Genomic DNA, 72,089 nt, shown 5'->3' on the forward strand with positions numbered 1-72,089 from the left:
ATGGTAGTTCCTTACCTGTCCTCGTAGTTGATGGCAAGACTTCAATTTTTGGATCTCTCGGATTCCTCATAGTGATCAACAGACATAAATCCCAAGTGACTCATAGAATAGAGCTAGGCCTCCCCGGCAACAGCGCTAGAAAATAGTCTTGATAACCCACAAGTATAGGGGATCGCAACAGTTTTCAAGGGTAGAATATTCAACCCAAATTTGTTGATTCGACACAAGGGGAAGCAAAAGAATATTCTCGAGTATTAGCAGTTGAGTTGTCAATTCAACCACACCTGAAAGACTTAGTATCTGCAGCAAAGTTTCAGTAGCAAAGTAGTGTGATAGTAACGGTAGCAGCGGTAACAGTAACAGCAGTGACAGCAGTAGAGGTAACAGTAGCAGCAGTGACAGCAGTAGCGACAAAGTAACATAGCAAGGACCAGTAGGAAAAGACTCGTAGGCATTGGATCGGTGATGGATAATTATGTCGGATGACATTCATCATGTAACAGTTATAACATGGGGAGATATGTAACTAGCTCCAGTTCGTCAATGTAATGTAGGCATGCATTCCGTATATAGTCATGCATGCTTATGGAAAAGAACTTGCATGACATCTATTGTCCATCCCTCCCGTGGCAGCGGGGTCCTAATGGAAACTAAGGGATATTAAGGTCTCCTTTTAATAGAGAACCGGAACAAAGCATTAGCACTTAGTGAATACATGAACTCCTCATACTATGGTCATCTCCGGTAGTGGTACCAGCTATTGTCACTCCGGGGTTGCCGGGTCATAACACATAGTAGGTGACTAGAACTTGCAAGATAGGATCAAGAGCACACATATATTGATGAAAACATAATAGGTTCAGATCTGAAATCATGGCACTCGAGCCCTAGTGACAAGCATTATGCATGGCAAAGTAGTAGCAACATCAATCTGAGAACATAGTGGACACTAGGGATCAATCCCCATCAAAACTAACTCGATTACATGATAGATCTCATCCAACCCATCACCGTCCAGCAAGCCTACGATGAGATTACTCATGAACGGTGAAGAGCATCATGGAATTGGCGATGAAGGATGGTTGGTGATGACGAAGGCGTCGATTCCCCCTCTCCGGAGCCCAGAACGCACTCCGGATCTGCCCTCCAGAGGAAGAACAGGTGGTGGCGGCGGCTCCGTATCATAAAATGCGATGAACTCTTCTATCGGATTTTTTTCGGGCGAGAGAGAATATATAGAGCTATAATTGGAGGCGACGGCCAGGGGGGGTTGCTCATACGTCTCCAACGTATCTATAATTTTTGATGGTTTCATGCTATTATCTTGTGAAACTTTGGATGTTTTGCATGCCTTTTATATATTTTTGGGGACTAACTTATTAACTCAGTGCCAAGTATCAGTTCCTGTTTTTTCCATGTTTTTGACCCCTTTCAGAGGAGATTTTGAAACGGAGTCCAAACGGAAGAAAATCCCCGAAAAGATTTTTTTGGAACGGAAGAAGATCGGGGAACTTGGGAGCCAAGGCAGAGGAGCCCCAGGGGCCCCACAAGCCCCCACCCCGCGGCCAGGGGGGGCGCGCCATCCGGGCATGTGGGCCCCCTGGACGCCCTTTTCCCTAGGACTTTCGCCTATATATTCCCATAAATTCCAGAAAAAATCAGGAGATCATCGCAATCACTTTTCCGCCGCCGCAAGCTTCTGTCTCCGCAAGATCCCATCTAGGGCACGTCATGGTGCCCTGCCGGAGGGGGATTCGGACACGGAGGGCTTCTTCATCAACACCATGACCTCTCCGATGATGCGTGAGTAGTTCACCATAGACCTACGGGTCCATAGCTAGTAGCTAGATGGCTTCTTCTCTCTCTTGGATCTTCAATACAAAGTTCTCCATGATCTTCATGGAGATCTATCCGATGTAATCTTATTTTGCGGTGTGTTTGTCGAGATCCGATGAATTGTGGATTTATGATCAGATTATCTATGAATCTTATTTGAGTTTCTTCTGATCTCTCTTATGCATGATTTCATATCCTTGTAATTCTCTTCGAGTTGTGGGTTTTGTCTGGCCAACTAGATCTATGATTCTTGCAATTGGAGAAGTGCTTGGTTCTCGGTTCATACCATGTGGTAACCTCACCCAGTGACAGAAGGGGTAGCGAGGCACGCATCGTGTTGTTGCCATCAAGGGTAAAAATATGGGGTTTTCATCATTGGTTTGAGATCATCCCTCTACATCATGTCATCTTGCTTAAAGCGTTACTCTGTTCGTCATGAACTCAATACACTAGATGCATGCTGGATAGCGATCGATGTGTGCAGTAATAGTAGTAGATGCAGAAAGTATCGGTCTACTTGTCTCGGACGTGATGCCTATATGCATAATCATTGCCTTAGATATCGTCATGACTTTGCGCGGTTCTATCAATTGCTCGACAGTAATTTGTCCACCCACCGTGATACTTGCTATTTTCAGAGAAGCCTCTAGTGAACACTATGGCCCCCAGGGTCTACTCCACACCATATTTTCAGCCTTACACTTTTTACTTCGTTGCACTTTCCGCCTTCAGATCTCACTTTGCAAACAATCTTGAAGGGATTGACAACCCCTTTTAAGCGTTGGGTGCAAGCTTGTTTGTGTTTGCGTAGGTACTCTAGACTTTACGAGACCCTCCTTGTGGATCGATACCTTGGTTCTCAAACTGAGGGAAATACTTACTGCTCCTGTGTTGCATCACCATTTCCTCTTCAAGGGAAGAACCAACGCAAGCCCAGCCTCTGTCAACCTGTCAACTTCGGGCGCTGTTGTGTGTGGGATAGCAGAAGAATTTCTAGCACCGTTGCCGGGGAGGAAGATCAAGTCAACAACTCATCCAAGTAGGTGTCGCAAACTCATCTCTTGCATTTACTTTGTTTGCCAGTTGCCTCTCGTTTTCCTCTCTCCCACTTCACCAATTTGCCTATTTCGTTCGTCCTTTTCTCTTGCTTGCTTTCTGCTCGTCTATGTGGGATAATCTATCCTGATGGCTAGATCCACCACTTCAAATGATACTCCTGAGAGCGAAGTTCTCAATTTCAAACAAATTGAGGGCGAAAACTTAAAGGACGCTTGGTATAGGATTTGCAATACTCAGAGTAGATCTACTCATAAGCAATCCACTACCGTCTTGCTTCACAGTTTTTATGTGGGTGTTTCTCCTTGGAATAGGTATATTCTTGACACCATCGTAGGTGGAAATTTCTTGGGTAACCGTACCGTTGATTCTTACGGAGCTGTTATGAATTTGGTAGGCTCACCCCCACTCATGGTTAATGGAACTACCTTAAATCTGGAACATGTGATGCGTAGGCTGGACGTTATTGAAAATAAAGTTGCTACGATTGAATTCATTGAGAATTTGGATAAAAAGATCCACAATCAAATCACTCAGTACGGATCCAAGGTGGGAATGGTTTTGAAAAATTTCAAAGAGAAGGAACCCGCAGTTAACGAAAAGCTAGGTCATGATTCCGCTAGGATTGGCAAACTAGAGGATGTTATAACCAACTTGGGTTCCACTTTTGCCGCCGTGCAGAATACTCCAAATCTTGCCCACAATAAAATCACCAAGTCTGTTTTTGTTCCTAAAAGTAGTGGTGAATCATCCAACAAGAAAGATGAGAACCTCAAGATGATAAGTGATCACGCCACTTATGGTTTGAGCACCAAAGACGACGATACGTGATTCTATCGCTTCTATGCCTAGATAAGGGCGTTAAACAATAGCGCTTGTTGGGAGGCAACCCAATGGATTTATATTTTTCTTTCTGTTTTGTTGTGTCCACACTTTCACAATTCTGTTGTGATTGTCAATTTTGTGTTTCTTTTTGTGTTTGAGCCAAGCAAAACCTTTATCACTAGTCTTGGTAATGGTTGTTTGATCTTGCTGGAAAAAGACAGAAACTTTTCGCTCACGAGATGGTTTTTCATTTTTATTCAGAAAGAGATTTTGAGTTGATTCTTTTTGCTGCTGATTGATATGCTTTTTTCCTTGGCCGTCGTAATTTGTCAGATTTTTTGAGGTACTAGAAGTATACAGATTGCTACAGACTAGTCTGTTTTTGAAAAATTCTGTTTTTGTTGAGTTGGTTGCTTGTTTTGATGAAACTATGGTTAGTATCGGGGGGTACTAGCCATGGAAAAGTGAGAATACAGTAGCCCATCATCAATATAGATGGAATTCAAGTTTTCTACAGTACCAAAAGAAGTGGTAGTTTGTTTTCCTGTACTAATGTTATCACAAGTTTCTGTTTAAGCTTTGTGTTGTGAAGTTTTCAAGTTTTGGGTGATGTTCTCATGGACAAAGAGATAAGGAGTGGAAAGAGCTCAAGCTTGGGGATGCCCAAGGCATCCCAAGCCAAATTCAAGGACACCAAAAAGCCTAAGCTTGGGGATGCCTCGGGAAGGCATCCCCTCTTTCGTCTTCAATCCATCGGTAACATTACTTGGAGCTATATTTTTATTCACCATATGATATGCGTTTTGCTTGGAGCGTCTTGCATCTTAGGAGTCTTTTCTTTTTGTTGTGTCACAATCATCCTTGATGCACACCTTTTTGAGAGAGAGACATGCACTCATCGTGATTTTGCTAGAATGCTCATAGTGCTTCACTTATATCTTTTGAGCTAGATACTTTTGCTCTAGTGCTTCACTTATATCTTTTGAGCTAGATACTTTTGCTCTTGTGCTTCACTTATATCTTTAGAGCACGGCGATGCATGATTTGGTAGTTGTATTATGCTATGAAAGTAGTCCCAAATGTGCTAGGTACTCAAAGAGGATGAGAAAACCTCCATCTTCATGTGCATTGAGTAGAAATAGAAGTTTTGATTCCTCTCAATTAGTTTTGAGACGTGGATTCGGTAATATTGAGAGTTATGTTAGTAGGGTGTTGTGAATCTAGAGATACTTGTGTTGGAGTTACTGATTCCCGTAGCATGCACGTACGGTGAACCGCTATGTTAGGAAGTCGGAGCATAATTGATCTATTGATTGTCATCCTTTGTGTTGAGGTCGGGATCGCGCGATGGTTTACACCTACCAACCCTTCCCCTTGGAGTATGCGTTTAGCACTTTGTTTTGATTACTAATAAAAATTTCGCAAGAAGTATGTGAGTTCTTCATGACTAATGTGAGCCCATGGTATAGATGCACTTTCACCTTCCACCATTGCTAGCCTCTCTAGTGCCGCACAATTCTCGCCGGTACTCAAACCCACCAAATTCCTTCCTCAAAAACAGCCACCATACCTACCTACTATGGCATTTTCATAGCCATTCCGAGATATATTGCCATGCAACTCCCACCGTTCCGTCTCATGACTTGTGCCATCACTCGCATATTGCCATTGCATGATCGTAGGATAGCTAGCGAGATGTTTCAACGTCATACGCCATGCTAGATCGTTGCACATCCCGGTACACTGCCGGAGGCATTTCCTTTGGAGTCATCATCATTGTGATCTTTGAGCTGTGAGCAAATAAAAGTGTGCTGATCATCATCATTAGAGCATTGTCCCATGTGAGGAAATAAAAAAAAGGCCTAAGAGCCCAAAAAAGAGAGAGAGAAGAGAAAAGAAAACAAAAAAAGAGGCCAAAGAGCCCAAAAAAGAGAGAAAAAGAGAGAAGGGACAATTCTACTATCTTTTTCCACACTTGTGCTTCTTGTTAGCACCATGTTCTTCATGATTGAGAGCTTCTTGCTTTGTCACTACCATATGCTAGTGGGAATCTTCGTTTTATAACTTGGCTTGTATATTCCAATGATGGGCTTCCTCAAAATTGCCCTAGGTCTTCGTGAGCAAGCAAGTTGGATGCACACCCACTAGTTTTCCTCTTGAGCTTTCCCATACTTATAGCTCTAGTGCATCTCTTGTATGGCAATCCCTACTCATTCACATTGATATCTATTAATGGGCATCTCCATAGCCTATTCATACGCCGAATCAGTGTGACCATCTCCTCCTTTTTTGTCTCACAACCACCACCACACTCTATTCCACCTATAGTGCTAAATCCATGGCTCGCGCTCATGTATTGCGTGATAGTTATAAAAAGTTTGAGAAAGTAAGAGTGCAAAAACAATTACTTGGCCAATTCCGGGGTTGTGCATGATTTACATTAGTTGTGTGAGGATGATGGAGCATAGCCAGACTATATGATTTTGTAGGGATAACTTTCTTTGGCCTTGTTATTTTGAAAGTTCATGATTACCTTGCTAGTTTGCTTGAAGTATTATTGTTTTCATGTCAATAGCAAACTATTGTTTTGAATCTTACGGATCTGAACATTCATGTCACGTGAAAGAAGTTGCAAAGGACAACTATGCTAGGTAGCATTCCACATCAAAAATTCATTCTTTTTCACTTCCCTGCTCGAGGACGAGCAGGAGTTAAGCTTGGGGATGCTTGATACGTCTCCAACGTATCTATAATTTTTGATGGTTTCATGCCATTATCTTGTCAAACTTTGGATGTTTTGCATGCCTTTTATATATTTTTGAGGACTAACTTATTAACTCAATGCCAAGTGCCAGTTCCTGTTTTTTCCATGTTTTTGACCCCTTTCAGAGGAGATTTTGAAACGGAGTCCAAACGGTAGAAAATCCCCGACAAGAATTTTTTTGGAACGGAAGAAGATCGGGGAACTTGGGAGCCAAGGCAGAGGAGCCCTAGGGGCCCCACAAGCCCCCACCCCGCGGCCAGGGGGCGCACCATCCAGGCTTGTGGGCCCCCTGGACGCCCTTTGCCCTGGTACTTTCGCCTATATATCCCCATAAATTCCAGAAAAAAATCAGGAGATCATCGCAATCACTTTTCCGCCGCCGCAAGCTTGTGTCTCCGCAAGATCCCATCTGGGACACGTCCTGCTGTCCTGCCGGAGGGGGATTCGGACACGGAGGGCTTCTTCATCAACACCATGACCTCTCTAATGATGCGCGAGTAGTTCACCATAGAGCTACGGGTCCATAGCTAGTAGCTAGATGGCTTCTTCTCTCTCTTGGATCTTCAATACAAAGTTCACCATGATCTTCATGGAGATCTATCCGATGTAATCTTTTGCGGTGTGTTTGTCGAGATCCGATGAATTGTGGATTTATGATCAGATTATCAATGAATCTTATTTGAGTTTCTTCTGATCTCTCTTATGCATGATTTCATATCCTTGTAATTCTCTTCGAGTTGTGGGTTTTGTCTGGCCAACTAGATCTATGATTCTTGCAATGGGATAAGTGCTTGGTTTTGGTTTCATACCGTGCGGTGACCTCACCCAGTGACAGAAGAGGTAGCGAGGCACGCATCGTGTTGTTGCCATAAAGGGTAAAAAGATGGGGTTTTCATCATTGGTTTGAGATTATCCCTCTACATCATGTCATCTTGCTTAAAGCGTTACTCTGTTCGTCATGAACTCAATACACTAGATGCATGCTGGATAGCGGTCGATGTGTGGAGTAATAGTAGTAGATGCAGAAAGTATCGGTCTACTTGTCTCGGACGTGATGCCTATATGCATAATCATTGCCTTAGATATCGTCATGACTTTGCGCGGTTCTATCAATTGCTCGACAGTAATTTGTTCACCCACCATGATGCTTGCTATTTTGAGAGAAGCCTTTAGTGAACACTATTGCCCCGAGGGTCTACTCCACACCATATTTTCAACCTTACACTTTTTACTTCGTTGCACTTTCCGCCTTCAGATCTCACTTTGCAAACAATCTTGAAGGGATTGACAACCCCTTTGAAGAGTTGGGTGCAAGTTTGTTTGTGTTTGCGCAGGTACTCTGGACTTGACGAGACCCTCCTTCTGGATTGATACCTTGGTTCTCAAACTGAGGGAAATACTTAGTGCTCCTGTGCTGCATCACCCTTTCCTCTTCAAGGGAAGAACCAACGCAAGCCCAGCCTCTGTCAACGTGTCAACTTATGGTGCTGTTGTCTGTGGGATAGCAGTCGCGCCTCCTCGGCTTGTGGGCTCCTGGCTCCACGTCTCCAGGTGATTCTTGCGCCAGTATTTTTTACATATTCCACAAAAAATCCTCGTAAATTTCCAACTCATTCCGAGAACTTTTATTTATGTGCAAAAACAACACCATGGCAATTCTCCTCAAAACAGCGTCAGTCCGGGTTAGTTCCATTCAAATCATGCAAATTAGAGTCCAAAACAAGGGCAAAAGAGTTTGGAAAAGTAGATACAATCGAGACGTATCAAAAGTCTTCGTCCCATTCTTGTCATGAGGGGAGGAAGTTTGAGTACCTTTAACCGCTTCCTTCTTGGAATTGGCCTCCGACACCAATGAGGTCGGTTTAACCATAAGCAATGGGTTGGGAGAATTCCTCATCCCCTCAAGTAATTCTTTAAGCATGGACTTGACTTCGGTCGTCACGGACGTCTTCAGTGAAGCCATGGCCGCATTCAAATCGTCTCGTGTGACCGAAACCACCTCCAAGGCCTCGGACCCTTCGGGCCGAACCTCCCCATCATCAACCATACTCTTCGGGTGGTGAAATCCTTAATAAGGAGACGTGGCTCTGATACCAATTGAAGGGTAGCGTTAGCAACAAAAGGTTATCTATATGAACAACTAGGTGAGAAACCTATATGATGCTAACTACAAGGATAATAAGTGCAAGCAAATAATACACCACAAGAACAACAAGTACAAAGTAAAGGTAAGAGATAACCGCAAGTGGAACCAGTGGAGACGAGGATGTGTTATCGAAGTTCCTTCCCTTTGACAGGAAGTACGTCTCCATTGGAGCGGTGTGGAGGCACAATGCTCCCCAAGAAGCCACTAGGGCCACCATATTCTCCTCACGCCCTCACACAATGCGAGATGTCGTGATTCCACTATTGGTGCCCTTGAAGGCGGCAACCGGATCTTTACAAACAAGGTTGGGGCTATCTCCACACAAAACTTGGAGGCTCCCAACTAGACCACGAAGCTTCACCACAATGGAATGTGGCTCCGAGGTGACCTCAACCATCTAGGGTGCAAAAACACCCAAGAGTAACAAGATCCGCAAGGTATTAGTGGGGGATCAAATATCTCTTGGTGGAAGTGTAGATCAAGGCCCTCTCAAGCAATCCCTAGAAAATCAACAAGTTTGATTGGCTAGGGAGAGAGATCGGGCAAGAATAAGCTTATGGAGCAACAATGGAGCTTAGAGAGGTGAGAGGTGAGCTCCACGAGGAAGAAGACACCTATATATAGTGGGGGGTAGGTAAAATCCAACTGTTACCCACCCACCACAGCAATAGCCAAGTGGTACTACCGCTGCTAGGAGCGGTACTACCGTTGTGCATCTCACCAACCAGGGTAGTAATAAAATACTACCGTGCCTACTACTGATGGGGGAAAGTATGTGAAGAAGTCCGACGGAGCGGTAGTAAACAACTACTACCGCTCTGAGGGCGGTAGTAAAAAATTACTACCGCTCTTAGAGCGATACTACCGCTGTGCCAATGGTACCACCGCTGACACCAGCGGTACTACCACTGGCCCTTTTGCATAAACATCAAAGATGGGTATGGAGCTCCATGGTAGCTAGGGAAAAAGGTGGTGAACTAAATGTGTCCGTGATGATTCCACCCAATCCTTTTCGACGCGGACCCCCTCTTAATAGTACGGCTTTCCTACGACTCAAATCCACCAAAGAGAAACGTAGAAAGCAACCGTCTTCGAGAGATTCCGAGGGGCATTGAATCGTCTTGTGCCTAGATACGAAATATCTGAAATGCTCAATGCACACGATTAGTCCGCAGAGGCATTGTCATCAATCACTAAAACTACTTAGAGAGGAATATGCCCTAACAATTACCTCTTGGAGGGTGGTGCCTCCTAGATTGGTTAGGTGTCGCTTGGGAGCCTCCTACTTCGTGTTGTGGAGTTGAACCAAGATGTTTGTAAGGGCAAGGAGATCGCCTACTTTGTGAAGATCTACCGTGAGTGAGGTTAGTCCTACGTGGACGGAAGCCATGGTGGAATAGACAAGGCCGCTTCTTTGTAGACCCCTTGTGGGTGGAGCCCTCCATGGATTCTCGCAGTCGTTACCCTCTATGGGTTGAAGTCTCCACTAACATGGGCGTACGATAGCGCCACCTATGGAAAACATGCCAAAAATCGCCGTGTCAACCTTTGTGTTTGATCTCCATACCTTACCCTCTACTTTACACTTGCATGTTTTACTTTCCGCTGCTATACTCTTAGATGTGCATGTGTAGGGTGTACTTGATTAGTCATAATTGCTAAAACTAGCCCACACTTAAAATTGGGAAAAGGCTAAGTTTTTGTCTTGTCATGTAGTCTAATCACCCCCCTCTAGACATACTTTGGATCCTACAAAATGTTCTGAGGTACAAATATAAGATTACTGGGATGACCAAGCCAAACATGGCAGCCAAACCTTTAAGATGAAGCATGCTTAGTGAGATTGTGAGCCTCGATATTCGAGCCCCTATACTTGTGGACTATATTACAAGATGAGAACAAAACCGAGTGTCGAATGATTTCATGTGTTATCGCTCCATATTCAATAGAAGAGCCTTACTTTAATCCGCCCCCACTAACTTACAGTCCATAGCCACGTGTATGTTTTGAACATAGAGATCATCCGCCACAGCTAAAGCTTCACAGACTTCCAATGCTTTAAGTGTCTCCAGGGTCTGAGATATGTCTCATTGTTATACAAGAAGGTCCCAAGAACGTACCCTCCATATCACGGCGCCCCATTGCAATCGACCCATAGGTCTCGTTCCTCATTGATGACCCACAAGTATAGGGGATCAATCGTAGTCCTTTCGATAAGTAAGAGTGTCGAAACCAATGAGGAGCAGAAGGATCTGACAAGTGGTTTTAAGCAAGGAAATATCTGCAAGCACTAAAATTATCGGTAACAAGTGATTGTGCGGTGAGATGATTCGTAGCAAGCAACGAGTAACCAAAGTAGAAATGGTGCAGCAAAGTTGCCCAATCCCTTTTGTAGCAAGGGACAAGCCTGGTCAAAGTCTTATAGGAGGAAAAACGCTCCCGAGGACACACGGGAATTTCTGTCATGCTAGTTTTCATCATGTTCATATGATTCGCGTTCGTTACTTTGATAGTTTGATATGTGGGTGGACCGGCGCTTGGGTACTGCCCTTACTTGGACAAGCATCCCACTTATGATTAACCCCTCTCGCAAGCATCCGCAACTACAAAAGGAGAATTAAGACAAAGTCTAACCATAGCATTAAACTAGTGGATCCAAATCAGCCCCTTACGAAGCAACGCATAAACTAGGGTTTAAGCTTCTATCACTCTAGCAACCCATCATCTACTTACTACTTCCAAATGCCTTCCTCTAGGCCCAAATAATGGTGAAGTGTTATGTAGTCGACGTTCACATAACACCACTAGAGGAAAAACAACATACAACACATCAAATTACCGAACAAATACCAAATTCACATGACTACTATTAGCATGACTTAGCCCATGTCCTCAGGAACAAAAGTAACTACTCACAAAACATAATCATATTCATGACCAGAGAGGTAATGAATAGCATCAAGGATCTGAACATAAACTCCTCCACCAAGTAATCCAACTAGCATCAACTACAAAGAGTAATCAACACTACTAGCAACCTTACAAGTACCAATCGGAGTAGCGAGATGGAGATTGGTTACAAGTGATGAACTAGGGTTTGGAGATGAGATGGTGTTGATGAAGATGTTGATGGTGACGACTCCCCTCCGATGAGAGGAGTGTTGGTGATGACGATGGCGATGATTTCCCCCTCTGGGAGGGAAGTTTCCCCAGCAGGATTGTCCTGTCGGAGCTCTAGATTGGTTCTGCTCAAGTTCCGCCTCGTGGTGGCGGCGAATCCACGAAAAAGCTCCTCTCTGATATTTTCTGGACGAAACCCTTCATATAGCAGAAGAGGGGGGCCAGTGGGCCGGCAGGCTGCCCAAAAGCCCTCATGGCGCGACCTAGGGGGTGGTCGCGTCGTGCAGGCTTGTGGCCACGTGCTGGCGCCCCTCTCGCGCTTCTTCGGCCCAGTATTTTTTATAAATCCGGAAAAAAAATTACGGCGTTTGGAGTTGTGCAGAATAGGTATCTCAACTTTGCTCCACTTTCAGGCCAGAATTCCAGTTGCCGGCATTCTCCCTCTTCATGTAAACCTTGCAAAATAAGAGAGAAAAGGCATAAGTATTGTACCATGAAGTGAAATAACAGCCCAAGAAGCGATAAATATCAACATGAAAACATGATGCAAAATGGACGTATCAACTCCCCCAAGCTTAGACATCTCTTGTCCTCAAGCGAAAGCCTAGCTCAATAAAATATGTCCACATGTTTAGGGAGAGAAGTGTCGACAAAACAACATACGAACATGCATGCATCATGATCATGATCAGAACAGCAATACCAACATATAATCTGTCATGCTAAAGTGATAATTCCTTCACAAAGTAAAGCATGGATCAAGAACCTTACCGAGAAGTAACAACCGATAGCATTTAGTCATTGAAGCAATTGAAATTTATCACAACATCAGAAAGAGTGAAATAAGAGCTTGTAAAGCAAATCCACATACTCAATCATCTTTCGTTCTCTACAATTGCTACAACTCACGTGGTACTCACGAGATCAAAGTTTTAGCTGGACACAGAGAAAGATAGGGGCTTACAGTTTTGCCTCTCAACTGCTTACGCCAAGGGTAATGTCAACAATAATAATCCATGAATACTTACCTCCAAGTTGACATATCAATATAGATCTTTCCCAAGCATAAGACGTTAGCCAAGATAAAGGCAAAATAGGGAATTGGTGAAGATCACCATGACTCTTTCAAGGGCAAAAAGTAAAGGTACAAGATAGGCCCTTCGCAGAGGGAAGCAAAGGTTGTCATGCGCTTTTGAGGTTTGGATGCGTATCCTCTTAGTGCGGAGGAACGTAACTTTATATTGCCTCCTGTGATAAAGAACTTTATTATGCAGACTGTCTCTTTTATGTCTTCCTCATCACTCGTTCGTACAAAGCTTATTTTCCACACACTAATAGATCATACATATTATAGAGCAATTTTTATTGCTTGCACCGATGACAACTTACTTGAGGGATCTTATTCAATCCATAGGTAGGTATGGTGGACACTCATGGCAAAACTGAGTTGATGGTTTATGGATTCACAAGTAGTATCTCTACTTAGTGCGGGAGGTTTGGCTAATGTGAGGTGGAAGCAATCGTCACATGCTAAGGGATCTCTAATCGTATAACATTGTTCGGAGCCAAGCAAACACAATTCATTATGTTGTCTTCCTTGTCCAACATCTACTTCTAGGCATGCAATAGTTTAGTGAGTGTTCACAATCATAGATGGTGTCAGAGATGATATATTTATATGTGAACATCTCCTTCTTTATCACTTCCTATTATTTGCAACCATGACCAAGGTCTACGTTTTCCTACCCTCAACAAGTTTCAATCCTCATTCTTTTTATATGTGAAGCCATCACTTCCCATAAGATCATTACATGATCTTTCATGCTTTTGTTCTATTCTCACTCTTTTGATCATGGCAAGAGGCAAAGCCCTTCAACTAAGACACTCTTTATTATATGGCTCACGAGCTCAAATACATCGGGGGTGACACAAAGCAAAACTCAAGACTAAAACACTAAGACTTTTAATCTACTAGAGAAAGAGAAAACTGAAAAGGGAAACTAAAACAAAGGTAAAGGCAAAAGATGTGATGGTGATACGATACCGGGGCAACTCCCCCAAGCTTGGCACAAGCCAAGGGGATTGCCCATACCCATGTTTAGTTGTATTCCTTTGGTGGTGATGGTGGAGGAGTTGTTGCAATCTTTGACTCCAAGAGGGCCATTAATCTTTTATTTATACCTTGGAGATCTTCGATATGTTTTTCCAGCAAAACAACTTCACGAGTGAGACAAGTATTGCGAGCACGAGTTGTTTCACAATACCTCAAGAGTTCAATCAAGGATGGAGACAGTACGTGGAGGTAGGGTTGGAGGAAATCCACTTCCTCAACTTCTTCCCTGTTGAGCACAGATTGCACTTCGTCCCACACCTGATTCCTCTCCTTGGTTTTGCCCTTGGCTTCTTTAGGTAGCCTTTCCTTAGCCTCCATGACCTCCATCCTTTTCAGATCTGCACTTACTTCTCCATAAACTTGAGGGAGATTGTTCTCCCCCACAGATTCCTGAGATGACATCTTGCTCTAAATCTGCGACAAAGAACAGGCTCGAAACGAAAAACACAGGAAATCTGCGTGATGCAGGGGTCAGACCAAACGGGAGTATATATAATGATTTTTTTCAGACCAGAAGGAGTACCCCGCACGAAAACGGAGTCCGGAGGCGCACGAGGTGGCCACAAGCCCTCACAGCGCGGCCAGGGGATGGGCCCGCGCTGTGCAGGCTTGTCGCCTCCTCGCGCACTTTCCGGACTACTTCCAATTTTTGTATTTTTTCAAACATTCCAAAACGGAGAAAATTTCCTACTGGAAAAGTTTTGGACTCTGTTTTCTTACCGAATCACATACCTCTTCGTTTTCGGAGTCTAAAAAAGGCTGATAAATATCCCTTAGGTATTCTTTCGGAGTTATGGTATTGATAATATTGCTTTCAACATTTATGGCAGTACCTGAGATATAATGCTTGATTCTCTGCCCATTTACCACTCTCGGACAATTACCTTCCGTGTTGTTGATCTTGATAGCACCGGAACGACATACTTCCTCAACAACATAGGGACCTTCCCATTTAGAGAAAAGCTTGCCTCCAAAGAATCTTAAACGAGAGTTATATAGCAAGACATAATCACCTACATTGAACTCACGCTTTTGTATCCTCTTATCATGCCACCTCTTAACCTTCTCTTTGAACAGCTTGGCATTCTCATATGCCTGAGTTCTCCACTCATCAAGCGAGCTAATATCAAATAACCTCTTCTCACCGGCAAGTTTGAAATCAAAGTTGAGCTCTTTGATTGCTCAATAAGCTTTATGCTCTAGCCCAAGAGGTAAATGACATGCTTTACCGTACACCATTTTGTACGGAGACATGCCCATGGGATTCTAATAGGCAGTTCTATAAGCCCACAGTGCATCATCGAGCTTCTTAGATCAATTCTTTCTAGACCTGTTGACAGTCTTTTGTAGAATCAGTTTAATCTCTCTATTACTTAGCTCTACTTCACCACTGCACTGAGGGTGATAGGGAGACGCAATTCTATGGTTGACATCGTACTTAGCAAGCGTTTTACGGAAAGCACCATGAATGAAGTGTGAATCACCGTCGATCATTAGATATCTAGGTACTCCAAATCTAGGGAAGATAACTTCTTTCAGCATCCTGATAGAGGTGTTGTGATCAGCACTACTAGTGGGGATAACTTCTACCCACTTAGTGACGTAATCAACAGCAACTAGGATATGAGTATACCCGTTGGATTTTGGAAAAGGTCCCATATAATCAAAGCCCCGGACATCAAATGGTTCAATGACAAGTGAATAGTTCATAGGCATTTCCTGACGTTTGCTAATATTACCTATTCTTTGACATTCGTCACAAGACAAGACAAACTTACGGGCATCCTTGAAGAGAGTGGGCCAATAAAAACCTGATTGCAATACCTTGTGTGCAGTTCTATCTCCGGCATGGTGTCCTCCGTAGGCCTCAGAGTGACACTTCTGTAGGATCCGTCCCTGTTCATTTTCAGGTACACAACGTCTAATAACACCATCTACTCCTTCCTTATAAAGGCGAGGATTATCCCAAAAGTAATGTCTCAAGTCAAAGAAGAATTTCTTCTTTTGCTGGTATGTGAAACTAGGTGGTATATATTTGGCAACGATATAGTTTGCATAATCATCATACCACGGTGCACTACGTGAATCATTGATGACATTCGATTGCTCATCGGGAAAGCTATCATCAATAGGTTGTGAGTCATCAAGAATGTTCTCCAACCTAGACAAGTTATCTGCTATTGGGTTATCAGCACCCTTTCTGTCGACAACGTGCAAATCAAATCCTTGTAGCAAGAGAACCCATCTGATAAGTCTAGGTTTAGCATCTTTCTTCTCCATGAGGTACTTAATAACAGCATGATCAGTGTGAATAGTGACTTTGGAATCAACTATCTAAGACCTGAACTTTTCACATGCAAACACGACTGCTAAAAACTCCTTCTCCGTAGTAGCATAGTTTCTCTGGGCACTGTCTAGAGTTTTACTAGCGTAGTGAATGACATTCAACTTCTTATCAACTCTTTGCCCTAGAACAGCACCAACAGATTAATCGCTAGCATCACACATGATTTCAAAAGGTAAGTTCCAATCAGGTGGTTGAACAATAGGTGCAGTTATCAAAGCCCTCTTAAGTATTTCGAAGGCTTCCTCACAATCATTGTCAAAAACAAAAGGAATATCCTTTTGTAAGAGATTGGTAAGAGGCCTAGAAATCTTAGAGAAGTTTTTGATGAACCTTCTATAGAAACCAGCATGACCAAGGAAACTTCTTATACCTTTGATATCTGTGGGGTATGGCATTTTCTCGATTGCATCAACCTTATCCTTATCGACTTCAATAGCTCTTTCAGAAATTTTATGTCCTAAGACGATGCCTTCATTAACCATAAAGTGACACTTCTCCCAATTCAAGACAAGATCGGTGTCTTTACATCTCTGTAAGACTCGATCAAGGTTGCTGAGGCGATCATCAAAGGAAGACCTGTAAACAGAAAAGTCATCCATGAAAACCTCGACAATCTTTTCACAAAAGTCAGAGAATATAGCCATCATACATCTTTGAAAGGTGGCAGATGCATTACATAAGCCAAAAGGCATACGTCTATAAGCAAAGGTACCAAAAGGACAGGTGAAAGTGGTTTTCTCCTGATCAGATTGTGCGACTGGTATTTGGGAGAAACCAGAATAACCGTCTAGAAAGCAGAAGTGTGTGTCTTTGGACAACCTTTCTAGCATTTGGTCGATAAAAGGCAAAGGGTAATGATCTTTCCTAGTGGCTTTATTCAGTTTCCTAAAATCGATCACCATCCTATAGCTAGTAATAATCCTCTGTGGGATCGATTCATCCTTATCATTAGGGACAACGGTAATGCCTCCCTTCTTAGGGACGCAATGCACCGGACTCACCCAATCGCTATGAGCAACATGATAGATAATACATGTTTCCAGGAGCTTTAGTATTTCTTTTCTTACTACCTCTTTCATCTTAGGATTTAATCTCCTTTGATGATCAACAACTGGTTTAGAATCAGGATCAGTTTTAATCTTGTGCTGGCATAGGGTAGGACTAATGCCCTTAAGATCATCAAGAGTATATCCAATAGCAGCACGGTGCTTCCTCAGAGTTTTTAGTAACTTCTTTTCTTCATGCTCTGAGAGGCTAGCACTAATAATAACAGGATATATCTCCTTTTCATCAAGATATGAATACTTAAGAGTGTCAGGCAACTATTTAAGCTCGAACACAGGATCACCCTTTGGTGGGGGTGGATCCCCAAGCAGTTCAACATGCATATTATTCTTAAGGATATGATATTGTTCTAAAACAACTCTATCTATCTCTTCCCTTTCATCCATATGCATATCATTTTCATGCTCAAGCAAGTATTGCTCTAAGGGATCAGTAGGAGCCACGACAATTATAAGCTAAGGCAATAGTTTCATCCCTACTAGGCAACTCTTTTTCATGAGGTTGTCTACCAAACTTGGAGAAATTGAACTCATGTGACACACCTTCAAAGCCGACAGTGACAGTTTGCTTCTCACAATCAATATGAGCATTGACAGTATTGAGGAAGGGTCTGCCAAATATGATGGGACAAAAGCTATCTTGTGCGGTAGCAAGAACGAGGAAATTAGCAGGATACTTTGTTTTACCACACAAGACTTCAACATCCCTAACAATTCCCACACGGCAGATAGTATCTCTATTGGCAAGATGAATAGTGACATCAATAGGCTCTATCTCAACAGGTGCAATCTCATCTTTGATTTCATCGTATAAGGATTGAGGTATTGCACTAACACTAGCACCCACGTCACATAAACCATGATAACAATGATCTCCTATCTTAACAGAAACCACAGGCATGCCAACAACATGCCTATGTTTGTCTCTAACGTGAGGTTTAGCAATTCTAGCAGCATCTTCACAAAAGTGAATATTATGTCCCTCAACATCGTCAGACAGAAGATCTTTGATAATAGCAATGCTAGGTTAAACTCTAATTTTCTCAGGGGGTGTAGGTGTTCTAATATAGCCTCTATGTATCACAGTTGCAGATTTAGAATGATCATTTATCCTAACAGGGAAAGGTGGTTTCTCAATGTAAGCACTGGGAACAACAAGATCATTATAGGCAATGACTTTCTCTTCAATTGGAGTGGGTTTAACTACATTGACTTCTAAAGGAGGATGATATTTAAACCACTTATCTTTGGAGAGATCAATATGAGCAGCAAAGGATTCACACAATGAAGCTACTATCTCAGAGTCAATTCCATACTTAGCGCTAAAGTCACAAAAAGTATTTGTCTCAACAAAGGATTTAACGCAATCAAACGTGAAATTCATACTTGACTCCTTACCTTCTTCAAGCTCCCAATCTTCAGAGTTGCGTTTAATTCTCTCCAATAAATTCCATTTGAAGTCAATATCTCTCTTCATAAAAGAATTGGTACAAGAAGTGTCAAGCATGGTGCGATCATCATGAGAAAGCCGAGCATAGAAGTTCTGAATGATAATTTCTCTCAAGAGCTCGTGATTGGGGCATGAATATAACATTGATTTAAGCCTCCCCCAAGCTTGATCGATGCTTTCTCTGTCATGAGGCCAAAAATTGTAAATATAATTCCGATCACGATGTACTAAATGCATAGGATAAAACTTTTGATGAAATTCCAATTTCAACCGATTGTAGTCCCATGATCCAGTATCATCACATAGCCTATACCATGTCAACGCCTTATCTTTCAAAGATAAAAGAAAGACCTTCTTCTTGACCTCATCCTCGGGCAAACCTGCAAGCTTAAATAAACCACAAACTTCATCTACATAGATTAGATGCAGGTCTGGATGTGATGTTCCATCTCCTCTAAAAGGATTAGCCAGCAATTTCTCAAGCATACCCGAAGGAAATTTAAAGAAAATATTTTCAGTAGGTGCAGCAGGTTGAGGAGCAACTCTTTGTGCTTCCGTTCGAGGTGAAGATACCCCAAACAAGCCCCTCAAAGGATTAGTATCCAGAATGTTTCCTTACCAAGTTTCACTTACCAAAGGCGCTTCACTCCCCGGCAACGGCGCGAGAAAAGAGTCTTGATGACCCACAAGTATAGGGGATCAATCGTAGTCCTTTCGATAAGTAAGAGTGTCGAACCCAACGAGGAGCAGAAGGATCTGACAAGTGGTTTTCAGCAAGGAAATATCTGCAAGGACTGAAATTATCGGTAACAAGTGATTGTGTTGTGAGATGATTCGTAGCAAGCAACGAGTAACCAAAGTAGAAACGGTGCAGCAAAGTGGCCCAATCCCTTTTGTAGCAAGGGACAAGCCTGGACAAAGTCTTATAGGAGAAAAAACGCTCCCGAGGACACACGGGAATTTCTGTCATGCTAGTTTTCATCATGTTCATATGATTCGCGTTTGTTACTTTGATAGTTTGATATGTGGGTGGACCGGTGCTTGGTTACTTCCCTTACTTGGACAAGCATCCCACTTATGATTAACCCCTCTCGCAAGCATCCGCAACTACGAAAGAAGAATTAAGACAAAGTCTAACCATAACATTAAACTAGTGGATCCAAATCAGCCCCTTACGAAGCAACGCATAAACTAGGGTTTAAGCTTCTGTCACTCTAGCAACCCATCATCTACTTCAACTTCCCAATGCCTTCCTCTAGGCCCAAATAATGGTGAAGTGTTATGTTGTCGATGTTGACATAACACCACTAGAGGAAAAACAACATACAACACATCAAATTACCGAACGAATACCAAATTCACATGACTACTATTAGCATGACTTATCCCATATCCTAAGGAACAAAAGTAACTACTCACAAATCATAATCATATTCATGACCAGAGAGGTAATGAGTAGCATCAAGGATCTGAACATAAACTCCTCCTCCAAGTAATCCAACTAGCATCAACTACAAAGAGTAATCAACACTACTAGCAACCTTACAAGTACCAATCGAAGTCGCGAGACGGAGATTGGTTACAAGTGATGAACTAGGGTTTTGAGATGAGATGGTGCTGATGACGATGTTGATGGTGACGAGTCCCCTCCGATGAGAGGAGTGTTGGTGATGACGATGGCGGCAATTTCCCCCTCCGGGAGGGAAGTTTCCCCGGCAGGCTTGTCGTGCCGGAGCTCTAGATTGGTTCTGCTCAAGTTCTGCCTCATGGCGGCGGCGAATCCACGAAAAAGCTCCTCTCTGATTTTTTTCTGGACGAAACCCTTCATATAGCAGAAGAGGGGGCCAGTGGGCCAGCAGGCTGCCCACAAGCCCTCATGGCGCGGCCTGGGGGGTGGCCGCGCCGTGGAGGCTTGTGGCCACCTGCTAGTGCCCCTCTCGCGCTTCTTCGGCCCAGTATTTTTTATAAATCAGAAAAAAATCCTCGTTGATTTTTACAGCGTTTGGAGTTGCGCAGAATAGGTATCTCAACTTTGCTCCACTTTCAGGCCAGAATTCCAGTTGCCGGCATTCTCCCTCTTCATGTAAACCTTGCAAAATAAGAGAGAAAAGGCATAAGTATTGTACCGTGAAGTGAAATAACAGCCTAAGAAGCGATAAATATCAACATGAAAACATGATGCAAAATGGACGTATCACTCATCACCGCCACATCGATATTAAACTTTGTATGATTCGTTGGAGGCTGCACCCATAATGACATCCTCGTGCTTCGAGCTGGTTGGTCGTTCCTTGGTTTTGCCAATATCTCCAAATCAGATAGGAAGGAAATAATAAAACCGCGTGTAGACAGAGGACTCTGACAAATATCCTCATGTATCATTTTCCTTCTCGCCTTCCATATTGCCCATAAGGTAACTACCATACATGAAAATTCATCCCGAGAAAGCGTTTCATTCATTAAGTCCAGCCATTCCTTCACATCTAGCTCCCCATTCGCACACATATGTTCGAGGTTTCTTCTCGGGCTAGAGCCCAGACACTTCTCGCCATAGTGCAGTTGATTATAGAATGCCTCCAACTGTCACTTGTTGAGCATATTGAGAAAATAGGCATGGTCAGCATATTATGATGGTTCAGCAAGTCATTAGTTGGCAACGAGCCCCGACATAAACACTAGAGGAAATTCTTTAGTTTCGAAGGAACTCGAAGTTGCCATAATGATGTCCATCTTCTTTCCTCAACACTTGTGTCCGATGGTCATCTAGTATTTTCTAGCCAATTTTCCCATTTATTCGTACTCACAAGCATTTTGTAAACTGAACTGACAAAGAACTTGCCTCTTCTGTCGGCTCCCCACGCCCAGAAATCATTGATCCTGCAAGTGCACAACAGAATCTTCAGAATTGCTACAACATCGATTGGTAGGAATGGAAGGTCTCGCCAACCATTTCTTCCCGCCATTCCCCCATTGATGCATTGATTAGCTCTGATACAAACTTAGGAGGGTTATTAACTAGAGAGGCCAACGGTCTTTTTACTCCATCTCTATGCAACCAGTTGCTAGTCCAGATTCGTGTGGATTCTCCCCTCCCAATCCTATTTATAATACCTTGGGTCAGGATATCTCGCCCATCCAAAATTGCCCTCCATACCTACGAGGGGCGCGCACCCAAGATAGCCTCAAGTATGTTCTTTGAGGAGAAGTATACAACCATTATAATTCTCGCGCTAAGGGTCATCGGGTCTTGAAGCAAACGCCATGCCTATTTGGCTAGAAGGGACAAACTAAAGAGTTCCATGTAACGGAAGCCTAAACCCTAAGAACTTTGGATTTGTGCATGTTGGGGAACGTTGTATGGGAAACAAAAAATTTCCTACGCACACGAAGACCTATCATGGTGATGCTCATCTACGAGAAGGAGATCGGATCTACATACCCTTGTAGATCGCTAAGCGGGAAGCGTTAAGAAACGCGGTTGACATAGTGGAACAACTTCGTGATTCAAATCATCGTCGTCCCACGATCCGTTCCGATCTAGCACCGAACGGACGGCACCTCCCGTTTAGCACAGGTACAACTCGATGACGATCTTCGCCTTTTTTATCCAGCAAGAGAGACTGGGAAGTAGATGAGTTCTCCGGCAGCGTGACGACGCGCCGGTGATGGTGATGATCTATTCCTGCAGGGCTCCGCCCGAGCTCCGCAGAAAACCGATCTAGAGGAAGAACTACAAAGTAGAGGTTTAGGGTTGCACGTGGCTAAAGTTGTGTCTCAAAACCCGTAAAACCTCTAGTATATATAGGAGGAGGGGAGGGGCTAGCCTTGGGGCTCAAGGGAGCCCCTAGGGCGCCTACCGAGAGGAGGAGGAGGAGACTCCAACTCCAATTCGATTTGGGGAAGGAGGAGTCCCCTCCTTCCTTCCCACCTCCCTCTTTTTTTCTTTTCCTTTGATTTTTTCTTCTAGCAGACATAGCCCCATTGGGCTGGCCTCACCAGCCCACCAAGGGCTGGTGCGCCACCCATGGGCTATTGGGTTCTCTCCCCGGTGGGTGGCCCCCTCCCGGTAAAAACCCGGAATCCATTCGTCATTCCCAGTACACTGCCGGTAATGCCCGAAATCTTTCTGAAGGCTAAATGAAACAATCCTATATATCAATCTTTATTTCCGGACCATTCCGAAAACCCTCATGACGTCTATGGTCTCACCCGGGACTCCGAACAACCTTCGGTCACCAACACCTATAACTCAACTATACCAAAACGTCACTGAACCTTAAGTGTGCAGACCCTGCGAGTACGAGAACTATGCAGACATGACCTGAGACACTGCCCGGTCAATATCCAATAGCGGGACCTGGATGTCCATATTGGATCCTACATATTTTACGAAGACCTTATTGGTTAAACCTCTGTGCCAAGCATTCATATAATCCCGTATACCATTCCCTTTGTCCTTCGGTATGTTACTTGCCCGAGATTTGATCGTCGGTATCCCTATTCCTATTTCAATATCGTTACCGGCAAGTCTCTTTACTCGTTCTGTAATACAAGATCCCGTGACTAACACATTATCCACATTGCTTGCAAGGCTTATATGTGATGTTGTATTACCGAGCGGGCCCCGAGATACCTCTCCGTAACACGGAGTGACAAATCCCAGTATTGATCCATGCTAACTCAACGGACACCTTCGGAGATACCTATAGAGCACCTTTATAGTCACCTAGTAACGTTGCGACGTTTGATACACACAATGTATTCCTCCGGTGTCAGTGAGTTACATGATCTCATGGTTATAGGAATGAATACTTGACACGCCGAAAACAATAACAACAAAATGACACGATCACATGCTACGTTTATAGTTTGGGTCTTGTCCATCACATCATTCTCCTAATGATATGATCCAGTCATCAAGTGACAACACTTGCATATGGTCAGAAAACCTTAACCATCCTTGATCAACTGGCTAGTCAACTAGAGGCTTACTAGGGACATTGTTTTGTCTATATATCCACACATGTATTTATGCTTTCATTCAATACAATTATAGCATGGATAATAAACGATTATCTTGAAACAGGAAATATAATAATAACTATTTTATCATTGCCTCTAGGGCATATTTCCAACAGTGCACACATCCCATGATACCAAATGCGTCTTTCTCTTACCTCTCTTGCTTCCCCACCAGAACTGGCGGATGACTAAAGTTATACTATCACAACCCCCCCCCCTCGATAACCGGAAGCAAGCCATAGAATAAATTGGTATTGCCTGAGCAACCACCTTGATAAGAACTTCCTTTCCCGCATATGATAATAGCTTCTCCATCCATCCTTTCACTTTCTCCCATATTGTGTATCTCAGATACTTAAAAGTCCCATTTTTTGGATGCCCCACATCAGTTGGCATCCCCAAATGTTTCTAGCTGAGTTGCTCACTATGGACATTAAGTGTTCCCTTTATACCATCACGTATAGCCTAGGGACACCCTTTCCTGAAATAAATCAAGGATTTGCCATTGTTTACCTTCTGCCCTGAAGCGTTACAGCAAGTTTCCAACAAGTTTGACACAACCACTGCACCCTCATTACTAGCCTTGAAAAGCAGAAGGTTGTCATCAACGAATAGAAGATGGTTAACAACCAGAGCTGTCGGTGTCACCTTTACTCCAACAAAACTCGATGAGTGAGAACTATTTGTTAAGAGGCATGAGAGGCCCTCCGCTGCGATCAAGAAGAGATAAGGGGGGATCGGATCTCCTTGCGAGATTAAACCGTCCAAGTTTCTCCCCGTTGAACAAAACTGAGAACGAAATAAAACATACCCATTACCGTGTTTACCCATGATTGCGCGAATTCCAATTTTTCCATAATTTCTTCAAGATGGCCCCACTCAAGCGTGTCGTAGGCTTTCATCATATCCAACTTCAAAGCACACTGACTGTTTGTCTTTGATCTACTTTTCTTCATAAAATGTAAACATTCACATGCATTTATAATATTGTCCGTAATGAGCCTCCCTCGGACGAAGGCCGTCTGTTCCTGTGAGATAATGTGAGGGAGGATTTGCTTCAACCTGTTTGCCACCACTTTTGAGGCTATCTTGTACAAAACATTAACAAACTAATATGCCTGAATTGAGTGAGAAGGGTAGGGTTCATCACCTTAGGAATCAAGATCAAGAAAGTATCATTAGTGCACTCAAGGCTCTCCTCCCCTCTTACTATTCTTAGTACCACCTTTGTTACCTCTTCCCACAAACGTCCCAACGCCGCTGGTAGAAATGTGCAGGAAGCCCATGTGTGAGCGAGTTTGACAATGCTTTGATCATATTTTTCTTTCTCTCATGCTCGCGCGCATGTGAAAAAATTTAGTGTTCCTTTGCCCTTCACCTAGCCAATTAATTCTCGAACGCTGTCACACTCCTCTACCCATTCGTCTGAGCAAGCCCAGCCCATCCCTTATTGGCCCACCACCAGCCCTGACCAAAGCGCAAGCATTCAGGCCGAGTATTCATAAAGTGGCATTCAGGCCCATGAAGGAAGCGACGGTCTCGCGACTCGCAAACCCTAGCTCGCGACAGCACAGGGCCACAAAACCACACCCCTCTCCCTCCCCGCCGCCACTTGCCGCAACTCCTCCACCAGAAAGAGAAGCACGCCGGAGCTCCATCTCCTCGGCCGTCAAAATGGTAGGCGTTTCATTCCTCTCCATCGCCCCGAAAGCTCAATCTCGTGTCATACACGTGCCAATCCATGCTGTTTCCCCTGCTTTGATTTGCTTGCTGCGTGGGTTTTTCGTGGTGGTCTGTTCGTAGATTGATAGCTGCTAGATTTCGCGCTGTATGAGTGGTTCCTTTCGAGCGCTTTGACGTGTAGGGTTGATGCTAGCGTATGAAACTCAAGCGCTGGTGTATTCACGTGGACTAATTGATTAGTTCTTCAGTTTTAGGGTTTCTTTGATCAAGTTTCCGAGTTATAGATCTCTGAACAATGTACTGCTAGTTCTTGATTCCTCATCAGACATGTAAACTGTTGTACTGGTTATATCAGGCCGGCGCTCTCTTGGTTTGAGATGAAATCAATAGATCTTCGTGTCAGAAACAAATCTAATTTCGTCTTTCCTCCGTATTGATGTACTATAGTTTGTATTCATGCATCTTTAATTGTGTGTAACCTTGTGAAGCGACCTTGTCGAGGCTGTGCTTCACGCAACTCCATATTTCATGATACTACTAAAACCTGATGAGTAAAACTGGAGTTTTCTTCAATAGAAATTGATGAGTATGCTCTACTGAGCTAACCTACAGCTGGTCTTACAGGTCCATTGTTTGCATGCTTTCCCTCAGCAGATAACCATTTGTCATTAATTCCGTCTAGTGTTTCACCTTAACTTGGCATGCTTCTCTCTTGCCAAGTGATATATCATCTTCTTATGTTACTTATGCTGCAATTTCAAATCTTATTGTTTAATATTTCATATTGAATTTGGGGGTCCTACGATGACATGTAATCTTTGAGACCTGATTATCCTTTTGATGACAACCATAAGCATGTTTCAGAGGACCTAATTGAAGTTTGTACTATAGGTTTTCTGAGTATTTTTTAACATTCCTGCACTTGTTTCTTGATCTCAATTGTTTCTTGAGCTTTTATTTATTTATTGCATTGCCATCCTAGCATGTATCCAGTTTCATGCAAAACATATTCTAATACTAGTTTTGTTGCAAATGCTATTTAGGTGAACGTTCCGAAGACCAAGAAGACCTACTGCAAAAACAAGGAGTGCAAGAAGCACACACTTCACAAGGTCACTCAGTACAAAAAGGGTAAGGACAGTCTGTCTGCCCAGGGAAAACGTCGTTATGACAGGAAGCAGTCGGGATATGGTGGTCAGACCAAGCCTGTCTTCCACAAGAAGGTATTGCAGCATTGGTTCTTGTGATTGCCTATTGACCTGCAAACATGATCTATGTGCTTCACTACAGTTTGTCTGATTTGTCTACCAATTCATTGCCATGTACTTATGGTGTGCCTAATCCTGTCTAGTGTATTGTCTGATAAAGATTAAAAGCACCTGTGCAATGCTAAAGTTGTGACGTTTTTTAGGCAAAAACCACCAAGAAGATTGTGCTGAAGCTGCAGTGCCAGAGCTGCAAGCACTACTCCCAGCGTGCCATCAAGGTTTGTTCCTTTTCTCCTGATGAAACGGACATTTTTCTTTTCATTTTGCTGTGTTGCTCAGTCTTCTCCTATTCCTCTATCTATGCAGAGATGCAAGCATTTTGAGATCGGTGGAGACAAGAAGGGCAAGGGGACATCTCTTTTCTAAACTGCGCTCACCTATCTGGAGTGGTGGTGGTCAAGAACTAGTACTACTTGTGTTAAGGGTTTGTTGTTAGGAGCTAAATTAATCAGACCTTGTCATGTATCCAAACTCCTGTGTCTGGCATTTAAGTAAGGGGCGACTTTTTGGCCAAGAAAGTTTTGTAGTTTGAATCCTCTTTCATTCCGTATCATGTCTTATTTTGACACCATGCAGTTGAGTGACATGGTAATTTGAGCTTTGCTGATCCTTTTTGGCCTATGATAACTGTTCCCAATGACTGCTGGGGAAACTGCCTACGGTTTCTTTTCTTCCTAGCTCAACCCAGCGTGTCTGGTTGTGGGTAAATAGTGCTAGTGAATGGGAAATGGAAATGGAGAGGTGATTAGGGAGCCCCATTTTAATTTTTTTTATCATAAATTTAGTTTTTAGGGATTGACATGAATCAAACAAGTGATCCCCACACATTCCTATCATAAAATTGACTCATTTCATGTCAATATGTTGAACCCCCATTCCACTTCCCAAATTTGTAACTTATTTCTTGGAGAGATGGACATGTTGGACAATAATCCCGTAGGATTAACATGATTGGATCTAGCGCCTAGTAATTAGACCACCTAACAGAACAAGTGAGAGAGAGAGGTTGGGTTCTTACCACCAATGGAAGAGGCCATTGGTGCGGGCGATGCAAGCTCTCGTGTCTCTCGTGTCTGTTCGATAGGGGCAGTGTCTGTTCGATAGTGGCAGCGCTCTCCTAGATTGGTTAGGGTTTTTGGGATGTGGGGAGCAGGAGTAAACCTTACGTGAATTGATCTCTCGTAGGTGTCGGATGTCTCCCATCCTTTTTATGTGAGTTGGCGACAGGGGATCAAAACCACTTGTTGGTTAAAGTGCCCTCGATCAGGGCGCTTTTGTTGAGACGAGGGAAACGATCGTTGGATCGTGACCCCTCTTCTTCACGTTACTTCTTATCCTTCTGCTTTTTTTCTTTCTTTTCTTTACAGCCCGTTGGGCCTTAGATCAAATACCAACATTCTCCCCCTTGATCGTTAGGCTCAATAACTTATGTCCATTCTCCATAGGAATGATATACCACAGTAAGGTGTTACAACAACAAATGAAATGCCATTGAACCGCCATACTCATAGCACACATCCTATTTTGAAGTGGAATACATATTACTCAATGGGGAGTGGTTATATTAGTGATCCCATAATTTCAGAATCAAGAGGCTTCCAATAATCCCATGCCGTCTACGTGCTCACGAAATATATTGGATGGTAAGCCTTTCGTGAGCGGATCCGCAAGCATACGTGTCGTACTGATATGCTTAACATTAATAGTTTGATCCTGGATTCTATTTGACCAACACGATGCTTTAGGTCAATGTGCTTGGCAGCACCACTTGACTTGTTGTTACTAGCATAGAAAACTGTGGGTTCATTATCGCAGTACAATGTGAGTGGTTTGGAAATGCTGTCAACCACTTTAAGTCCGGGAAGGAAATTCTTTAGCCATATAGCCTACCGAGTGGCCTCAAAACATGCTATAAACTCTCCCTGCATCGTAGATGAGGCAACTATCGTTTGCTTGGAGCTTTTCCACGATATGGCTCCACCAGCGAGTGTGAATATATAACCTGACGTGGATTTCTTGCTATCCACACACCCGACAAAATCAGTGTCTGAGTAACCAATAACTTCCAGGTTATCGGACTTTTTATATGTAAGCATGAAATTTTTAGTACCTTGCATATAACGCAAGACTTTCTTTACGGCCTTCCAGTGGTCCGGTCTTGGATTAGATCGGAATCTGCCAAGCATCCCGCTTACGAAAGGTAAGTCAAGGTGTGTACACACTTGAACATACATGATGCTTCCGACAGCCGAAGCATAAGGAACCAACTTCATCTGATCAACTTCATTTTGGTTCCTTGGACATTGGAATGTCCCAAATTATCACCCTTGACTATGGAGGCAGGTGAGGAAGATCACTTATGCATATTGTATTTCTTTAGTGCTCTCTCAAAATATGCCTGCTGCGATAGTCCTAATGTTCCGTTGGACCTATCTCGATGAATCTGAATGCCAAGGTCATACGAGGCTTCACCGAGATCCTTCATGTCAAAATTCGAGGACAAAAATCTCTTGGCCTCATGCAGCATATCTCTCTCAGTGCAAGCCAATAGAATATCATCCACATATAGGACTAAAATTGTGAACCTACTGCCTTTGAATTTAACATATATGCAGTTGTCCACTTTATTTTCTTTAAAACCAAAAGTTCTAATAACCTTGTCGAACTTTAGGTACCACCGCCTTGAAGCTTGACTCGCGCCATATATGGATTTCTTTAAGCGACATGCCATGTGTTCTTTTCCTTCCATGACAAAACCTTCAGGTTGAGTCATGTAGACTTCTTCTTTTAAGTCATCATTCAAAAATGTCGTCTTGACATCCATTTGATGTATCTCTAAATCATAATGAGCTACAAGTGCCATGACTATTCTGAAAGAGTCTTCTGCCGACACAAGCGAGAAGGTTTCCTTATAATCGATCTCTTCTCTGTGTGTAAAACCCTTTGTACAAGTATTGCTTTGAACCTTTCAACATTGCCTTTGGAGTCATATATGGTTTTGTAGACCCATTTGCAGCCTACCCTTGTGGCTCCATTGGGAACTTCTACTAAGTCCCAAACATCATTCAAGCTCATAGATTTCAATTCGTCTTCCATGGCGACCAACCATCTGGACGCGTCTTCACTTTTAATGGCTTCTTTATATGAAGTCGGATCATGTGCCTTCCCTATGTCATTTTCATCCTCACACATGAAAGTGGCATAATCGTTGGAGATGGCCTTTTTCTTATCTCGTTGTGATCTTCTCACGGGCACATTAGTATGTGTACTTTTTCTTGCCCGAGAAGGTTGAGGGTTAACATTAGGTTGAGGATCATCATTTGGTTGGGAGTCCTCATCATGAGGAGGATCCTCATTATGCTAAGGTTCCTCGTCAGATTGAGGATCCACTTCAAGTTCGGGATCACGAGTAGGTATCTCGTGCGTGCTTGTCATAGGGATGAAGCTCTCTTGGATAGTCGGGGATGGAACATACACCCGCTTCTCCTCAAGATCAATTGCCCTAACCTCAGTGACTTCATTATCCTCAAAAAATATTGCTTGCCTGGTTTCCACAAACTTGGTGGTGTGACCTGGGCAAGAAAACGGTATCATTTTTCCTCTATGAGGGTACCCAATGAAAAAACAACTAATTGTCTTTGGGTCCAACTTCTTAATATGTGGATTGAATACTTTAGCTTTAGCTGGACAACCCCACACACACAAGTAATTCATGCTCGGTTTCTTTCCCGTCCACATCTCATGAGGTGTGCTCGGTGCTGACTTAGTTGGAGCAAGATTCAGGATGTGTGCAACTATTTTCATTGCCTCAATCCAAAGGCTTACTCATAAGCTTGCATGACTAAGCATGCTACGCACCATATCCATAAGAGTGCGGTTGGGACACTCAGCTACACCATTTTGCCGAGGTTCACCGGGCATTAAATATTGGGCAATAATTCCATTTTCAGCAAGATATTTAGCAAATGGTCCTGGAATTTTCCCATAAGGAGCATGCCCGCCATAATATTCTCCCCCTGCGATCAGACTGTACTACTTTGATCTTTAGATTGAGTTGATTTTCAACCTCTGATTTATAAATCTTAAATTTGTCCAAAGCTTCACACCCATCACGTATAGGGTAAATGTAGCCATAGCGAGAGAAATCATCTGTGAAGGTAATGAAGGAATCAAAACCATCCATAGATTTTACATTAAAAGGTCCACATATATCAGTATGAATAAGTTCAAGGACCCTTGTGGCTCTTACTGCTTCTTTCTTAATTGTTTTTACATATTTTCCCTTAATGTAGTCAATACAATTGCGTGCGTCACATAAATCTAGTGGAGGAAGTATCTCTACTTTAATAAATCGTTCCATTCCCCCCTCGAAATGTGGCCCAAGCGACGGTGCCACAGTTTCCAAGAAGGATTGGTACTTCTCCCATTTTTTCATGACTACATTCATTCACATTCAACTCACAGAGATTCACACATATAGGATATTAGGAAAGATTCAACATATAAAGTTTGCCTCGTCGGACGGCGAGACCAACATCCTTATTACAATACTTTAAAAAACATTGTTTCTCCCCGAAGGTGCAATGAAAACCATAATCATCTAAACTTGAAACTAGACTCAAATTCCTACTCAATGTAGGAACATAAAGAACGTCCTTGAGCTGAAGTAGGAAACGAGTGTGCAACTTCAAGGTGAGGGAGCCCACAGCTTAAACTTCAGCCTCCTTCCCATTTGCGACATTAAGTCTTCTTGAACCCCTTCTTAGGGTATGGCTTGTATGAAATCCCTGCAAGGAATTAGCGACATGAACAGTCGCTCCTGAGTCAATCCACCATGTAGATTCAGAAAAATCAACATATAGAGATTCATCTACGAGAGTGATCTCATCCTTACCATTTTTATTCAATCACTTAAGAAAACCTGTACAATCCGCCTTGACATGATTTGGCTATTTGCAAAAGTTGCAAATCCTTTCTCTACCGGCATTTGTGAGATCGAGTGGAGCAGCTGCTGGAGGAGCGGGACATAAAGAACTTGCCTCATTGCATCCTCATTGCATTGCTTAGGCTTTGGAGGAGTCTTTTTGAAAAACTGCTTTTTGTTGGGCACGTTATTGCCATGAGCATTATTCTCATGCTTCCTTTTTCCAGAGTTAACATGGAAAACTTGATCCTTTTGTTCACTTTTCGTTCTCTCTTCCTCATGAACACAATGTGCAATGAGTTCAGGTAGTTTCCATTTAGTTTCAAGAGAATTATAGTTTATCTTGAACGGATTGAACTGTGAGGGTAGTGACCTAAAAACAAGGATCACAAGAAGCTCTTCGTTCAAGTCACACTTCATGGTTTTAAGCTTTGCCGCGACATTGCTCATACTTAATATGTGTCCCCTCACACTTCCATGCCCATCATATTTTGCAAGCAGCTTGTGCAAATGCTCATCTGCATACACTTTCTCTGAGGCCTTAAATTGTTCTTCCACCGTTTTCAAATATTCGGTGACATTTTCTTTAGTCGGAATAGCCCCTTTAATCTCAGCCGACATGGAGAAGTTCATAATTAGGAGTGCCATTCTGTTTGACTTCTCCCACTGCTCAACTTTAGTATCATAGGCTTTCCTTAGCTCAGCATACCCAGTGGCACCCTTTGCAGGTTCCTCTGATTTACTTTCCCTAAGCACAAGGCCAACCTCATGCCAACCCAAATGCAATAGCAACGAGTCCTTCCATGTTTGGAAGTTGTTTCCCGTTAGTGGCTTGATGTTTTCGAAACCACAAGGACCAGAAGCTGTCATAATTTCAAAATATTATAAGTAAAGAAAAAGAACATCATAATTAAAATTAAATTGCAGGAAAATTAACCTACATTGGTTGAACAATTTTCATGCAAAAATTAACTCTCAATTATATCACCGACGGGCAGAAAATAATAAGGAATTAAAAAACAGATCAAAATTGTGAAACAACGTTGGTTGTATTACAAAAACCATCACATTAATATGCCACAAAATGACACAAACATTAATTTCATAAAAGGTTTCCAAATAAATTTTCTCGTTGGTTCCATTTTATTTAGAAAAACAAAACATAATTTTAAACATTTTTTTGTCAATTTTCTATTTATAACGGTGCATAACATTTTTAGAATAACTTCAGAAAATGCACTGAATAAAACAGAAAATGCGTAGAACCTAATTTTTTTGGCCCATGAAAAACCCACGGAAGCCCATTTAAACTACGAGTCCGACAACTTAAAAAATGTGGGCTAAAACAACCTGGGCGGAAGCCCAGCCGTGAAAACGACCCGTCTAGAGGCCGAAGGCCCGTCTGGACCGTCGCTTCGGCCGGTCCCTCCGATCGAGCGAGCGGCTCGGATCGCTCCGAGTGGAGGGAAAAGCGGGGCAAGGTCGAACCCTAGCCCCCATGAGCCATTTTCCCCCGATCCTGCCTCACTCCCGAGCGGAGCTCGTCTGCGACGGCGACGGCGTGCCGCGCCCACACGGCAGCGCCGGTGGGTATGCGCCCGCACTCCGGCGACGATGAGGACGCCGCACATGACGATGCGGCAGCTGCGCTCGCCGGAGCAGCATGCAGGGGAGTTCGTCCCGCGCGCTCCTCCATCGAGCGTGGCTCCGATGACGCAGTCTGTCGGCCACGACGGCGTGCAAGGCGCAGAGGCCATGCAACGCGCACGTCGGTGAGCGCACCAAGGGTGGCTGCATCCTCCCGCACGTCGTCCCAAGAGACGGCGGCGTTCCGGCCATGGATGCACGCGCGCGGACCTGAGGGCCGACGTCATCTAGGTGAGCCCCAAAACATTTATTCCCTCAAAACTTTTCATACATTTTGTTCTGATTTGGGATTTGCATTTGGAATTTTTTTGGGGGAATAATTTAGGGTTTCTGATCCTGTCAATTTGGGTAATTTCATGATTTGGGATCCCCTCCTTCTATATGCTTTAACATGAACCGAAAACAGGGCCTAATCACTAAAACATAAAGCGGAAACGTGGCATAATCAGACTAACAGAACCTGATTTGATCATACTTATTGGATAAACATCAATCATAACCTTTAATAGTGATGACCTGGACTTAAATAGGCACATTAACATGATCAGACCATCATTAGGGATCTAATCTAGTAGGCACAAAACGACTTAACATATCATTGTTGGACAATAATCCCATAGGATTAATATGATTGGATCTAACACCTAGTAATTAGACCACCTAACAGAACAAGTGAGAGAGAGAGAGGTTGGGTTCTTACCACCAATGAAAGAGGCCATTGGTGGAAGCGATGCAAACTCCAGTGCCTGCTCGATGTAGACGTGATGCAGGTTCGGGGCAGACGGTCGCAACGGGTAGGGTGTCCCTCCAGGCGTCACCGACACTGTCATGAAACAGGGACAGAGTTTGGAGATGGTCTTACCGTCATGCAACGTTTCCCCAAATCGGTTAGAGTTTTTGAGATGTGGGGAGCAGGAGTAAATCTTGCGTGAATTGATCTCTCGTAGGTGCTGGCTGCCCTCCATTCTTTTTATGTGCGCTAGCGATAAGGGACCAAAACCATTTGTTGGTTAGGGTGTCCCTGATCACGACGCTTTTGTTGTGACGAGGGAAACGATCGTTGATCGTAGCCCCTCTCCTTCATGTTACTTCTTATCCTTCTGTTTTTTTTTCTTTCTTTTTTTTCTTTACATCCAGTTGGGCCTGGATCAAATACACCCCTCGAAAGTTGAATCATCGATATGAGGTTTCCTATTCGCATCGTAGATTACGCCTAGAAAGCTGTTCCATCGATATACTCCCCAAAAGCACCGAAAGAAACGTCGGGATCCAAGGCCAAACCCATCGTACCTTTGGGCACCGGAAAAGGCGACGTTGAACCAAGGTCCAAGAATATATGCGGCGGGGGGGTATATGCCGCGCCCAAACGCCGGTATTCATCAATCGGCAGCAAAACGAGCCGGGGACCCAGCAGAAGCTCCCAAACAAGACAGAGGAGGGCAAGGCAACAAGCAGCGAGCGAGCTACGCTCCAACGTCGCACCCATCGCAGAGATTTCGTCTTCACAAATTGCACGACGCCTCCATGCCCCTGTATCCATCGCGTGCAAGGATACAATCTGGGGCGATGCATTCTGAACCACGACTTATTTTGGACCACGTAGGCTGGAGATCGGGGCCAAAAATTCCTGGCAACTTTATTTGGATTGATTCATTCACCTCTCTACATCATCAGCACCATGGTCACGGAACAACAAACGAAGAATTCAGAGATATCCGCGGCTAAACCTAGAAAAAGAAAAGAAAAAAGAAGAACAAGATTCCTAATATATATTACAAGGGGTTTCTTAATTAGATATATATATGCTCAACAACATATAATGTCCGAACGCCGGGCCGACTCTCGTCGGAAGAGACATCGTTTCGATGATTTCCATTACTGCTTTGCCTGCAAACACGAGGTCAACAAAGTTTTAGCGTCAAATTCTGAATTGCTTTGCTTCCTTCTTCCTTACGTACGTGGTGAGGTAAGTGAGACGTGTGGGATGGATCACCTGGGAGTAGATGAAGGTTCCGAGGATGGCGATGGCCGCCCCGAGCGCGTTGACGGGCTGCACCGGCGTGCGGAAGATGATGATGGACGCGACGATGACCGAGATACGCTTCATGGTGTTGCCCACGCTGAATGTCAGCGGCGAGATCTCGTCCAGCGACATGTACGACACCTGGTTGTACAGGTGGTAGAACACGCTCTGCGCCGCCACCCACCTACAAGCAAGAGAGGAATCCATTCATACACATGAACCAACTGAATTATCACAGAGACTATCCAAATCTCGGTCTTGTGTGAATGAACTAGTGTCAGTTCTGAAGTGCGAATGCTGTACTGCTATGCTATAGTTGGTCTCCAAAGTTCATTAACAAAACTGGCATGGTAGTTGTGAACTTATGACAGCGAACTGGCAAGCAGTCACGTGATGGAGCTTACCAGACGAAGTTGGGACCGATCTCGGCGACTGCATTCTGCCAGCCTGCAGCCCACACCTTGGGGCCCTCCATGGCGAAGGCGAAAGGGAGGAGGATCACCAGGGACAGCATGGAGAGGCAGGCATAGTAGTTCATCCCGCTCACCGACTTGCCCTTCATCCCCTTCTTGGAGAATATGTTACGGAACACGAAAGCCAGGTTGGAGATCATCGCCCCCATGAATCCTATAGTGAATTCAACACACGTGCTATCAAAATTAACAATGTCAAACAAAATCTATATATCCTTCAATTAATCCACCTACAACGTTGTCCAATTTTGATATCAAAGGTAAAAGGTTTTGGTATATAATACGTGCTAAATTATAGACCTCAGGATTTGTGGACAGTTCAGGTTCTTCGGAAATCGGAAGTGGAGTACTACTGAAAAATATCTCTTGTGTACTAGCAAAAGTGACGATATTTCTTATGTAGTGATGAGTATCTGCTGGAGGTAATTTCAAGATTCAACAAAATGGGAGTCTGCAGATTGCTCACCAATCATGTTGAAATTGAGCTCGGTGACGGCGGCGAGAGCGCATCCACCTATGATCGGGAGGAGGGAGAAGTAAACCGGCAACGGGAAGTGCTCGCCGAGGAAGAACCTCGAGACGAGCACGCTGAAGGCCGGCTCCGCGCTCTTGATGATGTGCGTGAACGACACGGCCACCTTCGCCATGCTCACCGTCGCCGCCACGTGCCCGATCGTGTGCGCAATCGCCACCTGCACGGACACAAAAAATAAAGAAATCCCGATACACGGGCATCAGCACATCTAGAACACGTACAGGCCGGTGAGATTGGCAAGAAGAGGGCGCGCCGAGAAACCATGCGCATGCGCACGCTCACCGGAGAGAGAGCCTTCCAGAAATCGAGGTCCGTCTGGGGCGCCTCGGCGATCCTGGTGGCCCAGGACACGAGCATGATGGCGGAGCCGGCGGCCAGGGACAAGGTCGACGTGAGCCACGGGTACGGGAACGCATTCAGCACCTTCTTGTTGTATATGTTGAAGATCACGTTCAGCGCCCACCACGTGGCGAAGTAGACCCCGATCTTGGCGCTCTTCGCGGCCTCCGGCGCGGCCGCCGTCTCCACCGGCCGCGCGCCATCCGCGGTGGCTGCAGGGGGCGCCATTGACGCGGCACGGTCGTTGCGGGTCGCCGCCAGGAACGGCTCCTGGCGGTACAGAGGCCGCGCCGAGAGGGAGAGGGGACGACGGACGGCGTTGGGGAGGGGAGGGAGGTGGACAGGCTTGAAGGCCAACTTGGTTGTGGTACCGGTACCGGCGGACGCCGGGGAGAACTTCACGGAGGCGGCGGCGGCGGCGGCCAGCATTTTGGCGGAGGGAGGCGCGGCTAGTGATTTCTTGGGGTTTGTCTGGGTGTTGCGGTGGTATGCGCCTGCTGCGGTTTTGTGCCTCTGGTTTGTGACGGTGGAGGGGGAGATGGGGATGAAGAAGGTATTTATGGTGAATGCGCGAAGGAGAAGGGAGGCGGTTTGGCCAGTTCATGATCTTTTCACCACTGGTTTTAGTACCTTTTTTAGATGCATTTTTTTTGTTTATTCGTTAATTCGTTTCCTATTTTCCTGCAATATGATACTAGAATATCTTGTGAATATTCTTATTTTTTATCCTCTTCTATTTATTTATTTTTTAGCAAGAAGGCTTAAAGGTACGTCCCTACGAGGAGTTTCTTACAAGAACATAAAATTATAGACAAGTCATTGAAGAAATTGGTTTCGTCTTCCTTCTCTATCTATCGGTGACGCACCGTGAGCAAAGCTTGTTCTTGAGCATCCATCTTACTATAGCAACTTTGTTGACACCTATGAGCTCATAGTAGTAGCGGGGAGTGAAAACGGTTGCTCTTCCTTCTCCCCCTTCCCTCCCCACCCGTATCACTCCCATGAGTATCCTGAAGGGGAAACCCTAGCTGCCAGCACATCTCTCCCCTTTCCCTCTCTCCCTTCCATCGCCGTCATCGGCTCGCGCTGACGGGCGAACCCCTGTCGACGTCGGCAGCAGTCGGGCCGCTCTTTCCCTGCTCGATGGCGGCATACATGGGCTGGTGAGGTATGAGAGTGGTGCTGGACTGGTTGAGGGTGCAGCGGCGTTGCGACAGACAACAACTACGGTGTGAAGGGCTCCGTGGTGGTGGGTTGGTGCGTGCGGTACGCCCAGAGGCATGGTAGTGGATTGTGGGCGCGATGCGGAGGTGCACCACCCTTGGCCGCGCGGGTAGCAGGTCGGTAACAAACATGGAGCATGCTCTCGGGGCCTCCTCGTCGGTCCTTGGAGCGGATATGAGATGGTGGTCTCCTTCCTCGATCCCCTTCCTGCCTCGACTACCCATTACTACTCCCTTGCTTGTTTGGCTTGACCGAGTGGCTAGATGGGGATGGGAGGTACGGTGTTGTGGATTGGGAGAATCCCTTAGCTGGCTACAACCACCACGATGACGGTGGTGCCATGGGCATCATTCCCCTTACTGTATGTGGCATTGAGATCCTACCTTGCCCTCCACCTCAGAGTCCCGGGTGAAAACCCGAAAATCTCCGGACTAGGTGGCGACGACGCTCCAACGCCGTTAAACTTCTTGAAGACGCCACCTTGGGACTCTAGAGTGTCGGTCGGGACTACGGTGTTGGTGGGACACTACCGGATTCTAGAGAGAAGGTCCCGCTCGGCTGCTTGCGGTTGACGTTGGTCCTTGTGAGAGGCATGGTGATGCACAGGGTGCTGCATTGCAAGGTGAGGTTGTTGTGCTGGTCATCCTCTCCCTCACAACCCGTTGGTCCAGGTCATATGAGCTCGAGGGTGAGTGGCTTTACCTGCCGACAGGTGCGTCTTCCTTCGATCCAAGACAAGGCGGCATGGGGCCTTCTTTGCCAAAACATCTATGATGGCCTCATGTGAGTTGATGGAGTGTGGTTTTCCTCTAGTGACGGGGTGCTACCTTATTTTGGTCATATCGATTGCATGATCTTAGTTCACGAAGGGCCTTGATCTACAAGCTTGTCCTTGGTCCATTCAGACCTTGTTAGTGGCTCCTTCGATATCATGTATCTTCGTTGTATTCTTTTTTTCCTTGTTGTAATGATCGATGTAAGTTGGGTTGTGGCTTTACTTATAAAGTGAGGTGAATGCCTTTCTCATTGTAGAAGTAGCGAGAGGAAATCCATTGATGTAAATCAGAGCATACTTTTGTAGTTTTGTTCGTTTCCATACCTTCTAGCTATATAATTTATATATCACTTGAAAATGAATAGGATTATTTATATATGAAATAAAAATAGAGATGATTTTTTAAATACATTGAATGGCTTTTAATATCTAATAGTGATCATCAAGGGAAATAATATACAGTACAACGAAAAGACAAGGCACAAACGAACAATAGAAAAATAAAATCACATAAAAAACATACTAGCTGCTTTTTTTTTTATCATAAGCCTTTTGTTGGAGCATTAAAAAAAAACTTTACGCGCAAAAAAACAAGAACACTAAACCGACAAAAGACACCTGCAAATGTCCTTTGTTATATACCAAGCTTTAGAAATCGAAAGAGCCACTCCTTGGTAGAAAATGAGATGTAATAGCCGCCGAGCTTAGGCCCTGTTTGGAACCACCCAGATTATATAATCTGGTTTTTATAATCTATTGTATTTCCAAACAGGACAATTTATATTGTAGATTTTATAAACTAGATGATCAGATTATTATAATCTCATAATCTCCTCTACCCCAGCTAAAATGAGATTATGGATTACAAATGACGTGTTATCCTTGTAAACTTTAAGAGAATTACGCAGTGCCACCGCCACTTTTTTATTTTTCCTTGTAAACTAAGGGCAAACATGTCATTGTACAATTTAAAAGCTGGTTTACAGTTTATATAATCTGTCCTCCAAACATGCCCACCTAGATTATTTATATAAACCATATTATATAATCTATGTTCATAATCTAGATTATTATAATCTATTATGGTTTCAAACAGAGCCTCAGTCCCATGGTTGGTCATCCTCTCATATGACCTACTAATCATCGCCTTATAAACTATTGTTTCACGGACTAGATAACCCTAAACCGCCGTGCAAGTGGCCTCTTTGGGTGGATTTCTTTTGCTGCTTCGTAGACAGGGAGGTATTAGCATCGGTTGTTGTCCCCACTCCAAAGGTCAAGAACAGAATTAGCCCGTCTTATTATGAATCGAAAGGACATTATTTTTTCAGGAAATCTCTAGCCAAACCTCTTTACCTGCTTCGCGTGCTTCTAGTCAGAATGGTGCGTTTGACTTTACAACAAAGCGTGAGCCTGCAACACTCATGCATGCCTTGTACTCCTAATACTATTATTCTGCACGTTTAAAAAATTGACAAAAGAAATGGCCTAGCAACGTCAATATAGTTGTTCTATTCGGAACGAGTGGAGTTTCCATCCGTTGATCTATGAAGACCGGGGGTCACCCTCAGTGTAGCAGCCTGTTCCTCAGTTGTATTCCTTCCGTTCCTAAATACAAAACTTTTAGATATTGCACTATGAACTACATACATATGTATATAGACATATTTTAGAACGTAGATTCACTCATTTTGCTTCGTATGTAGTTTTCTAGTGTAATCTTTAAAATGTATTATATTTTAAAATGGAGGAAGTACTGTAATAAGCCGCATGTGTCTGACTTTTCCTTGGTACCAGTGTTTTGCACCGTCGATTTCGAAAGTTGCTGGATTTTTCAGAAGGAAATTGCCTCACCGGACCAGCAAAGGCAGCAAGGGTACAAAACCCTCTCAACCACCGCATGCGCATGGACATGGTTGTCAAATCCATGCATGCCGCCGGCAATGACGGCATGAATCTGACCACGGTTTTGAGCCGTCGGCTGGGGGAGACGAAGGATCTCACAACGCAACGCCACCTACCCAGCTCGCGAACTGGCCGGACGAAACTTCGAGGCAAGCCCGCCTGGAGCGTACTCTGCGTCGTCCGGGTCCAGGACCATGCATGCTCTGGAGCCTGGAGCGAACGACGCTGGCTCGCCGGCGTGTCGCTGTCCGGCGTATCCGAGGTTGGCCCTCCGCTGTCGGAGGGGTCGTCCTCCTCCCGGCCTCGCGACCGTTGGTGCGGTGCCAACCGGCCGATGTGCTTCAGCCGGGGCGCGAGATGCCGAGACGGGTTTAGCAATTAGCATTAGCGGCGGAGGGCGCTCGAGGGCCCGCGTGGCGCACCCCGGCTCGTGCACGCGTTCCTCACCGTTCGTGCGGTTCCTGACCACGTGGGTTGTTGCCTGTCGTCGCGTTCTAGTAATTCGTTGCCACGATATTTTTTCTTTTGTCACGGAGCGAGATCGATCGTCCGTCATCGCACGTTGTTGTTGTTGTTGTTGGTCTGGTCGTCGCCGATTTTGATTCACTCGTCCGTCCCGGTTGCTTTGGCTCCTATATTTGGACGATGAATTGGTGACCAAGAGATGGGTTTAACAGCATGCGTTGGTGTGCTGGATGGACGTTAGGCAGTTCAACTGCCACGACGTACTACTACGTACTAAGAATTTAGCCGACCAGGTTATACATACAACACACACACCGACCATCCAGTGACCGATACACGTATGAACACGTAGCTAGCTCGATCGCGTCTGCTACGTGCCGTACCTGTTTCGTTTCGTTTCGGTTCGGTTCGTTTGCTGCATGTGCATGTGCCTGACGCAAAGCACTCGGCACGTACGCGCGTCGGTTCGTTTGCTGCATGTGTGCATGTGCCTGACGCAAAGCACTCGAGACGTACGCATGCGCGATGTAGCCCCACACGGACACGTCCGGCCACACCTACCACGCAGCCTCGCGTCCGTTCCTTGAGAGCCATGCACGCGGGGTGCTGTCACCACTTACCACGCAGGCTACGATTCCCTGTGCCCGGAGAATTTTCCGTCGACGACACACACAGCGTGCGTGTGTTTTGTGCTGGCCTTGCACCGCCACTCGATCAGTGACGGCGCGGGGGACGCACACTCCGCGCTATGTTACGCGCACGGTTTCCCCGTTTCGGCCCGTGCATCCACCGATCGATCGCGCGTCTTATAGCAGGAGCAGACAGTAGGCCATGTGCGGTGTGCCGCCCGGCCGGCATGAGGGAGAAACCGTCGACCATTTAGGCTTTGTTTCAAAAGTCCTGAGACTTTTTTTAGTCCTAACTTAAAATTCCCTAGTCTCTATCCGTTTGTTTCGAGGGACTAAAGGTCATTAAATGACATGTAAAAAGACCATGTTACCCCTGACCAGATTATTAAATAACACTTGTTCATAAGCAAATATTACAAAAGCAAAGAACTCTTGTTCACAACACTTGTTCATAATGAAAGATTATAGAAGCAAACAACACTTGTTCATAACACTTGTTCATAAGCAAATATTACAGAATCGAACAACACTTGTTCATAACAACCGAACAAGGGCCTCCCACGCCCTCTGAAGCCTCCACCAACGGAAGCTGCGGCAGGGGCGACGAATGGACGTATGTGAGCGCTGCTGATGCTCACAGACCGGGTCAAGCCTCCTCCTCCCTGAGACACAGCCCTACCACGACCAGGGCTAGCCGAAGGAGGATCATGGACGGCTTGTTCGTCAAGGAGAAGCTGCTGGTAGGAGCCCAAATCGGGAAAGTCATCCACGTTGCTATTCAGATCAAAAAAACCGAATCCCCTTCTCAGATTGCCGTCGGCGGAGGAGCCCTGGGATGCCGGTTGATGCGAGCGGAACAGAGAGGGGAGCTGCGTCTCGTCGTCTTCATCCATGGCGGCGGCGGCCGAGGGCACTGGCTGCGGCGGCCGAGAGGACTGGCAGCGGCGGCCGAGCGCACTGGCAGCGGGAGGGGAAGGGACGAGGGCACTGGCGGCGGCAGCCGAGGGCACTGGCTGCGGCGGCCGAGGGAACTGCTGGCGGCCGAGCGCACTGGCAGCGGCAGGGGAAGGGACAAGGGCACTGGCCGCGGCGGCTGAGGGAACTGGCGGCGGCGGCGGCTGGTGGGAGAGGCGAGCGCGAGCGGCTGGTGGGAGACGCGAGCGGCTCGCAGGACGAGCGAGCGGATAAGGCTAGAGACGCGACGCGATGCGGGGCACGGTAGGAAAAAGTCCCAAAAAGTCCCTCCCACAGGTACTTCTCCAAATAGTCCCAAACACCCCACTTTAGTCCCTAAAAGTCCCTCCTGTTTGTTTCACATGAGACTTTTTGGGATTTTTTTAGTCCCTGGAAACAAACACCCCCTTACTCTTTAAGTGCCGGTTCACAGCCAGATTCTGGGACATCACACTACGGCTCCGATTGGATTGGCGTTTCACAAAGTCATACACGTGTAAAAATTATACAGATCTAGATGCATCAGTTTTTACAAACGAAAATCAATTAAGATCGCTATAATACCCCTGTAAAATATATACATGTGTATAAAAATACACTGATGCCAAACGGAGCCTAAGCATTTGGATACCCGAATCTGCTATTCGAATCCGAACAAACCGAATTATCTAAAATGTTGGATAATTCAAGTATCAGGTTAGGGTTAGGTTTTTATTTTCTTGCTATTTGATTTTCGGGTTAGAGTTTGGGTTTCAGTGTGCAAAACCCGAAATACCCATACTATTATTACACTCAACTATTACCCATATAATCTGAATTATTCATATCAAAAGTTAATATGTGCTTCGAATATTTTGTTTTTTGGGGTACCCGAATAACCTCAATCGAAATTTCCGGTAATTTGGGTTCGTGTATTTTTCTGACAGAAACAATTTCCGTTCTCATTTTTTAATACCCGCATTATCCATAAATTGAACTACCCGAATCAAAATAACCAAAATAACCAAACGCTCAGGATTACTCGGGCATGCTCAAAGCCTGGCTTCATATGGACTATATCGATACATTTTCTTGGTCTATGCTCAGACCATCTCGAACTGAACTGTGTAATTCCCATCCTTATACGGTCGCGGACCGGGCACGTGTGTCGTGGGTATAAGCTTGACAGTAGATGTGTAGGGTAGGAAAGTAGAGGACAGAGTCCTAGCTACGGTAAGGTTGTATTAGTTCAGACCCCTCTGCGGTGGACGTAACAGCCCTACGTCTCAGTGCTCTGGAGCTTTAGTGTCGAGTGGAATATGAATGTTACAGAATGCGTACCTTTGTGCCAGAGGGGAGGGGTGGCTTATATAGAGTGCGCTGTCCATCATAAGTGTCCGGCCTTCAAGGGTGCTATAAGTGAGATTGAATGCATACGTTACAGGTAACGTATGCCATAAATGTCATTAACTACAGTAGTCTAACGTCTGACCGTTAGCTTCGCTGGAGTGGCTTCTGGCCTTCTATGTCGACTGACTTCTGATCTTCACCGAGTGAAATCCAGTCGTCGAGTATAAAATAACACTCAGAGTTGTTCTTTACCGAGTGGATCAGAGATCGTCTTAATCCAGTCGGTAAGTATATTGTGATCCTCAACCTAATAATGAGGTGCCCTTGGTTAGGACTTATAGGCCAGGCCTATGACCCTACCCTAGGGCTATAACCCCATCATTAGCCCCCGAATGGATCGAGGTTCGAGTGATGAAGGCGTGACTATAAATTTTGGTATAGCAGACTGAATTTGAATGCTCTTCAAAGTTTCGCCGAATTGGATGTCGATTGCGATCTTCGTCATTCGCCTTGATCGATTCTGCTTGGTACAAAATATCAGAGTGGATTTGAAGATTCGAGTGAGCAAACGAAATGGCGCGCCTCGCAGGATCTTTTGATGTGACCAATCACCCTGTCAGTTCTGGATTTTTTGGGATTTGAAAAATTCGGTTGCCGCGCGATACGCGGCGATGACGTCATCGCCATCAAGTGGATGCCGTCACCTCGATTCCCGCGCCTCAATCTCCGCCACATATCTTGCGGTGGCCTGCGGAGAGATAGGTCGAGGGCCCACTTGCTAGTGACCCATTCGACTGGTTATAAAAAGCTCCAGCGTTAGGGTTTGGAACGACATCATCTTCTTCCTCTCGCCGGCTCTTCCTTCTCCTTAGCCACCAACGCAAACCGAAGCAACCAATCTCACCGCTACCACTATGACAAAAGGGAAGATCGGCAAGTTGGAGAAGGCGAAGAAGAAGGGCGTCGCCAAGTCGAAGAAGCAAGCTCTGCCGCCGGGTTGGATCCAAGGGGATTTCCTCCGATCCACTGTGCGGGAGGAGGATCTCCTCGAGCTTGTCGAACATGGCATGTTGGCGGACAAGTCTTGGAGGCTTCCTGGAGATGAAGTCGAGCCCAAGCCGCGGGAGGGAGAACGGGTTCTCCTCCTGACCCACATCAAAAGAGGTTTCTCTCTGCCACCCCATCTTTTCATTCGGTTTTTTTTTGAACTTCTTTGGTGCAGAGTTGCATCATTTTCCTTTGAATGCCATTGCACATCTCTCTTGCTTTATCACCTTGTCTGAGTGTTTCTTGGGGTGTCCTCCTCACTGGAGACTCTTTAAGTCCATCTTCACCATGAGATCTCAGTCGGTGAAGAAAGTTAATCCGACTAATGACAAGACTCATGTCATCCAGTTGTGTGGGGGTTTAGGGCTTCAGAAGAGAGCCAAAAGTAGCTATCCTGCCATGACCTTTTTGGAGTCGGTTCGTAACTGGCAAGCCACTTGGTTTTACTGTAACGATGTTGCTTGCCCGAACATGTCGAGTGGACTCCCTCCCTTTACTCTAGAGTTACGGAGTGCCCCGAGGACATTAGGGTTGACGAAGGAGGAGAAAACTCAGGTGGATCCCTTGGTCAAAGTGCTGATTGGTCTGGTCCGCAATGGAGTGACAAGAATGGATCTTTTAAGAGACCTTCCTTGGTAGACGCATCCAGCCTCTCTAGGCTCGGTACCACACTATGTGGCACTACACCGGTCCTAAGGATTCCACTCGGTCTCATCCTGAGGAAGTAAACGAAGACACAATAACAAAGTGGATCCGCGGAATAGCCGATCCTTGCGATAACCCAATGGGGGCGAAAAGGATCTTGCCCTTCTCAGCCGAAAACCCGCTGACAAACAAGGTTAGTTCTGCTCCGCCGAATACTTTTGTGTTTGAACCGAGTGCTTGCAATTTCCTTGTTGACTGAGATCGTGGATTGTATCTTGCAGGGCTGGACGAACTTGCATTCCCGAATGGCAACACACTCGATCTTAACGAGGGGAGCATGGAGGACAGTGTGGAGAGCGAGGACTATGTCGACGACAGGGAAGAGACCGAGGAAGAGGAGTCGGAGGAGAGCGAGGAGGAAGATTCATCTCCTTCTCGCCTTGAGCCCCGGACCAAACAGCGTCATGACCCCGCTGGTACTCCAGGTAAACCTTCGGCATCGAGTGGCAGGAGTGTCAAGCGCGTTAGGGATCGTGTGGAGAACCAGTAGAACAGCCTACGAAGGTGCCCAAGCCCAGCAGACCTAAGTCTCGGAAGGCCGTGCATAGGATGAGGATTGCCGTTCCAGTCACCTCCGCGTAAGTACTTGATATTATACTCTTATCCGAGTGAACATTTTGGTTGATGATGATCGATTGAGATTGCCTTGACAGAGCTGCTACTTCTGTCACGTCGCCGCCGCGAGGGGATGAAGATCTCATGGAGGTTGATGATAATCCACAAGTGTAGGGGATCGCAATAGTTTTCGAGGATAGAGTATTCAACCCAAATTTGTTGATTCGCCACAAGGGGAAGCGAAAGAATATTCTATGAGCAGCTGAGTTTGTCAGATTCAACCACACCTGAAAGATTAGTGTCTGCAAGCAAAGTATTAGTAGCAAAGTAGTATAATAGCAACGGTGTCAGAAACAGATCTGTTGACGGCAGGTATTCCTAACTGTTGTATCAGTGGTGCCAGTAAAGAGAACGTGGACGGGGAACTATTCTTCCCCGGCAACGGTGTCGAAAAAGTCTTACAACAAGTAATAGCAAAGTAGCAAGGAACAACAGTAGCAACAGTAGTAGCAAAGTGGCCCAATCCCTTTTGTAGCAAGGGACAAGCCTGGACAAAGTAATGTAGCAAGGACCAGTAGTAAAAGACTCGTAGGCAGTGGATCGGTGATGGATGAGTATGACAGATGTGATTCATCATGTAACATCTATAACATGGAGAGATATGTGACTAGCTCTCGTTCATCAATCTAATGTAGGCATGTATTCCGTATGTAGTCATACGTGCTTAGGGAAAAGAACTTGCATGACATCTATTGTCCATCCCTCCCCTGGCAGCGGGGTCCTAATGGAAACTACGGGATATTAAGGTTCTCCTTTTAATAAAGAACCGGACCAACACATTAACACTTGGTGAATACATGAACTCCTCATACTATGGTCATCTCCGGGAGTGGTTCCGGCTATTGTCACTCCAGGGTTGCCGGGTTATAACACATAGTAGGTGACTACAACTTGCAAGATAGGATATAAAACACACATATATTGGCGACAACATAATAGGTTCAGATCTGAAATCATGGCACTCGGGCCCTAGTGACAAGCATTAAGCATAGCCAAGTAGTAGCAACATCAATCTAGAACATAGTGGGTACTAGGGATCAATCACCGTCAAAACTAACTCGATGACATGATAGATCTCATCCAACTCATCACCGTCCAGCAAGCCTACGATGAGATTACTCACGAACGGTGAAGAGCATCATGGAATTGTCGATGGAGGAAGGTTGATGATGACGATGGCGACGATTTCCCCTCTCCGGAGCCTCGAACGGACTCCAGATCTGCCCTCCAGATGAAGAACAGGAGGTGGTGGCGCCTCCGTATCGTAAAACGCGATGAAACCTTCTCTCTGATTTTTTCCTGGGCGAGACGGAAGATATAGAGCTGAGTTTGGGGGTGGTGGTGCCACGTGGGCCCCACAAGCCCTCACGGCATGACCTAGGGGGGTGGCCGCGGCCCAGGGGCTTGTGGCCCACTGGCACGCCCCCTCCGGTGGATCTTTGCGCAGGTATTTTTATTTTATTCCAGAAAAATTCTTCGTAAATTTTCAGGACATTCCGAGAACTTTTATTTCTGCACAAAAACAACACCATGGCAATTCTGCTGAAAACAATGTCAGTCCGGGTTAGTACCATTCAAATCATGCAAATTAGAGTCCAAAACAAGGGCAAAAGAGTTCGTAAAAGTAGATACGACGGAGACGTATGAGTTGATACTGCAGATGCAGCCACCTCACAGCTAGGTATAACTTATTTTCCCTTCCGTGTCATCCTTCCGTGTGTATGTTTTCCTGATTGTAACTTCTGATGTTTCTGTGTGCCAGCCGCGCCTGCTGCAAGAGAGGTCATCCAGCTAGACAACGACGATCAAAGGCAATCAACTGCTGCGGTGGACCCTGTTGTGTCCAAGGTGTCCGTGGCGACAATGGCCGTAGTGAGTGCTCCGCCTGTTAGTTCAATCGTTGTCACCACGACCCCGATTGGGTTGCAATCAAGCGCTCCAGTTGTTTCTGCTACGGCCTCGGGATTGATGTCTCCCGCGACTGTGTATGCCACACGACGTGTTCCTGAAGATCAGACTGGTGCCGCCAAGGAGGTTATGATCCAGGCAGGGTTGATGATGCAGCAAGCAAAACGAGCCTATGACGCCATCGTCTCGGTGTACAACAACAGCGTGATGCTTCAAGAAAACGTCCGAGTAAGTTCGACCGTAAGTTTGAGTTCCGACTCACACCCACTCGGGGTTGCTTTTTGTAGAATTGTCTTTGTTTCATTTGTGTTCCAGTGGGGTCACTCCGAGTGAACCCACTAGGTGAAGACCCCGAGACCGTTGTCGAGTGCTTGCACTGGCAGTGGTCTTAATCAATAGAGGCTTTTCTTTTTTTGCTGTTCAAACTCAACCAGAGCTAATCTAGTTGAGTTTTGAATCCAGTGGGAGCACGCTAAGTGCACTGATACGTCCATTTTGTATCATGTTTTCATGTTGATATTTATCGCTTCTTGGGCTGTTATTTCACTTCACAGTACAATACTTATGCCTTTCTCTCTTATTTTGCAAGGTTTACATGAAGAGGGAGAATGTCGGCAGCTGGAATTCTGGCCTGAAAAAGGAGCAAAGTTGAGATACCTATTTTGCGCAACTCCAAACGCCGTAAAAATCAACGAGGAATTTTTTCCTGATTTATAAAAAATACTGGGCCGAAGAAGCGTCAGAGGGGCGCCAGCAGGTGGCCACAAGCCTGCACGGCGCGGCGACCCCCCAGGCCGCGCCAAGGGGGCTTGTGGGCAGCCTGCTGTCCCACTGGCCCACCTCTTCTGCTATATGAAGGGTTTCGTTCAGAAAAAAATAAGGGAGGAGCTTTTTCGTGGATTCGCCGCCGCCACGAGGCGGAACATGAGCAGAACCAATCTAGAGCTCTGACAGGACGATCCTGCCGGGGAAACTTCCCTCCCGGAGGGGGAAATCGTCGCCATCGTGATCACCAACACTCCTCTCATCGGAGGGGACTCGTCACCATCAACATCTTCATCAGCACCATCTCATCTCCAAACCCTAGTTCATCACTTGTAACCAATCTCCATCTCGCGACTCCAATTGGTACTTGTAAGGTTGCTAGTAGTGTTGATTACTCTTTGTAGTTGATGCTAGTTGGATTGTTTGGTGGAGGAGTTTATGTTCAGATCCTTGATGCTACTCATTACCTCTCTGGTCATGAATACGATTATGCTTTGTGAGTAGTTACTTTTGTTCCCGAGGACATGAGATAAGTCATGCTAATAGTAGTCATGTGAATTTGGTATTCGTTCGGTATTTTGATGTGTTGTATGTTGTTTTTCCTCTACTGGTGTTATGTGAACGTCGACTACATAACACTTCACCATTATTTGGGCCTAGAGGAAGGCATTGGGAAGTAGTAAGTACATGATGGGTTGCTAGAGTGACAGAAGCTTAAACCCTAGTTTATACATTGCTTCGTAAGCGGCTGATTTGGATCTACTAGTTTAATGCTATGGTTAGACTTTGTCTTAATTCTTCTTTCATAGTTGGGGATGCTTGCGAGAGGGGTTAATCATAAGTGGGATGCTTGTCCAAGTAAGGGCAGTACGCAAGCGCTGGTTCACCCACATATCAAGCTATCAAAGTAACGAACGCGAATCATATGAACATGATGAAAACTAGCATGACAGAAATTCCCGTGTGTCCTTGGGAGCGTTTTTCCTCTTATAAGAATTTGTCCAGGCTTGTCCCTTGCTACAAAAGGGATTGGGCCACTTTGCTGCACTGTTGATACTTTTGTTACTTGTTGCTTGCTATGAATCATCTCACCACACAATCACTTGTTACCGACAATTTCAGTGCCTGTAGATTTTACCTTGCTGAAAACCACTTGTCAGATCCTTCTGCTCCTCGTTGGGTTCGACACTCTTACTTATCGAAAGGACTACGATTGATCCCCTATACTTGTGGGTCATCAAGACTCTTTTCTGGCGCCGTTGCCGGGGAGTGAAGCGCCTTTGGTAAGTTGATCTTGGTAAGGAAACATTCATATAGTGTGCTGAAATTTATTGTCACTTGTCACTATGGATACTAATCCTTTGAGGGGCTTGTTCGAGGTATCTTCACCTCAAACAGAAGTACAAAGAGTTGCTCCTCAACCTGTTGCACCTACTGAAAATATTTGCTTTGAATTTCCTTCGGGTATGCTTGAGAAACTGCTATCTAATCCTTTTAGAGGAGATGGAACATCACATCCATACTTGCATCTAATCTATGTAGATGAAGTTTGTGGTTTATTTAAGCTTGCAGGTTTGCCCGAGGATGAGGTCAAGAAGAAGGTCTTTCCTTTATCTTTGAAGGATAAGGCGTTGACATGGTATAGGCTATGTGGTGATATTGGATCATGGGACTACAATCGGTTGAAATTGGAATTTCATCAAAAGTTTTATCCTATGCATTTAGTACATCGTGATCGGAATTATATTTATAATTTTTGGCCTCGTGACAGAGAAAGCATCGCTCAAGCTTGGGGGAGGCTTAAATCAATGCTATATTCATGCCCCAATCATGAGCTCTCGAGAGAAATTATCATTCAGAACTTCTATGCTCGGCTTTCTCATGATGATCGCACCGTGCTTGACACTTCTTGTACCGGCTCTTTTATGAAGAGAGATATTGACTTCAAATGGAATTTATTGGAGAGAATTAAACGCAACTCTGAAGATTGGGAGCTTGAAGAAGGTAAGGAGTCAGGTATGAATTTCCAGTTTGATTGCGTTAAATCCTTTGTTGAGACAAATACGTTTTGTGACTTTAGCGCTAAGTATGGACTTGACTTTGAGATAGTAGCTTCATTGTGTGAATCATTTGCTGCACATATTGATCTCCCCAAAGATAAGTGGTTTAAATATTATCCTCCTTTAGAAGTCAATGTAGTTAAACTCACTCCAGTTGAAGAGAAAGTCATTGCCTATAATGATCCTATTGTTCCCAATGCTTACATTGAGAAACCACCTTTCCCTGTTAGGATAAAGGATCATTCTAAAGCTTCAACTGTGATACGTAGAGGCTACATTAGAAGACCTACACCCCCTGAGAAAATTAGAGTTGAACCTAGCATTGCTATTATCAAAGATCTTCTGTCCGATGATGTTGAGGGACATGATATTCACTTCTGTGAAGATGCTGCTAGAATTGCTAAACCTCACGCTAGAGACAAACATAGGCCTGTTGTTGGCATGCATGTGGTTTATGTTAAGATAGGAGATCATTGTTATCATGGTTTATGTGACGTGGGTGCTAGTGTTAGTGCAATACCTCAATCCTTATACGATGAAATTAAATATGAGATTGCACCTGTTGAGATAGAACCTATAGATGTCACTATTCAGCTTGTCAATAGAGATACTATCTGCCCTGTGGGAATTGTTAGGGATGTTGAAGGCTTGTGTGGTAAAACAAAGTATCCTGCTGATTTCCTCGTTCTTGCTACCGCACAAGATAGCTTTTGTCCTATCATATTTGGCAGACCCTTCCTCAATACTGTCAATGCTCATATTGATTTTGAGCAGCAAACTGTCACTATTGGCTTTGAAGGTGTGTCACATGAGTTCAATTTCTCCAAGTTTGGTAGACAACCTCATGAAAAGGAGTTGCCTAGTAGGGATGAAACTATTGCCTTAGCTTCTATTGTCGTGCCTCCTACTGATCCTTTAGAGCAATACTTGCTTGAGCATGAAAATGATATGCATATGGATGAAAGGGATGAGATAGATAGAGTTGTCTTAGAACAATATCCTATCCTTAAGAATAACCTGACTGTTGAACTGCTTCGGGATCCACCCCCACCAAAGGGTGATCCTGTGTTCGAGCTTAAACAGTTGCCTGATACTCTTAAGTATGCCTATCTTGATGAAAAAGAGATATATCTTGTTATTATTAGTGCTAGCCTCTCAGAGCATGAAGAAAAGAAGTAAATAAAAACTCTGAGGAAGCACCGTGCTGCTATTGGATATAATCTTGATGATCTTAAGGGCATTAGTCCCACTCTATGCTAGCACAAGATTAAAACCGATCCTGATTTTAAACTAGTTGCTGATCATCAAAGGAGATTGAATCCTAAGATGAAAGAAGTAGTAAGAAAAGAAATACTAAAGCTCCTGGAAGCGGGTATTATCTATCCTGTTGCTCATAGCGATTGGGTGAGTCCGGTGCATTGCGTCCCTAAGAAGGGATGTATTACCGTTGTCCCTAATGGTAAGGATGAATTGATCCCACAGAGGATTATTACTGGCTATAGGATGGTGATCGATTTTAGGAAATTGAATAAATCCACTAGGAAAGATCATTACCCTTTGCTTTTATCGACCGAATGCTAGAAAGACTGTCTAAACACACACACTTCTGCTTTCTAGACGGTTATTCTGGTTTCTCCCAAATACCAGTTGCACAATCTGATCAGGAAAAAACCACTTTCACCTGCCCTTTTGGTACCTTTGCTTATAGACGTATGCCTTTTGGCTTATGCAATGCACCTTCCACCTTTCAAAGATGTATGATGGCTATATTCTCTGACTTCTGTGAAAAGATTGTTGAGGTTTTCATGCACGACTTCTCCGTTTATGGGTCTTCCTTTGATGATTGCCTCAGCAACCTTGATCGAGTCTTGCAAACATGTAAAGATACCAATCTTGTCTTGAATTGGGAGAAGTGCCACTTTATGGTTAATGAAGGCATCGTCTTAGGACATAAAATTTCTGAAAGAGGTATTGAAGTTGATAAGGCTAAGGTTGATGCAATCGAGAAAATGCCATACCCCATAGATATCAAAGGTATAAGAAGTTTCCTTCGTGATGCTGGTTTCTATAGAAGGTTCATTAAAGACTTCTCTAAGATTTCTAGGCCTCTTACCAACTCTTGCAAAAGGATATTCCTTTTGTTTTTAGCGATGATTGTGAGGAAGCCTTCGAAATACTTAAGAGGGCTTTGATAACTGCACCTATTGTTCAACCACCTGATTGGAACTTGCCTTTTGAAATCATGTGTGATGCTAGTGATTATGCTGTTGGTGCTGCTCTAGGGCAAAGAGTCGATAAGAAGTTGAATGTTATTCACTACACTAGTAAAACTCTAGACAGTGCCCAGAGAAACTATGCTACTACGGAGAAGGAATTTTTAGCAGTCGTGTTTGCATATGAAAAGTTTAGGTATTACATGGTTGATACCAAAGTCACTATTCACACTGATCATGCTGCTATTAAGTACCTCATGGAGAAGAAAGACGCTAACCTAGACTTATTAGATGGGTTCTCTTGCTACAAGAATTTGATTTGCACGTTGTTGACAGGAAGGGTGCTGATAACCCCGTAGCAGATAACTTGTCTAGGTTGGAGAATGTTCTTGATGACCCACAACCTATTGAAAAGATAGCTTTCCCGATGAGCAACTGAATGTCATCAATGCTTCACATAGTGCATCGTGGTATGCTGATTATGCAAACTATATCGTTGCCAAATACACACCACCTAGTTTCACGTACCAGCAAAAGAAGAAATTCTTCTTTGACTTGAGACACTACTTTTGGGATGATCCTCACCTTTATAAGGAAGGAGTAGATGGTGTTATTAGATGTTGTGTACCTGAACATGAGCAGGGACAAATCCTGCAGAAGTGTCACTCCGAGGCCTATAGAGGACACCATACTGCAATCAGGTTTCTATTGGCCCACTCTCTTCAAGGATGCCCGTAAGTTTGTCTTGTCTTGTGACGAATGTCAAAGAATAGGTAATATCGGTAAACGTCAGGAAATGCCTATGAACTATTCACTTGTCATTGAACCATTTGATGTTTGGGGCTTTGATTATATGGGACCTTTTCCAAAATCCAACGGGTATACTCACATCTTAGTTGTCGTTGATTACGTCACTAAGTGGGTAGAAGCTATCCCCACTAGTAGTGCTGATCACACCACCTCCATCAGGATGCTAAAAGAAGTTATCTTCCCTAGATTTGGAGTCCCTAGATATCTAAGGACCAACGGTGATTCACACTTCATTCATGGTGCTTTCCGTAAAACGCTTGCTAAGTACGATGTCAACCATAGAATTGCGTCTCCCTATCACCCTCAGTCCAGTGGTCAAGTAGTGCTAAGAACAGAGAGATTAAACTAATTCTGCAAAAGACTGTCAACAGGTCTAGAAAGAATTGGTCTAAGAAGCTTGATGATGCACTATGGGCTTATAGAACTACCTATAAGAATCCCATGGGCATGTCTCTGTACAAAATGGTGTACGGTAAATCATGTCATTTACCTCTTGAGCTAGAGCATAAAGCTTATTGGGCAATCAAAGAGCTCAACTTGATTTCAAACTTGCTGGTGAGAAGAGGTTATTTGATATTAGCTCGCTTGATGAATGGAGAACTCACACATATGAGAATGCCAAGTTGTTCAAAGAGAAAGTTAAGAGGTGGCATGATAAGAGGATACAAAAGCGTGAGTTCAATGTAGGTGATTATGTCTTGCTATGTAACTCTCGTTTAAGATTCTTTGCAGGCAAGCTTCTCTCTAAATGAGAAGGTCCCTATGTTGTTGTGGAAGTACATCGTTCTGGTGTTATCTAGATCAACAACACGGAAGGTAATTGTCCGAGAGTTGTAAATGGGCACCGAATCAAGCATTATATCTCAGGTACTCCCATAAATGTTGAAAGCAATATCATCAATACCATAACTCCGGAAGAATACCTAAGGGATATTTATCAGCCTGTTTCAGACTCCGAAAACGAAGAGGTATGTTATTTGGTAAGAAAACAGAGTCCAAAACTTTTCCAGTAGGAAATTTTCTCCGTTTTGGAATACTTGGAAAAATACAAAAATTGGTAGTAGTCCGGAAAGTGCGCGAGGAGGAGACAAGCCTGCCCAGCACGGGCCCACCCCCTGGCCGCGCCGGGAGGGCTTGTGGCCACCTCGTGCGCCTCCCGGACTTTGTTTTCGTGCAGGGTACTCCTTCTGGTCTGAAAAAAATCATTATATATACTCCCGTTTGGTCTGACCCCTGCATCATGCATATTTCCTTTGTTTTTCGTTTCGAGCCTATTTCCATTGCAAATCTAGATTGCTATGACTTCCCCAAAAGCTCCGAAGGACAAGATCTTCGACAAGGTCATCAATCCCTACCTCATGGGAGTGCTGCAACACCCTCAATCTATCGAGATGCGTGAGGGGATGTTGCACATCCGTGATGTTGAGGGGCCCAAGAAGACCGGAAGCGTGGAGACGAGGCTCGAAGCAATGGAGCAACAAGTTTTCAAGTGCCAAGGGATGATGGAGCATGGACTTAGGCCAATCACATGATGATCACGGAATTCACCAACAAACACAGGATTGACGCCAATGACATTGGGAAGCACCTCTCCAGGCTCTATGACAGGATTGATCAACTCCAGGCCCAAATCTATGACCTGCAGAACCAAAACTGTGAGTATGAGTATAGATTTAAATCAATACGGTTGGCTGCAGATTTGAGGATCCCGGGGACTCGTTCATCTTTCCATGATGGAGCACCTATGCCTTGGAAGACGGAGGATCAAATCCATGTTGCAACAACTCCACCACCATCACCTCCAAAGGAAGACCACTGAGCATGGGTATGGGCAATCCCCTTGGCTTGTGCCAAGCTTGGGGGAGTTGGCCCAGTATCGTATCACCATCACATCTTTTGCCTTTACCTTTGTTTTAGTTTTCCTTTTCACTTTTCTCTTTTCTCTAGTAGATTAAAAGTCTTAGTGTTTTAGTCTTGAGTTTTGCTTTGTGTCACCCCCGATGTATTCGAGCTCGTGAGCCATATAATAAAGAGTGTCTTAGTTGAAGGGCTTTGCCTCTTGCCATGATCAAAAGAGTGAGAATAGAACAAAAGCATGAAAGATCATGTAATCATCTTATGGGAAGTGATGGCTTCACATATAAAAAGAATGAGGATTGAAACTTGTTGAGGGTAGGCAAACGTAGACCTTGGTCATGGTTGCAATTAATAGGAAGTGATAAAGAAGGAGAGGTTCACATATAAATATATCATCTCTGACACCATCTACGATTGTGAACACTCACTAAACTATTGCATGCCTAGAAGTAGATGTTGGACAAGGAAGACAACATAATGAATTGTGTTTTCTTGGTTCCGAACAATGTTATATGATTAGAGATCCCTTAGCATGTGACGATTGCTTCCACCTCATATTAGCCAAAACTTCCGCACCAAGTAGAGATACTACTTGTGCATCCATAAACCTTCAAACCAGTTTTGCCATGAGTGTCCACCATACCTACCTATGGATTGAATAAGATCCCTCAAGTAAGTTGTCATCGGTGCAAGCAATAAAAATTGCTCTCTAATATGTATGATCTATTAGTGTGTGGAAAATAAGTTTTATACGAACCTGTGATGAGGAAGACATAAAAGCAACAGACTGCATAATAAAGTTATTTATCACAGGCGGCAATATAAAGTGACGTTCCTCCGCACTAAGAGGACACGCATCCAAACCTCAAAAGTGTATGACAACCTCTGCTTCCCTCTGCAAAGGGCCTATCTTGTACCTTTACTTTTTGCTCTTGAAAGAGTCATGGTGATCTTCACCAATTCCCTATTTCGCCTTTATCTTGGCTAACGTCATATGCTTGGGAAAGATCTATCTTCATATGTCAAATTGGAAGTAAGTATTCATGAATTATTATTGTTGACATTACCCTTGAGGTAAGTAGTTGGGAGGCAAAACTGTAAGCCCCTATCTTTCTCCGTGTCCAGCTGAAACTTTGATCTCATGAGTACCACGTGAGTTGTAGCAATTGTAGAGAATGAAAGAATGATTGAGTATGTGGATTTTCTTTACAAGCTCTTATTTGACTCTTTCTGATGTTGTGATAAATTGCAATTGCTTCATTGACGAAAGGCTATTGGTTGTTACTTCTCGGTAAGGTTCTTGATCCATGCTTTACTTTGTGAAGGAATTATCACTTTAGCATGAGAGACTACATGTTGGTATTGCTGTTCTGATCATGATCATGATGAATGCATGTTCGTATCTTGTTTTGTCGACACCTCTCTCCCTAAACATGTGGACATATTTATTGAGCTAGGCTTTCGCTTGAGGACAAGCGAGGTCTAAGTTTGGGGGAGTTGATACGTCCATTTTGCATCATGTTTTCATGTTGATATTTATCGTTTATTGGGCTGTTATTTCACTTCACGGTACAATACTTATGCCTTTTCTGTCTTATTTTGCAAGGTTTACATGAAGAGGGAGAATGCCGGCAGCTGGAATTCTGGCCTGAAAAAGGAGCAAAGTTGAGATACCTATTCTGCGCAACTCAAAACGCCGTAAAAATCAACGAGGATTTTTTTCACAATTTATAAAAAATACTGGGCCGAAGAAGCGCCCGAGGGGCGCCACGAGGTGGCCACAAGCCTGCACGATGCGGCCACCCCCTAGGCCGCGCCAAGGGGGCTTGTGGGCAGCCTGTTGGCCCACTGGCCCCCTCTTCTGCTATATGAAGGGTTTCGTCCAGAAAAATAAATAAGGGAGGAGCTTTTTCGTGGATTCGCCGCCGCCACGAGGCGGAACTTGAGCAGAACCAATCTAGAGCTCCGGCAAGACGATCCTGCCGGAGGGGGAAATCGTCGCCATCGTCACTCGTCACCATCAACATCTTCATCGGCGCCATCTCATCTCCAAACCCTAGTTCATCACTTGTAACCAATCTCCGTCTCGCGACTCCGATTGGTACTTGTAAGGTTGCTAATAGTATTGATTACTCTTTGTCGTTGATGCTAGTTGGATTGTTTGGTGGAGGAGTTTATGTTCAGATCCTTGATGCTACTCATTACCTCTCTGGTCAAGAATATGGTTATGCTTTGTGAGTAGTTACTTTTATTCCCGAGGACATGGGATAAGTCATGCTAATAGTAGTCATGTGAATTTGGTATTCGTTCGGTATTTTGATGTGTTGTATGTTGTTTTTCCTCTAGTGGTGTTATGTGAACGTCGACTACATAACACTTCACTATTATTTGGGCCTAGAGGAAGGAATTGGGAAGTAGTAAGTAGATGATGGGTTGCTAGAGTGACAGAAGCTTAAACCCTAGTTTATGTGTTGCTTCGTAAGGGGCTGATTTGGATCCACTAGTTTAATGCTATGGTTAAACTTTACTTAATTCTTCTTTTGTAGTTGCGGATGCTTGCGAGAGGGGTTAATCATTAGTGGGATGCTTGTCCAAGTAAGGGCAGTACCCAAGCGCTGGTCCACCCACACATCAAACTATCAAAGTAATGAACGTGAATCATATGAACATGATGAAAACTAGCATGACAGAAATTCCCGTGTGTCATCGGGAGCGTTTTTCCTCCTATAAGACTTTGTCCAGGCTTGTCCCTTGCTACAAAAGGGATTGGGCCACTTTGCTGCACCGTTGCTACTTTTGTTACTTGTTGCTTGCTACGAATCATCTCACCACACAATCACTTGTTACCGACAATTTCAGTGCCTGCAGATTTTACCTTGCTGAAAACCACTTGTCAGATCCATCTGCTCCTCGTTGGGTTCGACACTCTTACTTATCGAAAGGACTACGATTGATCCCCTATACTTGTGGGTCATCGTGCACCCACTGGGTGTAGTCCCCCAGACTATTATTAGTCGGAAGTGAGTGATAATAGTTTGAAGTACTTGAGTGTATAATATTTTTGGCTTGTCAGGGCAGACCTGACCGAGTGCTAATTCAGTGGGGTCACGCCGAGTGAACCCACAGGGTGTAGTCCCCGAGACCGATGTCGAATGCTTGCATCGGCTGGGGTCTGATCTGAAACATATCTTATCCTTTAATCGAAAGAAGTTTTTATCACTCGGAAGTGATTTTACTTTGACCATATATCACTCAGAAGTGTTATATATGTCGAGTGATGTTTGTCTTGACTCTTGTAGAAAGCTTGCGAAATTGGGTCATAGTACACCCAAGTGGAATGTGAGAGGGATAAACTGAAGCTGGAGTGTGATGCGATGAAAAAGATGCCGGAAGACAAGGATCTAGTCCTTGCCGAGCTGAAGAAGAAGTCCGAAGCTGATGAACTGAAGCTTGCGGATTTTAATAAGTTGACGACATAAAATGAACATATGAAGAATGAAAGAGACGAATGGGCGAATAAACTTCACTCCATTTCAAAAAGGGGAAATGCCTTGGAAGGCTTTGTAAAAGATTTCCTGGCAAAAATGCTCGATTCTCTCATTGGTATGTTCCCTTTACCAAGTGAGTCTTAGCTTTTCCCATCGACTCACATGCATCTGATATTTCGTTGTTCTTCTTCTGCAGAGTTCTGTCTTGATTTCGAAAAAGAGACCTTGGAGGTGGAGCCATACTTGGATCCCATTAAGTTTCTTGTTCCTGATGACTTGGCCGTGAACATGTATCGCCTCAACTGCCGCCTCGTTAAAGTCCAAGGATACTTCACTCGTCTGCGAGCTGCTGTGGGAAGAATTGACAAAGAGCTATGGCTTGAAGACACGTTCCTTGTCGGTCTGGATGCTGTGATGGAGCGCCTGGGTCTTGTTCCTGAAAGAGTCCAAGCGTGGAAGAAATCAGCTGCTCGGTGCGGGGCTGATGTGACTCTTTCTCTCGTGAGGGTCCACTGCAAGGAGACTTGGGAGGAGAAGTTGAAGGCTCTACAGGTTGCAAACACGAAGAAGCTTCGGTTTGAAGACTTCATGGAGACCTTCATTGACACTGCAACATGCATCACCGACGTCATCGACCTCGATACCTTCGTGGAACCGGCCAGTCCAGGTGAGCCGTGAGGAAGACTATCAATTGTGGGAAAAAACTTCGATTTTCCTCGGTATGCCGAGTGGTTTTATGTAAACACTTTAAACTTCATTCGGGTAATGACCTGAGTGCTTTCGTCCTGTGCAGATAACCTTGATCTGCGCCGGGTATCATTTATTTGCTCGCTTCAACTGGATTTGAGTTTATCTTTGTCGAATGAACTTTTTCTTTTTGGGGATGCTCTTGGTATACGCAAAGTCTTCCGAGCTAAGCGAAGCTTGACGCAAAGTTGGGCAGGGATTTCGTCACTTAGGCGAATCTGGTTCGCGGCTAAGCGTCCGAGTGAGAGGATATCTCTTCACTCGGAGAAGTTTTTTGACTTAGGCAAATGTGGTTCGCGGCTAAGCCCCCGAGTGAGAGGGTAGCTTCTCACTCGAAGAAGTTTTTAACTTATGCGAATCTGGTTCGCGATTAAGCCCCCGAGTGAGAGGGTAGATCTTCACTCGGAGAAGTTTTTTAACTTAGGCGAATTTGGTTCGCGGCTAAGCCTCCGAGTGAGAGGGTAGCTCTTCACTCGAAGAATTTTTTAACTTAGGCGAATCTGGTTCGCGGCTAAGCCCCCAAGTGAGAGGGTAGATATTCACTCGAAGAAGTTTTTCACTTAGGCGAATCTGGTTCGCGACTAAGCCCCCGAGTGAGAGGGTAGCTCTTCATTTGGAGATGTTTTTTAACTTAGGCGAATCTGGTTCGCGGCTAAGCCTCCGAGTGAGAGGGTAGCTCTTCACTCAGAGAATTTTTAACTTAGGCGAATCTGGTTTGCGGATAAGCTTCCGAGTGAGAGGGTAGCTCTTCACTCGGAGAAGTTTTTTAACTTAGGCGAATCTGGTTCGCGGCTAAGCCTCCGAGTGAGAGGGTAGCTCTTCACTCGGAGAATTTTTAACTTGGGCGAATCTGGTTTGCGGCTAAGCCTCCGAGTGAGAGGGTAGTTCTTCACTCTGAGAAGATTTTAACTTAGGTGAATCTGGTTCGCGGCTAAGCCTCTGAGTGAGAGGGTAGCTCTTCACTCGGAGAATTTTTAACTTAGGCGAATCTGGTTTGTGACTAAGCCCTCGAGTGAGAGGGTAGCTCTTCACTCGGAGAAGTTTTTAACTTAGGTGAATCTGGTTCGTGGCTAAGCCCCCGAGTGAGAGGGTAGCTCTTCACTCGGAGAAGTTTTTAACTTAAGCGAATCTGGTTCGCGGCTAAGCCCTCGAGTGAGAGCGTAGCTCTTCAGTCGGAGAAGTTTGTAACTTAGGCGAATCTGGTTCGCGGCTAAGCCCCCGAGTGAGAGGGTAGCTCTTCACTCGGAGAAGTTTTCTACACCAGAGTCAACAAGCATATTGCAGTAATCAAAGCTTCTGGCAAGTAAATTGCTTTAGGGAACCTTGGTCGTTACATCAAAACAGTCGTAAATCAGGCATAAAAACGCTTAAGTAAGTCTTCGTTCCATGCTCACGGCTCATCGATCCTCTTCTCCAAATTGTAGAGTCTGTATGACCCGTTGTTCAGCACCTTGGAGACGATGAAGGGTCCTTCCCAGGCGGGGGCCAGCTTGTGCGGTCTCTACTGATGCACTCGGAGTACCAAATCGCCTGCTTGAAACGTCCGACTACTGACGTGTCTTGAATGAAACCATCGCAAGTCCTGTTCGTAGATCGTTGATCGAATCAGATCCATCTCGTGCTCCTCCTCCAAAAGATCGACCCCATCATGTCGGCCTTGTTCATCTTTGGCTTTCGAGAAGATCTCAACTCTGGGGGAATTGTGAAGTAAATCACTCGGAAGGGCGGCTTCTGTACCGTATATGAGGAAGAATGGAGACCGCCCAGTCAACCTATTCGGGGTCGTTCTGAGTCCCCAGATCACAGAAGGTAACTCGGTGACCCAAGCACCCGCAGCGTGTCCAACCTCCCGCAAAAGACGAGGCTTTAACCCTTGAAGTATGAGTCCATTCGCTCGTTCAGCCTGGCCATTCGTTTGGGGATGAGCAACGGATGCGTAATCCACTCGGGTTCCTTGGTTGGAGCAAAAACTCTTGAATTCATCCGAGTCAAAGTTCGATCCATTGTCTATGATGATGCTGTGTGGAACCCCAAATCTGATAGTGATTTCCCTCATGAACTTGATTGTTGTGCATGCATCTAGCTTTTTGATTGGCTTGGCTTATATCCACTTGGTGAATTTGTCAAATGCGACTAGAAAATGAGTGAATCTGCCTTGTCCTGTACGGAAGGGTCCGACCATGTCCAAGCCCCACACGACAAAAGGCCATATGAGGGGGATTGTCTTCAGAGCAGATGACGGCTTGTGTGATTTCTTGGAGTAGAATTGACATCCTTCACAGCGGTCTACAAGCTCCTTTGCCATTTAGCCCGCACATGGCTAGAAGAACCCACCTCAGAATGCTTTGGCAACGATGGCTCTGGAGGATGCATGATGACCACAAGTTCCCGAGTGAATTTCCTCCAAAATCAGTCGACCTTCCTCAAGGGAAATGCACTGCTGAGCAACGCGAGACACACTTTCCTTATATAGCTGATCTCCCATGACCGTGAAAGCTTTTGATCAGCGGAAAATTTGTCTAGCTCCGTCTTCATCTTCGGGTAGCTCTTGCCTCAGGATATATGCAATATACGACACTGTCCAATCGGGCGTGACCACTCGAATCTCCATGATCAGATCATCAACCGCTGGGATTTCAACTTCAGTCGGATCAACTGCGCTTGTAGGTTGGGGATGTTCTTCAATGAATGGATCTTCCTGGACCGAAGGGGTGTGCATGTGCTCCAAACAAACATCACTCGGCACAATTTTCCGAGTGGATCCGATTTTTGCTAATTCGTCAATAGCTTGATTCTTCAACCGAGGAGCGTGATGAAGTTCCAAACCTTCAAACCTTTTCTCAAGTTTTCTTACTGCGTTGCAGTATCTAGTCATGGCAGGGTTTCTCACATCCCACTCTTTCATTACTTGATTAACCACTAGATCCGAGTCTCCGTATACCATCAAACGTCGGACGCCGAGTGAGATGCCCATACACAACCCGTAAAGGAGGGCTTCATACTCTGCCTCATTGTTAGAGGAATCAAAGTGAATCTGCAATACATAACTCAGCTTGTCACCCTTCGGGGATATAAGAACTACATGCACCAGAACCACTCAACATCTTTGAGTCGTCAAAGAACATAGTCCAGTGTGCCGAGTGAGTAGGGGCTGGTTGTTGTTGCTCCACCGTTCAGCCATGAAATCTGCCAGAGCTTGAGATTTAATGGCTTTCTTGGCTTCGAACTTTATGCCACAATATAATAACTCCAGTGCCCATTTCACCACTCGGCCCGATGCATCCAGATTGTGAAGGATTTCTGACAATGGGGCATCGCTGACCACAGACACCGAGTGATCTTGAAAATAATGAGGTACCTTCTTTGCAGTCATGTAAATCCCATAAAGTAGCTTGTGATAATGGGGATATGTCTGCTGGGAAGGAGTCAATACCTCGAAAACATAATATACTGGCAATGTATCTTGTAAGGCTTGCCTTCCTCCCCTCGCTCGATTGTCAGGACTGTTCTGACAACTTGATTTGTAGGCGCGATGTATAAGAGGAGTGGCTCTTTGTTGTGCGGAGCAGCAATAACTGGCTGGGTGGATAGCAGATTCTTTAACTCGACGAATGCAGCTTCTTCTTTGGGAGTCCATGATACGTCTCAAACGTATCTATAATTTTTAATGGTTTCATGTTGTTATCTTGTCAACTTTGGATGTTTTATGTACCTTTTATATCTTTTTTGGGACCAACTTATTAATTCAGTGCCAAGTGCCAGTTCCTGTTTTTTCTGTGTTTTTGACTCTTTTCAGATCTGATTTTGGAACGGAGTCCAAACGGAATAAAACCCCCGAGATAAATTTTTCCAGAACGGAAGAAGATCACGGGACTTGAGGGCCAAGGCAGGAGAGCCACAGGGGGCCCACAAGCCCTGTAGCCGCCACCAGGGGGGCGACGGCTACCAGGCTTGTGGCCTCCCTTGAGCCCCCCTACCCTAGCTCTTTCGCCTATATATTCCCTAAAATCCAGAAAAAATCAGGGCATCCACGAAAACACTTTTCCGCCGCCGCAACCTTCCGTTTCCGCGAGATCTCATCTGGAGACCCTTCCCGGTGCCCTGCCGGAGGGGACTTTGGAGTTGCAGGGCTTCTACATCAACATCATCGCCTCTCCAACGACTCGTGAGTAGTCCACTTTAGACCTACAGGTCCGTAGTTAGTAGCTAGATGGCTTCTTCTCTCTCTTGGATCTTCAATACAAAGTTCTCCATGATCTTCATGGAGATCTATCCGATGTAATCCTCTTTGGCGGTGTGTTTGTCGAGATCCGATGAATTATGGATTTGTGATCAGATTATCTATGAATTATATTTGAGTCTTTGCTGATTTCTTATATGCATGATTTGATATCCTTGTAAGTCTCTCCGAGTCTTGGGTTTTGTTTGGCCAACTAGATCTATGATTCTTGCAATGGGAGAAGTGCTTGGTTTTGGGTTCATACTGTGTGGTGACCTTTCCCAGTGACAGAAGGGGCAGCAAGGCACGCATCATGTTGTTGCCATCAAGGGTAACCAGATGGGCTTTTATCGTAGATATGAGATTGTCCATCTACATCATGTCATCTTGCTTAAGGCGTTACTCTGTTCTCATGAACTTAATACACTCGATGCAAGCTAGATAGCGATCGACGTGTGGAGTAATAGTAGTAGATGCAGAAAGTATGGGTCTACTTGTTTTGGACGTGATACCTATAGATATAATCATTGCCATAGATGACGTCACGACTTTGCGCAGTTCTATCAATTGCTCGACAGTAATTCGTTCACCCACCTTCTACTTGCTTTCATGAGAGAAGCCACTAGTGAACACTACGGCCCCCGGGTCTATTCACAACTATCGTTTCCACTTTCACTTTTACTTTGCTCTGTTTACTCTTTGCTTTCAGTTCTCACTTTGCAAACAATCTATAACGGATTGACAACCCCTTCATAGCATTGGGTGCAAGATCTTTGTGTTTGTGCAGGTACTTGTGACTTGACGGGATCTTCCATTGGTTCGAAACCTTGGTTCTCAAAACTGAGGGAAATACTTACCGCCGCTGTGCTACATCACCCTTTCTTCTTCAAGGGAACACCAACGCAAGGCTGCAAGGCCGCGGGTAAATCCTTTGCGTATTTGCCAAGGAAGTCCCTAAAGGCGTAGCCGTAGCAGCAAGATTCCTGGTGCCGTACCAGGGAAGGTCTGTTGTCGCAGTAGCAGTCCACTCAAAGGTATCTAGCTTCTTCATGAGTCAGTATAATCGTAAGGCTTTCTCTCCGAGTCGAGATATGAATCTGCTTAATGCTGCCAAACATCCCGTAAGCTTCTGGACATCGTGCACTCGCACAGGGCTTTTCATTCGGACGATGGCCCCGATCTTTTCAGGGTTAACATCGATTCCTCGTTCGGAAACAAGAAAACCGAGTAACTTGCGACTGGGGACTCCGAATGTGCACTTGGCTGGGTTGAGCTTGATGTCGTACCTTCGAAGGTTGGCAAACGTTTCAGCCAAGTCAGTCAGCAGGTCAAAACCTTTGCCTGACTTGACTACGATATCGTCCATGTATGCTTCCACGTCCCGACTGATCTGGCCGAGGAGGTATTTCTGAATCATGCGCATATAAGTGGCTCCTGCATTTTTGAGACCGAATGGCATAGTGATGTAGCACAAGCACCCAAACGGGGTGATGAAGGCTGTTTTTATTTCATCCGGGCCATACAGACGGATCTGGTTGTACCCAGAGTAAGCATCTAAAAAAGACAATCGCTCACATCCTGCAGTCGAGTCGACGATCTGATCTATGCGGGGGAGTGGGAAGTGGTCTTTCGGGCAGACCCGATTGATATGCTTGAAGTCGATGCACATTCAGAGTGATTTGTCCTTCTTGGGCACCATGACAACATCCGCGAGCCACTCGGAGTGGTAAACCTCGCGAATGAACTTGGCCTCCAAGAGCTTAGCTACTTCCTTGCCGATTGCTTTCCTTTTCTGCGTGGCGGACCGACGCATATGTTCTTTGACAGGTCGAGCTTTGGGGCCGACTCTCAGTCGGTGCTCAGCTAGTTCCTTGGGCACACCAGGCATGTCAGCGGGCTTCCATGCGAAGATGTCCCAGTTCTCACGGAGAAACTGGATGAGCTCGTCTTCCTATTTAGGGTCAAGAGTTGTTGAGATGTTCGTTGGTGCAGCCGTAGGATCCGCCGGGTGGATGTTGACCTTCTTGATTTTGCGTGTCGACTGAAATGCAGACTCAAAAGCTGGGTTCTTAGAGCGCATCAGTTCGTCGGGATCTGCTGTCTACCGGTACTCATCGAGCTCTGCCATTGCCATCTGCTGGTCAGCGATCTTGGAGCCGTGCTGCAAGCATTGTTCTGCTCTCTGCCGATCACCAGTGATGCTGATGACTCCCTTCGGCCCTGGCATCTTCATCTTCAAGTAAACGTAACATGGTCGGGCCATGAAATGTACATATGTTGGACGACCTAGTATGGCGTGGTAGGCACTTTGGAAGTCCACCACCTCACACGTGAGTGATACGTCTCCGTCGTATCTACTTTTCCAAACTCTTTTGCCCTTGTTTTGGACTCTAATTTGCATGATTTGAATGGAACTAACCCAGACTAACGCTGTTTTCAGCAGAATTGCCATGGTGTTGTTTTTGTGTAGAAATATAAGTTCTCGGAATGATCTGAAAATTTATGGAGATTTTTTCTGGAATTAAAGAAAAATACCTGCACAAAGATCCACCAGAGGAGGTGTGCCAGTGGGCCACAAGCCCCTAGGCCGCGGCCACCCCCCTGGCCGCGCCGTGAGGGTTTGTGGGGCCCACGTGGCTCCACCGCCCCCAAACTCAGCTCTATATATTCCACTGCCACGGGAGGGATGGACAATAGATGTCATGCAAGTTCTTTTCCCTAAGCACGTATGACTACATATGGAATACATGCCTACATTAGATTGACGAGCGGGAGCTAGTTACTTATCTCTCCGTGTTATAGCTGTTACATGATGAATCACATCCGGTATACTCATCCATCACCGATCCACTGCCTACGAGTCTTTTACTACTGGTCCTTGCTACGTTACTTGGCTTCTACTACTGTCGCTACTGCTGTTACTCTGCTGTTACTACTACTGCTGCTACTTCTGTCACTACTGCTGTTCCTTGCTACTGCTGTCACTACTGTTGTTACTTTGCTGTTACTTGTTGCAAGACTTTTCTGAAGCCGTTGTCGGGGAAGAATAGTCCCCCGTCCACGTGCTATTTACTGGCGCCATTGATACAACAAGTTAGGAATAGTCTGCCGTCAAAAGAACTATTTCTGACACCGTTGCTATCATACCACTTTGCTACTGATACTTTGCTTGCAGACACTAATCTTTCAGGTGTGGTTGAAACTGACAAACTCAGCTCCTAAAACTTGAGAATATTCTTTCGCTTCCCCTTGTGTCGAATCAATAAATTTGGGTTGAATACTCTACCCTCGAAAACTGTTGCGACCCCCTACACTTGTGGGTTATCAAGACTATTTTCTGGCGCCGTTGCCAGGGAGGCACAACTATATTCTCTCAGTCACTTGTGATTGACGTCTGCTGATCACTATGAGGAATCCGAAAGATCCAAGAACTAAAATCTTGCCTTCCACTACGAGGAGAGGTAAGGAACTGCCATCTAGCTCTGCACTTGATTCACCTTCAGTTATGAGTAAGTTTGCGATAGCACCTCCTGCTAGAAATCTTGATATGTCGCCTATGCTTGATGATGCTACTTATGCTGCCCATGATGCTTATGATGCTATGCTTGATACTAAGTCTGATGATGCCATGCTTGATACTATGCCTGATGATGCTATGCTTGATACTATGCCTAATGATGCTATGCTTGATACTATGCCTGATGATGCTATGCTTGATACTATGCCTGATGATGCTATGCCTGATACTGCTTTGCCACTAGGTGCATTCCTTGATGCACAAATTGCTAGAATTGCTGCTAGATGTGATGACACTTCTGAAACTGCTGATACTATTGAAGTAGAACCTGCTATTATGCTTGAATTGCATGTTATGCCTGAGCGCTATGTTATGGAGGGAGAGATAGCTGAGGACTTTCTTGCGTGTAAGGATAGCTATGATGTTGAGAAATTACTGCGCAAGTGGAAAGAAAAATCTATGAACGCTAGGATGAAATACGACCCGAAGTTTGCTACTTCGCCTATCTTTGTGACCGATAAGGATTATGAATTCTCTGTCGACCCTGAGTTAATCACTCTGGTCGAATTTGATCCTTTTCACGGTTATGAGTCTCAAAAGGTTGTGGCCCATCTTACCAAACTGCACGATATAGCCACCCTATTCACTAGTGAGGAAAAGATCCGCCACTACTATATCCTTAAGCTGTTTCCTTTCTCGCTGAAGGATGATGCTAAGACTTGGTTCACTTCTCTTGCTCCTGGTTGTGTGCGTAGCCCCCAGGATATGGTCTACTACTTCTTTGAAAAATACTTCCCTGCCCATAAGAAGCAAGCTGCCTTGCAGGAAATATACAACTTTGCTCAAGCAGAGGAAGAGAGTCTCCCACAAGCTTGGGGGAGGCTTATCCAGCTACTGAATGCTTTGCCTGCTCACCCTCTTGAGAAGAATGAAATACTTGATATCTTCTATAATGGACTTGCTGATGCTTCCAAAGACCACCTAGATAGTTGTGCCGGTTGTGTTTTTAGGGAAAGAACTGTAGAACAAGCTGAGACTCTATTGATTAATATCTTGTGCAATGAGAATGCTTGGACTATTCCCGAACCACCTCCTAAGCCAACCACGAATAAAATAGGTATTCTATTCCTCAGTCCTGAAGATATGCAAGAAGCCAAGAAATCTATGCGAGAGAATGGCATTAAATCTGAAGATGTCAAAAATCTACCACCTAACGAAGAGATCCATGGTCTCAATAACCCGATACACGTAGTAGAAGTAAATTCTCTGTGTAGGTTTGATGAGAGTGATATTCCTTTTGATAAACCTGCTAGCCTATGCCTGGATGAATTTGATAACTTTGTTGCCAAACAACAGAGTTTCAATGATTATGTTAGCAGACAATTGGGACAGAATGCTCGTATGCTTAGTCATTTAAGTGCTTGTGTGGATAGAAATGTCAATGATCTTAAGCTTTTGAGTAAACATGCCTCTATGGTTACTACTCAGGTAGAACAAGTACTTAAAGCTCAGAATGACTTGCTCAATGAGTTGAATGACAATTCCGTTAGAGTCATTACTAGAGGCGGTTGAATGACCCAGGAACCTTTGTATCCTGAGGGTCATCCGAAGAGAATTGAACAAGATTCTCAAAGAGCTAGCACTGATGCACCTAGTCATCCTAGAAAGAAGAAGAAAGATGATAGGAACCTGCACGATAGCAACCCTGTTGCTGCTACACCTTAGAGTCCAAACGATGTCTCTGCTTCTGATGCTGAAACACAATCTGGTGATGAACATGAGCCTAATGATAATATCAATAGTGATGTTCATGAAGATGCTCAACCTAGCAATGATAAGGATGTGGAGATTGAACCTGTTGATCTTGATAACCCACAGCCTAAGACTAAGAGATACGATAAGAATGACTTCGTTGCTAGGAAGCATGGTAAAGAAAGGGAGCCATGGGTTCAGAAACCCATGCCCTTTCCTCCCAAACCATCCAAGAAAAAGGATGATGAGGATTTTGAGCGATTCGTTGAAATGATTAGACCTGTCTTTCTACAAATGCGTTTGACAGATATGCTTAAAATGTTTCCATATGCTAAGTACATGAAAGATATTGTGACTAATAAGAGGAGGATACCTGAGGTTGAGATTACCACCATGCTCGCTAATTATACCTTCAAGGGTGGAACTCCTAAGAAACTAGGTGATATCGGTGTGCCCACTATACCTTGCTCAATTAAAGGTAACTACGTTATGCGATCTTGGAGCCGGTGTTAGTGTTATGCCTCTCTCTCTTTATCGTAGACTTGAACTGGATAAGTTGACACCCACTGAAATCTCTCTACAAATGGACGACAAATCAACTGCTTTCCCTATCGGCATTTGCGAGGATGTGCCTGTTGTGGTTGCTAATGTCACCATCTTAACATACTTTGTTATCTTGGATATTCCTGAGGACGATGCCATGGCGGTCATCCTTGGAAGACCCTTTTTAAACACTGCAGGGGATGTTATATATTGCAACAAAGGCAATGTCACTTTCCATGTCAACGGTAATGAGCATACGGTGCACTTTCCTAAGAAACAATATCAAGTACATTGCATCAATGCTATCGAAAAAACTTCATCGATTCTTATTGGGAGCTTTGAATGCCCTATTCCTCGTGTCAAGATGAAGTATGATTTGCTTGTTGGAGAGATACATATCCCCATTGAGGTGACCCAGTGACTATTCCAAAATTCTCCGCTCTCTTTTGCGATTGGAAAAGGTTTGTCGAGGAGACTTGATCAACCTCATTGATGAATTTTCTTTCGATGACCATGCCATGGATGAATCGAGGAATCACAAACCTTTGTTCCAAGCTTTCATCTTCGGTTGCTTAGAAGAAAAATGATAGGTTTAGTTTAGTTTTCCCTGTTTTCTGTTTTAGCGTTTGGTAGAAAAGTACCCCGAAAATAAAAGTTCTCCGATCGTCCTGAAAATTGACGTCAGCTGTGCTTCCCTGGCCATGGCTCCAGAAAAGGGCTGATCCTGCAATCTCTAGCGTTAGCTAGACGAATGCTTATGACAACGAACCTTCTCCTGCAACGGCACCAGAAGAATGCTGCTAGCACTCCCCGGCAATGAAACTCGAAGAATGTTGTTGATGGCCCACCAGCGCGTGGGTTCGCAGTAGTTTTCGAGGGTAGAGAATTCGACCCAATTTGTAGATCGCCGGTCAGGAGGTGAGAGTATAATCTCAAGTATTAGCAGCTGAATTTGTTAGATTCAACCACACCTGAAAGATTAGTATCTGCAAGCACAATAGTAACAGCAAAGTAATATGATAACAACGGTGTCAGAAACGATCTGTTGACAACAGACTATTCCTAACAATTGTATCAATGGCGCCTTCGTTGCCGCGTCGACGGAAGTTGTCAGTTCCCTTCAATGGTCGGTGAATCAACAGTGTAGCAGGTAGTAGCAGTGTAACGAGCAATAGCAGTGGCAAGGAACAGTAGTAGTGACAGCAGTAGCAAGTAGCAACAGTAGTAGCAACAGTAGCAGCAGAGCAAAACAAGTAACAGCAGTAGCAACAGTAGTAGCAGCAGCAGTAGAGCAAGACAAGTAACAACAGTAGCAACAGTAGTAGCAGCAGAGCAAGACAAGTAACAGCAGTAGGAACAGTAGGACAAACTCGTAGGCAATGGGTCAGTGATTTGTTTGGATGATATTCATCATGCAACAACTATAACACGGAGAGATATGTGGATAGCTCGCATTCGTGAATGTGATGTAGGCATGCATTCTGTGTGTCGTCATACGTGCTTAGGGAAAAGAACTTGCATGACATCTATTGTCCATCCCTCCCGTGGTAGCGGGGTCCAAAAGGAAACTACGGGATATTAAGGTTCTCCTTTTAATAAAGAACCGGACCAACGCATTAGCACCTGGTGAACACATGAAATCCTCAAACTATGATCATCACCGGGAGTGGTTCCGGTTATAGTCACTCCGGGGTTGCCGGATCATAACACATAGTAGGTAACTACAACTTGCAAGATCGGATCTAAACACACATATATTGGTGACAACATAATAATTTCAGATCCAAAATCATGGCACTCGGGCCCTAGTGAGAAGCATTAAGCATGGCAAAGTAGTAGCAACATCAAATTTGAGAACATAGTGGATACTAGGGATCAATCCCCATGAAAACTAACTCGATTACATGATAGATCTCATCCTACTCAT

General features: G+C 44.7%; 2 protein-coding genes and 1 non-coding gene across 3 annotated transcripts; 2 read left to right on the forward strand and 1 right to left on the reverse strand.

Moving 5' to 3' along the window:
• The first annotated feature begins 25,249 nt into the window (after positions 1 to 25,249).
• On the forward strand, positions 25,250 to 27,315 carry LOC123425872 (60S ribosomal protein L36a-like). The gene is made up of 4 exons (XM_045109620.1): positions 25,250 to 25,420; positions 26,470 to 26,649; positions 26,838 to 26,912; positions 27,001 to 27,315. The coding sequence occupies exons 1-4, from the start codon at positions 25,265 to 25,267 to the stop codon at positions 27,058 to 27,060; spliced, it is 471 nt and encodes a 156-aa protein (XP_044965555.1). The 5' UTR covers positions 25,250 to 25,264; the 3' UTR covers positions 27,061 to 27,315.
• Positions 26,224 to 26,295, forward strand: LOC123433709. The gene has a single exon (XR_006625036.1). It is a non-coding gene; the product is annotated as a small nucleolar RNA R66 (small nucleolar RNA).
• Positions 27,316 to 34,876: 7,561 nt separating the features above from the next.
• LOC123426144 (glucose-6-phosphate/phosphate translocator 2, chloroplastic-like) lies at positions 34,877 to 37,226 on the reverse strand (the record flags this gene model as incomplete). The annotated part of the gene is made up of 5 exons (XM_045109918.1): positions 34,877 to 35,152; positions 35,259 to 35,472; positions 35,693 to 35,915; positions 36,228 to 36,453; positions 36,579 to 37,226. Coding segments are annotated over 5 exons (1,323 nt in total), but the record flags the coding sequence as incomplete, so codon positions are not given.
• Between the last annotated feature and the right edge of the window lie 34,863 nt (positions 37,227 to 72,089).

This window comes from Hordeum vulgare, chromosome 2H, assembly GCF_904849725.1.
Source record: "Hordeum vulgare subsp. vulgare chromosome 2H, MorexV3_pseudomolecules_assembly, whole genome shotgun sequence".
NCBI classification, from domain to species: domain Eukaryota; kingdom Viridiplantae; phylum Streptophyta; class Magnoliopsida; order Poales; family Poaceae; genus Hordeum; species Hordeum vulgare.

What these genes read in the sequence shown, in the direction of transcription:
- LOC123425872 (XM_045109620.1), top strand. Translation starts at nt 25,265, where the DNA reads ATGAAGGAAGCGACGGTCTCGCGACTCGCAAACCCTAGCTCGCGACAG. An exon ending in TCTCCTCGGCCGTCAAAATG is followed by an intron (nt 25,421 to 26,469) that starts GTAGGCGTTTCA and finishes AATGCTATTTAG; the next exon opens with GTGAACGTTCCGAAGACCAA. An exon ending in ACTCCCAGCGTGCCATCAAG is followed by an intron (nt 26,913 to 27,000) that starts GTTTGTTCCTTT and finishes CTATCTATGCAG; the next exon opens with AGATGCAAGCATTTTGAGAT.